At 46.1% G+C, this 72089-nt stretch overlaps 1 protein-coding gene across 1 annotated transcript; it reads right to left on the reverse strand.

The window, feature by feature from the left end:
• Positions 1 to 20407: 20407 nt before the first annotated feature.
• STC1 (stanniocalcin 1) lies at positions 20408 to 46384 on the reverse strand. The gene is made up of 4 exons (XM_063139108.1): positions 46241 to 46384; positions 37558 to 37700; positions 31347 to 31558; positions 20408 to 20977 (listed from the first exon to the last, which is right to left on the reverse strand). The coding sequence occupies exons 1-4, from the start codon at positions 46356 to 46358 to the stop codon at positions 20707 to 20709; spliced, it is 744 nt and encodes a 247-aa protein (XP_062995178.1). The 5' UTR covers positions 46359 to 46384; the 3' UTR covers positions 20408 to 20706.
• Between the last annotated feature and the right edge of the window lie 25705 nt (positions 46385 to 72089).

Raw genomic sequence — 72089 nt, forward strand, 5'->3', positions numbered from 1 at the left:
GCAAGGCTGACCAGGAGTCCATTGGACCCCTGACCCCTCACAGCCCCGTTGACCCATTCCCTTCCCCACCCTGCAACCCAGAGCGGCCACTACCAGGACTTATCTTTAAGTCGCATCCTCCTCCTGAGAACCAAGCCGTGATTTAAAGTGATCATAGGGGCTCTCTGTTTTTCATAGAGCTATGGCTGAAATATTCAGTGGCCATAAAGGGGAATAAAACAGAGAGCCTCCATAACTTTAAATCCCGGCTCAGCTTTCAGGAGGACGATGAGATTTAAAGGTAAGTCCCGATGGTGGCAGGTGACTGGGGAGGGCGGCGAGAGTAAGGAAGGTGGGAAGGGAGAGGGAGGCGGCTCCAGTGAGTCTAATGGATTTGCTTGGACTCATGGCTGGCCTTGTGCTGGCTTTCCTGGGCATGGGTGCAGGTGGGGTGGGAGGGAACGGCCCAGCACCACCCCGAGTCGGCCTGAAGCACCTCGAGGCTTTGGTGCCAATCTGCTTTGGACTCAGGGCATCTCAGACTGAGCTGGTACTGCCTTAGATTTGGGCTGAGACGGGCCGAATTGGCCCGGCTCAGATTCGGGAATTTTCCCCGAGGTGGTGCACAGCCCTATTGGGAAGATCCCTGCCCCAAGTAGCTTTCATAGTGACTAGCCTATTGGGTGTGTGTGTGTGATAAAACAGGCCTTTGATGCTGCCATTCCAGGCTGCAACAGAATGGAAGCCACTCAGGCAATTGGCCAGAGTTTGGTACATCACTTCTCTGCTCAAGGTAGATGAGAAAGAAGGAGTGCAAAAGAGGGAGTGTGGAGAGCTAAATGGAAACAGAAATGTGTGTGATTGGGAAGGAGGGGTACGGGACGGCTTGGCTTATTACAGTCTTTAAAACATTACTAAGTTTCTTTACGTGATTCGCCTCCTTAAAGAGCATCTGCCTCTTATTAACGCAATTTGGAGACCACAACAATCTTCTTTCTGATCGGTCTTTACAACGCTGCCAGCAAAGGGGGGGGGAATATGAAGGTGTGGTGCAAAGGTTATTTCAATCATTCCACTGAGACTGCGCCAAAACAGATGAGACCACAATATACTGCCCCTTAGAGCTGGGGAGGAGGGAGGGCAGGGGGCAAGGAGATAACCACTGTGCCTTACTTCCTAGATGAGTTCCAAGGCACTGAGCTTTGGAGACCTCTTTGCCTTCTGTGGTCTTGACCAGGCAGGCCTTCGATCAAATCTTTCATCAGGTGAAGAATGTGCATTTGTACTGTTGTTGCCAAACTTCCCTTTTATAAGTTGCTAGCCCTCATTGCCACTTATGCATTGCCAGAGAGAAGAGGGAATGCATCACCCAAAGAAAGTGAAAAGGGCAGTGTGGTGTGATGGTTAGAGCATTGAAATGGGGCTTGGGAGATCTAGGTTCCCATCCCTATTCAGCCATGAAGTTCACGGGGTGACTTAGGGCCGGTCTCTGATTCTCAGCCTAACCTACCTCACAGGGTGGTTGTGAGGATAAAATGGAGAGGTGGAGGACCATGTCATCATGAGAATGCAATTTGTACATAGAAACAGATATCTATGAGTGGGTCTTTCTTTAGCTTGTCGAGGCCATATTGAACTTAGCAAGAGAAGGACATGGCCTCTTCAGCCTTCCCATTGCAATTAGAAGAGCTGCATTCCCATTAAGATTCAGAGTCATTAAGAATTCTTGGGGGCGAGAGGTTACTTGTTACTGCATGGAAATAATATTGCAATCTCCACAGGAAACAGACAGGGTACTCGGGGTGTGTTCTGAACAAAGAATCTCATCAGGCTGAAGTAGAAGTTCATGTGGAATTCAAATTATGGTTACCGCACTATAGCGTTATGCTGTTCCTGGCAACATCAGGGAGCGTAAACTGTATACACCATCCTTCCCCAAGTTGGTGCCCTCCAGATGTATTGGACTTCAACTCCCATCAGCCCCAGCCCCAATAGTCAGACATCCTGGAGCTGTAGTCCAAAACATCTGAAGGGCATCAAGTTGGGTATAAACTTTTATATGAAGATATGAAGATTAAGCCAGCAATATTCTCCTATCAGAGAACTTTCTGTCTTAAGTCTTGATCGTATAAGGGGGAAAATGCACAGCTGAAATGTATTATTTATTTCATTTTTGTCCTAGCCTTCATCCAGGGAAGGCTAGGACAAAATTATTTTCTTTTTTATATTTACAACAACCCTTCAAGGTAGGTTAAGAGATGCTGATTTCCCCGAAGTCACGTAGTGAGTTTCATGGCTGAACAGTGATTTGTATTAAGATCACTCTAGCGACCCAAGTCTAATGCTCTGCCCACTACACCACACTGCCTTGCCAATCTGAAAGTCCATGAGTTCCATAAGGAGATGCATCTTAATCAGATAATATCCACCATGCAGCCATGGCTGATTTTTTTAACCCTATCCTCCAGGAGTATATTCTTTCTCTCTGTGTGTGTATAGGCTGAAGTATTGAACAGGTGATTGAGATCTTCTGGTTGGGAAAATACACTTTTATTGTAATAATAGGTTTTAGGGAAAAATGAGTATTTTCATGGGGTTTTGTCAGGTAGGGATGTGCATGAAATACTGTGTGTGACAATAAAAGGAAGCAAATTCTTTGAACGCAAAGGTGAAAATTGGACTTCCTTGGTTGTATGGAAGGGCATGTTTAAAACACGCACACACAAATGCTTTGGTCAGTTGTGCACTTCGGGTGGTATAAAAATGGCTTGCTTCTTTGCACTGATCATACTCATATGATGAACCCCTCTGGGAATGAGTGTACCTATTTCCTGTTATCTGTACAGTGCTTGAGATGGGCTGAAAAAGAGATTATATTCTCAGGGACATTGTCTGATGAGTTGCATTACTCTTGTAACATCTGGTTTCTAGGGACATCTGATCATTCGCAATAAAATGCTTTTTAAACATTAATTCTTTTAACAGCACGCTCTTTTAAACATGTTCTTAAACATGCTCTTTTAACGTTAATGCTTTTGACATTAACGTGCTCTTTTAACATCTGCTTTCTAGGGTTGTCCGATGATTTACCTATTGCTCTTTTAATCTGCTTTCTATGGTGGTCATGTGTCCTACTGTATAGAGGACAGTTCTTTATTTCAACAGCTGTCCAGCGCTGATCTGGTTTAAAGACAACGATTCTTAAGAAGGGCGAGCAGGGGCTGTCATTCTCTCTTTGGGGGATGAGTAAATGGCAAATTAATGTCAACTCCTGGGCCACTAAAGTATTAAGGCTGCTGATAACTTACTGTTGAATGACCTTGGGGTGCTCAAGGATTTTGTTTGGTTCAAAGACCTGATCTGCCCCCCACCCCACCCCTCTGGACTAATGTGTGGATTGGAATGCAATTATCCCTGACACTTTCCTAATTTTCTGATGAAGCTCTCAGCTTGCAAAAAGGTACCAAAATGCACTCATTAAAAAGCGTAGTTTAGGCTAAAATATATTTAGAAATGTGTATTTACAGAAGCAATGTTTAGGAATTAGGGATGTGCTCCGCTTCTAATCGGACCGGCAAATTAGAAGCGGAGCGGGGTGCTTCGCCTCCCCTTAAGGCGGAGGCGAAGAGGATTGGGGGGCTGGCGGAGCATGGCGAAGAGGATCAAGGTGAAGGCGGATCCTTCGCCTCGATCCGGAGCTCCGCCGGAAAGGTAAGTGGGGTTTACCGGGCCCTGCTGCTGTCGCTGTCACCCATGCGGCGACAGCGGCAGGGCCCGGTACCCCCCCTCCTCTCCCTTACCTGCCTCCGTCCGCGGTCCCTCGGCTTCTTCAATTGAGCCCGCGGTTCAACCAGGAAGTCTAGGCTGCACTTGCGGCCCAGACTTCCTGGCTGAACCGCGGGCTCAATTGAAGAAGCTGACGGACCGCGGACGGAGGCAGGTAAGGCCCCCTCCCCCTTGGTCCCTTACTGGGCCCGGTAACCCCCCGCCCTCCTCTCCCTTATCTGCCTCCGTCCGCGATCCGTCGGCTTCTTCAATTGAGCCCGCGGTTCAACCAGAAACCCCCTCGCCCTCCTCTCCCGGCCTTACCTGGCACCACTCCCCTCCACTGCGGAGCTCCGATTCGGAGCTGGAGCTCCGCGGCGAAGAGGAGCGGAGTATGGGAAGAGCAGCGCGGAGTGGAGCGGGCCGATCCGAAATTTTTGGATCGGCTCGCGGGGCGGAGCGGGGGGTCCGTGCACACCCCTATTAGGAATGATTCCACGAACCAGAACAGAGGCAAGCAATAGCAAATTTCATTCGCTCCTGTTGGCTTTACTACCAGCCTGGCCACCTTCCTCAACTTGGCAGCCTCCAGACGTTTTGGACTACAGCACCCAGCATCCTGATCATTGGCCAAGTCAACTGGGACTCATGGGCTTCAAACAGGTTGGGGAAGGCTGCATTAGAGGGAGACCAAAGAGTCTAAATGAGGAGGAGTCTTAGGCCCTTTCTACACCTAGGGCCCTTTGGGGAGAGAGAGGGGATGATCCCGGACTTACCTGCTTCCAGGATTGTCCCTGGGCATCCAAATGGAAGTGCGACATCCCGGAAGGGAAGAGGGATGTCGCACCTTTTGTGCCTGCTTTTTTTAAAAAACAAAAAAAACAGGAGCTGGACCACAATTGTGCTCCAGCAAAAATTAAGTAAAACAAAAAACAAAAAAGACCCAACCCTGCTCCCGCCCCGATGTCTCTGGCCTCCCCCTGGCCTGGCTCCTTCCTTCTGCTGACCCCTGCGGGGAAGGTGGAAGAGGCCAGGACGGGCGCCCACACTGCCTGCGGTCCTCGGGATTGTCCTGGGATCGTGGGGAAAAATGGGAAAAAAGTGGTCCCAGAAATCCCAGGAAAATGGAAGGATCATCCTTGCCTTCCCCCAGGAACCCCTGTGCGTCATTTGGACACACAAGGATGATCCAGGGACGACCCAGGGAAAAATCCAAGGTGTAGAAAGGGCCTTAAACTCAAGTGCAGTCACGTTGATTGTGAGAGGCCGACAAGGCACGGAAGTCTCATTTAATCTAGATTAGTCGGGTGTGGAAGAACCCGTGTGGTTTTGATGACTCTCTGGTCCCTTTCCGCCGTCTCTTCGGCAAACTCAGTATTTGGCAGGATCGGGATGGAGAAGCTTCCCGATGTTTGTATAAAGGGCTTGGCCAAAGCTGTTCATATTGTCTTTTTCTGTTAACCTCTTCCCACAGAGTTCCACTCCCCTCCTTAAGGGAAGCAGGCCCCTTAACCTTGCAAGTGTCCCTCCAGAGGTTCGAAGGGTGGATCTGCCCTATGTCCCTTCCTCTGATAGAGCGATAAAGCATCTGTCATCTTGAATCCCAGCTGGCTGAGATTTTTAACCCTGTCAGCCCAGCAAATGCCATGTCTCTAGATACCGGTCCAGGAAGCTGGATTTGAATGAGCTTGGTTTGAAACATGAGCTCAGCTCTACATTTGATCCATCATGCCCTTTCCCAACCTAACAACTTCCAGATGTGTTGGACTACACTTCCTATAATCCCCAGCCAATGACTTGGAGGTAATGGGAGTTGTAGTCTGGAGGGCAATGGGTTGTGGGGAGATCTCTGTTTTTCAGCCATGGTTCACTAAGGGAATATACCAAATCCGGTGACTCTCAACAGTCCTAGGCAAGTGTTTTCCATGTCTGAAACCTTAGAGATTTGTGCCTGTCTGAAAACAGAAAGAGACAAGCAAGCCCCTTGCCACACCCACTCCACACACCCTGGGTTTTGTAAAAAAAGAAAAAAAAAGTCATCTAGAGGGTAGGCTACAGGCAAACAGACTAAGGGTGAACTCCTAGGCTGGGCTAAGCTGATCAGAGCAAAGTTTTTCCCCCAAAAATGGGTTTTAAGGAAGAAAATTGGCTGGGTTAATGAAAGAGGGGAAAAGGCAGTTTTTGGAAATAGGAAAACTTAGTTTTTGTTGGGAATATTGCAACCTTGTCTGCAAGTTACTGTAGGGTGACCATATGAAAAGGAGGACAGGGCTCCTGTATCTTTAACAGTAGTATTGAAAAGGAAATTTCAGCAGGTGTCATTTGTATATACGGGGACCCTGGTGAAATTTCCTCTTCATCACAACAGTTAAACCTGCAGGTGCCCTGCCTTCTTTTAAATCTGGTCACTCTAGTATAGCTCCTGCAGCTTTAACTGTAGTGATGAAGAGGGAATTTCACCAGGTTCTCCATATATACAAATGACACCTACTGAAATTCCCTTTTCTATGCAACTGTTAAAGATACTGGAGCCCTGTCCTCCTTTTCATATGGTGACCCTTATTACTGGAAGGGTGCAGTCTTGCTGTTAGTTAATTCATGGGAATTTTGGACACAGCTAGCCTTAGGAACTCTATAGCCTACAGTGTGGTTTCCTGTGATTTCTTCCTTTTGCTCCTCCCCTTCCCTCCTCTCTGACTTACACCATTGCTGGGAGCACATGTGTTTGTTCTGTCACTCCTACAGGTATAATGGAACACAAAATGGACCAAACAACACCCCTGTGAAAACTCTATGCTTTACCTGTATTGTATATGCAAGAATATTTCTGAGTAAAGTTGTTTTGCTCCTTTCACTGAAGGAAGGTGGGGTCTCTCTTTTATTGTGCTAAAATAGCCTGTGTGCATGTGGGTCAATTTCTAAATGGTTTTCAAAGACCTGTCTGTTTTACATGTGCTTTTACTGATTAATTTGAAACTAGCTCAGGTTTTTAAAATAAACATTTTAAAATTGTTGCTGCTTGTTCTTTCTCTTTCTTTGAGATGGTATGTTTTTGTGGCTATTTTTTTTAATACTGATTTTGTAATTGATTGTTGCAGTTGTGTGGTGTGAAATGCCCTGAGGACTGTATGGCCCTAAAAGGTGGCACATAGCTATTTAATATAAATGAATACGAGAGCAATCCTAAGGTCCATAGACAGTGTCTGTGGGTGGCATAGGGTACTTTGGATTTCAGGATCTGAGCTCTGCATAGGATCCCTGTCACCTTCCGAGTTAAGAGGCTGATGGGAATCCAGATAGGATTATGTCCAAAATAAATAAACTTTGTGAGAATGAAACTGGAGAAGCAGCTGAACAGGGCAACAGCAAATTGAGCTTTAAGATGGCTCTTAAAGGCCATCTATTTTGGGATGGCGTGGTCTTGAATGGGCAATAACGGCCAATTCACTTTGCAGAAGACCTTGCTCCTGATGGAGATGAAAACTGTTTAGGGTGACCGTATGAAAAGGAGGACAGGGCTCCAGTATCTTTAACAGTTGCATAGAAAAGGGAATTCCAGCAGGTGTCATTTGTATATATGGGGAACTTGTTGAAATTTCCTCTTCATCACAGCAGTTAAAGCTGCAGGAGTTATACTAGAGTGACCAGATTTAAAAGAGGGCAGGGCACCTGCAGCTTTAACTGTTGTGATGAAGAGGAAATTTCACCAGGTTCTCCGTATATACAAATGACACCTGCTGAAATTCCCTTTTCAATACAACTGTTAAAGATACAGGAGCCCTGTCCTCCTTTTCATATGGTCACCCTAAAACTGCTAGAACTGGTTTGATATGGATCCACATGGCTGCCTGAGCTTTTGGTCTTTCTTTTGGGACTTAGCTATGGGGACTGTCATGATGAGCCCCAGCATATCAAAGCTGACCACTCCATATGGATATTATGGCTTGGGACCGCAATACCTGATGGAACGCCTCTCCTGACATCAACCTACCCGTACACTGCGCTCAACATCTAAGGTCCTCCTCCGAGTACCTACTCCAAGGGAAGCTCGGAGGATGGCAACAAGGGAGAGGGCCTTCTCGGTGGTGGCCCCCCGACTGTAGAATGATCTCCCCAGTGAGGCTCGCCTGGCGCCAACATTGTTATCTTTTTGGCGCCAGGTCAAGACTTTTCTCTTCTCCCAGGCATTTTAACATTTTAACAGCATTTAACAATGTTAAGTTTGTTTTTAATGGACCCCAGAATTGTTGTTTTAAATGGATACTATTGTTTTTATGTTTCTGATTGTTTTTTAAAAATTTTGTATACTTTTTAATGTTTACTATTTTTAACTGTTGTAAACCGCCCAGAGAACTTTGTCTATGGGGCGGTATGTAAATGTAATAAATAATAAATAAATATAAATAAATTATATTCGTCCTGCCCTAAGATGCAGGCGGTGAAGTGCTGCTCAGCCACCTTATTGCCTTTGGGTCTGCTACGCATAACTCTGGAAGGCGAGAGGATCAGGTTCAGTGCCAAACCATGGCATTTTATTAACAGAGGCGGCTACGGTGGCTGTGGATGATGGGAGTTTCAGTCCAATGCATCTGGACGACTGAAATGGAGGGTGACTTCAAACAGAGGGCATTGCCTTTTGTAGTGAGTTTGTTAGCGAGCAGAAATATGGACTTCACAGAGTTCCAAAATGCTGCTAAAATATCTGTGTAGCCTACGACAGGAAACAGAATTTAGCAGGCTTTAGTTGACAAGCGCAGGCCTTATTCCCTGGATGGGCCTCTCGTAGTTATGTCACCCTTTTCTTATAGAGTCTTATCTCTGGATGAGCTGGGAGGTTTTCACTCCGAACCAGGCCAATTAGTTTCCTAAGCTGAGATGCTTTGAGAACCTGCGAGAGGGAGCCCCTCCTGCTCCTTCTGAGAGGGGGGAGGGATGCAGCCTGTCAACTCCTGAGAGAGAGAGAGAGAGAGAGAGAGAGAGAGAGAGAGGCAGGCAGGCAGGCAGGCAGGCAGCTAGCAGGACAGCCTTAAGATCCAATGCGTAAGCTGCATGCTTCGGCCTTGCTTCAGGAAGAGCTGTACAACAGGCCTGGAGAGAGCCTGCTTGGGCTCAGTAGCTGATACAGCTATGAAAGCTTGATTAGCTGTAGGCTCACTGGATGGAAAGGAGGACAGGGCTCCTGCATCTTTAACAGTGCTATTGAAAAGGGAATTTCAGCAGGAGTCATTTGTATGCAAAGTTAGCACCTCCTCCCAGTAGGGTGACCATATGAAAAGGAGGACAGGGCTTCTGTATTTTTGTATTGAAGAGGGAAACTCAGCAGGTGTCATTGTTATGCATTCAGCACCTGGTGAAATTCCCTCTTCATCACAACAGTTAAAGCTACAGGAGCTATACTATAGTGACCAGAGACAAAAGAGGGCAGGGCTCCTGCAGTTTTAATTGTTGTGATGAAGAGGGAATTTCACCAGGTGCTGCATGCATAACAATGACACCTGCTGAATTTCCCTTTTCAATACAAAGATACAGAAGCCCTGGCCTCTTTTTCATATGGTCACCCTACTGGAAGGAGGTGCTAACTTTCTTTGCAAGTATGTATTCTGCATCCATTTCCCATCAGTAAACTGTCATCTTTTTGCACAAGTGGCTTGTTTCATCTTGGTAACCAAAAGAACTTGATTGATGACTTGGACCTGGCAGAACCAGAACCCAATCTCAACACACCTTCTGTCAGGCCTTCAAACAGAGCACCGTCTTCTGTAAAGTAGCATGACTGTGCGCCCTAACAAAGACGGGGTATTAGGGTGACCGTCTGAAAAGGAGGACAGGGCTTCTGTATCTTTAACAGTTGTATTGAAAAGGGAATTTCAGCAGGTGTCATTGTTAGGCAATTGTTAGGAAATTCCCTCTTCATCATAACAGTAAAAGCTGCAGGAGCTTTGCCCTTTTTTGTAACTGGTCACAAGGGCAGGACTCCTGCAGCTTTAACTGTTGTGATGAAGAGGGAATTTCAGCAGGTGCTGCATGCATACAAATGACACCTGCTGAAATTCCCTTTTCAACACAACTATTAAAGATACAGAAGCCCTGTCCTCCTTTCCATATGGTCACCCTAGGGGGTATATGATAAATGCTATAGGTCACAGTTCACCTCCTTCATCTCTTAGCTCCTTCTAACTTTGAAACTCTTGCACACTTTGAGTTACACTGGGTGGATAGGAGAGCTTGAGAGATCAAGGGTCATAAAAATAATAGGAAAAGTAGTAGCCTTTAAGGAACAAAACAAAACTTCACACCCAGTTGTTCTCTGCAAAGTCATTTGAAGTGCCAGAGGGTTTCTCTTTCCTTTCCTTCTTTAGCCTTTGGGTTGGGTTGGGTTGCATTCGGGGTGGGGGTGGGGTGGGAGTGAGAAAAAAAAAGGGGGGGGGGAAGCAGGAAGGGTGAGGGCCAGGAAAATTTGAGGCAGTTTTCTCCTTCTTACACAACAAACTAAAATAAAATAAAAGCAACAGCCGGCTTTTTGGTTCTGAGCCACGTCACATCACCAATCTTCCTGGTGTGAACGGAGAATGATTTGGTTATTTCATTAGCAAATATTTATGCCCCACTTCTCCGTCCTTCTTAGGATGGTGGAGATGGATTAACGATAATACAGAGGGACCAGATGACACTGTTAAGCACAGTAGAAAGGGCACACACGATTCTGCTGATGTGTGGAAAACGGAACGAAACGCAGATGGAATGGATTTTACACAATCCGTACACTCCTAGGGTGGAAGCAGGAAAACCATGTAGAAAGGGATGCTTTCTACATGGTCCAAAACCCAGCTAAAATCTTGTGGGGTCCTGGCACCGAAAACAGTGGCGCCCTAGAGCTCATTCAAAAAATTAAACCAGTGTCCCCCATCTTGGTGCCCTCCAGATGTGTTGGATTGCAACCCCCATCATCCCAATGGCTATGCTGGCTGGGGATGATGGGAATTGCAATCCACACACATTTGGAAGGCTCCAGCTGGATCATGATTCATTTCTACAAATCCATCCCCCACCCCAATCCTATCTGGAGATAATTTTGCTTTCATGGGAGGGCGCGCTGATCAGTTCCTGATCTTTGTCGCCTTGCAGAAACACAGTACAAAGGGGTCTTCCTAACAGTGCAGGCTTCGTGCATCTGAATTACTGTAGTCCCCTCGAAAGTTGTGCTTGCGTGTTTTCATTCTAGCAAGCAATCCTGCATTGGGTTTCATTTTGGTGGTTGTTAAAAGGGATCTGTAGAACTGTGTTATTATAACTCAAGTGACTCCCCTTGTTCAGATGGTTGTTGAAAGAGATGATAGAAGCCTGCACATGAAAATTAAGGTGAGTTTTTTTGGGGGTGGTGGTAGTTTCCTCTTGACTGCCATTATGAATCTATGGCTTTTTAAATTGCCCTTTAATCTTTAGCTTGTGGCTCTTCCAAGTTACGATTGTATCATGTCTCTTTATTGAAGCTCCTATTCACAGCTGCCAAGGATGAACCAGTATGCTCTAGCCAATGTCCCCCTCCCCTGCAAAACACCTCCAAAAACATAAATGTGCTGGGGGCTTGTTTAGACATACTGAGGTGTCCACCATGGCGCCCATGGGTGCCAATGGGCCCAGAAAAACCTTTCTTGGTGCCTGCCAGGCTTCAAGGCCCCTCCTAATTTTTATTGTATTTCTTAATTTTAAAAACAAAACTAAATGGGAGGCTGGCTCATTGCAAAGCAAAGGAATGCTCTCTAGCACCGTCTTTAATGGGGTTCAAAAGACAGGTTTTGTGTTTCGGAGCTCAGCTCCCCACCTCTGCCTTATACTTAGGTTCTCAGGCAAGTAACTTTTCTTTTAGTCTCATCACTCTGGTGACTGGGAAATGAGTATTCTGTGTCCAGCCATGGCCACCAATTTATGGTTATGGTGCCTGCTTACCCTACCCTGTACCTGTTTGCATTCTCTTCCCCTCCTTATTGTTTTACTATGATTTTATTAGATTGTAAGCCTATGCGGCAGGGCCTTGCTATTTACTGTTTTACTCTGTACAGCACCATGTACATTGATGGTGCTATATAAATAAATAAATAAATAATAATAATAATAATAATAATGGATGGGCAAGGCCCCATGGCAGCCATTTTGTGAGACCACCCTTGACCCTGTCTCAAAGTTCCAAATGTGCCCACCTACCTAAAATGTGTGAGGATGACAATCAGACATTATAGCTGAATAGGCAGAGGATTGATGTGGGGTGGAATCCACCCCCCACCCCACCCCGCTGCCTTGCTATAGTTTTCTGTGGCAAAAACATTGCATTTTTTGTTTGTTTCATCAAATTAATTAGTAACAAAATGCCACAAAAAAATTGTGCCAGTATCACCCAACTGTGGATTTTGGATTTTTCCCTCATGGACCAGTGTGACGATAGATGTTGTCAAATACAACACAATCTGGCTAACCAGAATCGATACATTACCAGTCCAAAGAGAGCTAGGGCAGATTTACACCAGGCAGGATATGACACTTTTAAAACGGTCCTGGGCCCCAACAGTTGTCAGTACTGTGATAAACTGTTTTAAAGCAGTAGTGTAGATCCGGCCCCAGTGTGGTGTAGTAGCTACAGTACTGGATTGGAAGTCGGGAGATCCGGGTTCTAGTCCCCACTCAGCCATGGAAGCCCACTGGGTGACTTTGGGCCAGTCACAGACTCTCAGCTCAACCTACCTCGCAGGGTTGTTGTTGTGAGGATAAAATGGAGAGGAGGAGGATTGTGTATGTTGCCTTGGATTCCTTGGAGGAAAAAAGGTGGGATATAAATGTAATAAATAAATAAACAACAAATGTAAGATCAAAATTGGAATTTAACATTTTTCCAGGTGACTATCCCTAAGAAGCACGTATACTCAAGCACACAGCTCTTCAGGCACGCTAAAAATGGTATGATAGCAGTTTTCAATATCAACATCTTTCCCCTCGTCCCTCCATTTAAAATTTCAATAAAGTAAGGGACATTTATATCATTGAGTTATCACCTCTTAAAAGTAATTCTAATAAAAAATCCAGCAGGCCAGCCAGGTACCTATTGGAAGCTCATAAATATTCATGTTATTCATGTTCCCCAGCATACTGCCTCCAATACTGGAAGTAGCCATCACGACTAGTAGCCGTGGATAGCCTCATGCTCCATGACTGCCTAATCCCCCATTTTAAAGCCTTCCAAATTTGTGGCCATCACTACATCTTGTGGTAGCAAATCCGATAGTTTAACTATGTGAAAAAGCATTTCCTTTCACCTTATTTATTTATTTATTACATTTCTATACCGCCCAATAGCCGGAGCTCTCTGGGCGGTTCACAAAATTTCATCTGTCCTGAATCTCCCACTATTCAGCTTGATTGGATGACCTCAGGTTGAAGTATTGCGACAGGTCCCCGCCTGGAGAAGCTTACATTCAAAAATTTGACACAGGGGGCAACTACAAAAGAGGTGAAGTAATCTGGGAAGGCATATGCTAAAGGTAGGAAACTCCAGTCTGGCCGCTAGATGAGTCCCATGTGGACTCTAGGCCCAGCCCACACAGGCCTCCCCTGAAACCCTCATAGAATCATAGAGTTGGAAGGGACCTATAAAGCCATTGAGTCCAACCCCCTGCTCAATGCAGGAATCCACCTTAAAGCATTCCTGACAAGTGGCTGTCCAGCTGCCTCTTGAATGCCTCAAGTGTGGGAGAGCCCACAACCTCCCTAGCCAACCGGTTCCATTGTCGTACTGCTCTAACAGGAAGTTTTTCCTGATGTCCAGCCGGAATCTGGCTTCCTTTAACTTGAGCCCATTATTCCGTGTCCTGCACTCTGGGAGGATCGAGAAGAGATCCTGGCCCTCCTCTGTGTGACAACCTTTCAAGTCTTTGAAGAGTGCTATCATGTCTCCCGTCAATCTTCTCTTCTCCAGGCTAAACATGGCCAGTTCTTTCAGTCTCTCCTCATAAAGCTTTGTTTCCAGACCCCTGATCATCCTTGTTGCCCTCCTCTGAACACACCCCAGATTGTCTGCATCCTTCTTGAAGTGTGGTGGCTCAGTGCATCCCTTGCCTTTCTTGAGAGCAAGCTCTCTCTTCGTCGCTACAATGGTGAAGAGGAAACTGCTCTGGTTGGGTGTATGAAGGGTGTGTAGGTGTGTGAGAGAAAGCAGGAAACGTTTGGGGCTCTGGCTGCTTCGAGTGCTGGCATGCACCCCTGAGAGGTTTCCTAGGTGTTGTGGTAGACTACAACTCTCACCATCCCCAGCCAGAGGCCACAGGGGTGATGAGGAGTGATGGATGTTGCAGTCCAACACATCGGAAGGGGACCAGGTTGGGGGAGGCTGCGGTAGGGCATTGGAACCCAGCGATGGTGGTCATTGCTCCAGGCAGACCAGATTTCATAAACGGGCCCTTGGCATCTGCCCCATGCTGCCTACCCAAGATGTTGACCTGATCAAACTGAAAGGTACATACAGGTGGTGGCTCATCCCTGGCCCGTGTTCCCAAATGTATCCTGATTCAAGGAGTACTATTTTGTTGTTTTGCTACATTCAAAGGACAATCCATGCTGAAATATATCAACAGACACTGTTTGGCTTGTGTGTGTGTATGTAAAAAAGAAAGCAGACACTTAACATGGGCTATTTTCCTTTAATATTATCTCAGAAGGAATCCACCATACTCTTTATAATGTTAATGCATCTTTTTTTTTTAATTATAAAAATAAGCAGAGCAAATCACTTGCACTTTTTCTCATTGCTGCGATAGGTTTCCAATAATCTTTATATGAACATATGGAGTTGTTTTCTTTTTTCTTTTTAGAAAAATGCAATTTAATAAATAAATAATGACATATACCAGATATGCTCACTGTTTATTCCAGTACTTGGCAAAAAAAAAAATTAAATTATAAATACATACTTTATATATATATATATAGATATAGATATAGATATGTATAGAAATGGCACAAGTTATCTAAAGTGCGAAAACCATCACAATGAAATCATGCATTTTTTTTCCTTTTAAGGTAAGCCAAACCCCAGCTTGGAGTGGGACTCCTCAATATGACAAGGCCAAAACATATTTAAGAGTGGAAGAATGAACTTTGATAATGTTTTACTTTGAACGATCACCATTTCCCATCAAAATTCTATGGAGCGATTCCAGTAATTGTGTTTCCGATTTACCAGAGGCCCCGTTCAGAAGACGCCTTAAACCACGGCTTTAACCGCGGTGAATAAGGCTTTTTGCCTTATTCACTGTGGCTTAAGGTGTCTTCTGAACAGGGCTATAGGCTTATAAAAATGTTAGGTCTATACCAAGCTAGTCTTGCTTCTTCTTCAACTGGGCATACAGTCCAGGGCACATGAGGAACTGTATCCCCCTCCCCCTTTTAAAGATTTCCCCAACTGAACCCCCTTTTTCTTGTGTCATACCAGTGAATGGATCCTTTCATCCCATTCACTTCTATGGAATGCAGGGAAAGGGGCTGCAGTTATGAAAATTGGAAGCAGGGAGTGGGGAGAAAATTGCCTCCATAACTTGATACCCTCCAGATGTTTTGGAATACAACTCCCACTACCCTTAACTATTGGCCATGCTGGCAGGGGCTGATGGGAGTTGTAGTCCAAACATCTGGGCACAGGTGGGAGAAGGTTGGCTTAGATTATATTGTCTGAAGAGGCTGAGATGGGGAAGAACTGTGTTCCCCTTAGATTAGCCTGGACAGGATCCCATGAAATTCCAAACCCTAAACCACTACCTGTACTGCCTTTAGGACTGGGCTGTCCCTGGTCCCCAGGACTGGTGCAATCTGCGGAGTTGCATGCCCTCAAGAAAGAAATTCCATTTTCCCACTAAACGAAATGGCAAGAGTTGTCTTGATCTGAGCGGAGCCAGGATTTTGTCACCTCTGAATTCCATGGATCACTATAACTGGGGAAAGTCTGAAAATACAAAGCAAGATCCTATAATATGGGATAATATACTTGCCAATGAGGTTGTCCCCCCCCCCCCTCCAAGAATCCCAGCATATACTTGAGATCAGGGGCTTTTTTTTAGGCCTCTGCACCAGTGGCCTTTACTGAGTAAAACAGGCTTTCGATTTGGTTCCACAGGATGCTAAGCACCTGCCAAGAGAAGACTCTCAAGAGCCCCCAAATCCAAAAGGGGATCAGTACCCTTCATCCCCATCCCCACCCCCACCCCTTACCAAAAATTAGTTTTCAAGCACCTAAGAAAGGATGCAGTCCTGCAAAACAGGCATCTGGCATACCTGAAAAGTGTCAAGATTATTGTCCACAGCATCACATCGAGACTGAGATCAACTGCATAATACAGAGTATAAAAATCCTGCCGTGAGCATTTCATTCCCCCACCCCCCACAAACACCCCTTTTGCTGCGTATGATCCTAGAACTTTCTGGGGCTACGTGCATTCAAATGAAGGCAGCAACAACGGAAGTGCTGCTCCCGGCTTGAAATGTATACGAGCAGTTAGTGACTGCTTAAAGGCCTTGTGGTAAACGTTCTATTGCTTTTTATAGTTTTCCAGGAGCGGCGTCCTTTCAGTAGGGTCTTCGGCAAAATTCACTCCTTAACTTACAGGCAGGCAACTGTAGCTTTCCTAATGGAGCTGGCTTGGAATGTTCATGGAACAGGTCCCCATTGATTTTGACTGCGTGCCAAAAGGTTTCTCATCGTTGGGACGAACTGTGCTGTAGGGTGGAGCGCAAAAGCGTTGTTCCGCCTCGGAAAGTGCAATATGTAAAGTGCCGGTTCAGACCCTTTCTGCAAATTCTCTTAAGTGTGCACGTTGAGAACATCCCAGCACCACTCTGCCAGAAGCTTTGCAGGGGTATTGTAGGTCTTACCACTGCCCTACCGCTCATCTAATGCTAGAATGCGCCCTCTCAAACTGTAGGCGGTGATGAGGTGTCACCTTTAAAAATTCCCCACGGGGAGAAAAGTAGGCCTCAGGAAGACGTGTTATATGTTGTCTCTCTGACCCACAAGTTTTCCATCTACATTCAAACGTTCAATCTCTCCCCTCCCCCAATGACACATTTAGGGTGCCCCCCCAAGGGCAAAAGAGGACACTGAATTGCATTAAATGCGCATATGCTAATTTATATGTATAGATGCACATTTAGACATCGTAACTCTAATTGAAATAGAACTACAATATATCTCACCCTAGTGGGGAAGATGGACCAGGTGAGCTGGGCACTTGCTCAGTCTGCTGTCCAGGTGCTACCTGTGGATGAGCAACTTACTCTCCCTTCTTATGGTCCTTGTTCTGGACAGGACAGCTCTTCAAGCAGAGGACTGCCCTCTGATAGCTCTTCAAGCAGAGGACTGTCCTCTCTAAATTGGGAGACCTGACCACCCTAAGGATATTCCAGGAACTATTTCACTAGGCTCAGCGTTGGCAGCCAGTGTCCTTGGACCCAGAGCCGAGGGCCCATGGGTGTTGACGCCTGCTGCTGCTGACGCTGTGAAGCACCTGTCATTGAAAATTTCCCACAGTGCCCCCAGATCAACACCTCAAGGCATTATGGGAAATTTAAAATGGCAGTAGGCTCGCAGATTGTGGCACCGTTGCCGCTTGCTGCCCCTAGTAAGCCCACCACATGGCTATTTGCCAGGGCACCCCCTCGAACCTGGCCGGCCCTGAGTTTGACAGTTTGTCTAAATGGGGCCTTCAACAGAGCCGTAACTATGACATTTCGAAGGCCGCAGAACCAAAGGCTTGGATCACAGGCGAGTCAGTTGGAATCAATTCCCAATGAAATCAATGGGACTGAAATCACGACTGACTTGTCCCACTGATTTCAAGGTTACCTGAGCTGAATTCACTCCTTTTGGATCCAACCCAATGCGTGTAACAGAGTTAAGGCAAGGCTCACTTGGATTGTTCAGCTACTTTGAGGCACATCATGCATGGCTCCACCCTTTCTGAGCCATGGCTGGAGACATTTGCTGCAGTTTCGCCAGTAGAAGCCATCTGATAATGATCAAAGCGGCTCCCTTGTTGAACTCTTTATCGGGGGTGGGGAACCTCATTTCACCTGAGCACGGAATTCAATTTTGGAGAAGCTCGGGGTGTGTGTGTGCATTCCAATGGTGTTGGGGGCACAGGCAAAGTGGGTGGAGCCAGAAACCCAAAACATCAGGACGTTTTAATGTAAAGGTTTTACTGCCCATAACTATACCTTAGGAGGGTTTTTTCACCCTTTTAGAATGTGGGGGTGGGGGGAGAACGGCACGAAGCCAGGAAACCATCAAATGGTTGGTGGTCAGAGGGTGGGGCTAGGGGGCATGGCCGTCCTGGGAAACCCAGAAGAGCTGGATCAGGACCCCAGGTGGACTGAATTTGGCCCCTGGACTACGTTTCCCCATCCTTCGTTTTTTGTTTTTAATCAAAGAGGCATTCCTAGAAGAGCATAACTTTGAACAGCACGGGGTCTCTAGAACCAAGTGGCGTTTCCATGCACAAATGCAGAGGGCAATCCGAAAGATGGTTTACTCGGAAGCAAATCCCATTGAGTTCAATGAGGCTGACTCTCTAGGCAGCATGCTTAGGATAGCAGCCTCAGTCTATTTGGGGACACTAGAACCAAGAATACATAATGGAGGACTTGGGGAAACCGGTCATCCTCCAGCTGTTGCTGAACTCCCAAGCCCTATCAACCCCAGCCAGTATGAGCAACAGTCAGGGATGATGGGAATTATAGTCCAACAACATTAGGAGGGACACAAGTTGCACAAGCCTGATTTCATGCCTTCCCAGGCATATTAGACAAGGGTGATGGTTTTTTCTAACGCTCCCATGGTCCAGGGGGACACCCCCAAAACACAAGTTACAAAGTTGTTCTCTTTTGCTTAAGCAAGCAAAACAAAAACAGGCTCTGCTGGACGTTATGCACAGTATGCAAGCTGTACCATTGACCCCCCAGAGCAAGGCTCAATCAAGGCTATTTGCAAGCCAACGGCCTTTTGCTCAGGATTCCTTAAAGCTTTGGATGAAGATACAGTACGTAAAGGTTATCTGGTTTTTTTGAGGCAATGCAAGAGCTGTCCGACAGCCACAATGTTTTCACCTAGCACAGAAGCGAGCCCTCGACCGGATAGGGGCCCAGAGCTTGCCAAGGTGGGCAAGTGGTCTCTTCCACTTCAAACTGCAGGTAGGTGCTCAAATAATCGAATGGCTGATCCCCTACCTAGAAAGCAAGCGTGTCCAGGAGAAAGGCTGTTAGCCACGCCTGCATGCTAGTATCCGACGCACAGGGATTTTACGTTTTTCTTTTGCATGGAGGGGTGTTCAGTTATACAACCGCCCACCTCCAGCCTAAGGTGGTACAGTCCAAACACAGGTATATCATCTTGGGAAGAACGAGGCTGGGGACTATTTTGCACTGGTGGAAGCAAGCCAACACAACTTGCCACCCACCGGCCGTCTATGGCAGATCTAACACTGAGCACAAACCACCTCCTGAAATTCTCCACGCTCTTCGCGGGTTTTTTGGGAGCAGGGATTTCTGTTAGCAGATGTGGCAAGACAGATTGTTACATTCGCCATAAGTTTGTGATGTTCTTGCTACTGGTGCAGCAACGGTGGTGGTGGCAACCGGCCTCCCATTTTGCAACCCTAGCAAATGCTGGACCTAACATTATCCCAGGGTATCCCAGGGGTGGGGTGGGGGAAATGGCAGCTGCCACAAGAAAATATAGAGGAGAATATGTGGCAGAATGGCTTTCTTTTGCCGGGGGGTGGAGGAAAGAAAATACTTTGAAATGTTCTCAAAAACCTCTTTTGAGATCTTCTTTCTTACTTTTTTGGGGCTTAGCTCTAGGATTGATAAACCTGTTTTTTTCTGACCTTCATTCAGAAGGGGTGGTGGTGGTGGTGCCCTGTCACCAGCCCAAACTATAGACTCCTCTCGTCGCACTGTGCTAGAAACTCAATTTTGGCATAAAATAGGAATATAAGGGAATCTCAGTCTTGAGAGAATTAAGACCACAACACTGAGAGCAAGAGTCCAGATAAGACATTCATATTTGTCCACGGTCAGCACCATTCAAAACATGAGTTCTGCTGACATTGATATGATGTGCAACAAATGCATTATTTTTGACCCACCATCATTATCTTCCTGCCTAGGATTAGCAGAATTAAGTCTACGCTATTCTCGTCAATGGTGCTTGAACTACAGTACAGCGAAAGTTTGGTGTTTGCTGAACAAGTGCTATTAAGATTGCTTTTGAAAACAAAAAAGCTAGGATCCACTGGATTTCTTTATGGGAAAGGGGAGAAAAGGAGAGAGGATCCTCTATTTCAGGAAGGGAGGACATTAGGGGATCCCCTCCCTAACTAGAAACCTAGTTCTGTGCAGCGTGACTGAAGGGGGGGGGGGCAGAAAATTAAAAAGAAATGAACTCTAAGACCAGATTCCAGTCTATACATTCATACCAAGCATGTGGTATAGATTTCCTATGGCTGTACCACTTCAGAATGTAGACAGAGGATTGTGTGACTGGTTGGGGCAGAGGGGGGGGGGCATTCAAGAACTCCCCACAACAAAAAGCCAGGGTGTCACTGAAAAAACAAAACCCCTAGTAGCTTTCTCTATCAGATATGCTAGGCTTTAACATGTGCTTATGTGAGTTCTTGTAGAACCGAGTTTTTAAATATGCAACTACCCCATCTGCGTGTTGAAGTAGTACAGTCCCAGGAGGGCTATGCCACATGCTTTGCTTGTTTTGATTATTTGAATGTGTAGATTGGCTCAGTGTTCTTCGAAATCAGTTACAGTACATTTCTGATGTGTAGTGAGTGCTAAGAGAAAAATAAAATAAGAGAGAGCAAGTAATTTCCTACTTTGGTAGAGCTTGGATTCCCTACTTTTCCACCTTCTTGTGGAACATTACACACTTTCTGAAGAAGCACGCTTCATGTGGGACTGAGCAGCTCCCTCCCCCCGGAGATTCCTGAAATAGATTTTCAGCTTCTGAGGCTCAGCGATACGTCTCCGACTGAAGTCTGCTCTGGGATGGATTTGGGCACAGTGATCCGTTTGCAGTAGATGGAAAAGGCTGGCCATGTTTGGTCCAATTTTGGCCATCAAACTGGCTTTGATGGTCCCCACAGTCTCTTCGTCGCACTCCAATAAGCTTCTCACAAGCTTGCTGTAATACCTGTGTTAAGGAAATTACAGTTAGGGTTCGTATTTCCTCCCACCAATGAAAATGAGAGCATTTGTACGGCAACTTCAGAGTGCTCAAAGGACTTCACAGATATCGATTCAAGTAATCCAGTGCAAGGAAGACCAATATCATTCTCCCTATGGTGGCAGCTGGAAGAGCACCAGTGCTTGCTTCAGTATGTCCCAGGATATCATGCCAGATGTAAGATTTGAATAAGGGAATTCCTTGTTCTCAGTTCATTCCAGGACCAACCCTACCAGTACGCAGAATGAGGCGGTTGCCTCAGGTGGTAGGTGATGAGGGTTGGCAAGGTGTTGGAGGCCAGAGCTATGTTTGCTATATTATCTGCCCTGCATCCCCACTGCCCTGTGATGTGGTGGAAGCAGGCAGAGTTGGAATAAATACTCCTAGGGTGTTTTGTAGATAATAGATGTACCCGGCGTAACATACGCTGTTGTAGCATATCAGCCTTGGGCCGCCCGCCCAGCTCACATGAGATTAGGCCGGGGCCTGGGCTCGCAGTAGGCAAGCGGCCTCCCACCTGGCCACCAAGGGTCCCGGCCGTGCCTCGCTCATGTTCCGGACCGTGGCGCTGCCCCCTTCGTGGGGGGGGGGAGCGAAGAGGCAGAAAGGGGGGTCCGATTACCTTGGAAAGCCCGGAGGAGTCGGGCAAGGGGCTTCGCAACCTGTATCAGCTGACATTACACATTGTTAATTATATGTATTTTATGGCATTTGTATTTATGTTGTATCCCACCTCGATCCGTAGGGAGAGGCGGTAACAAATAATTTATTATTATTATTATTATTATTATTCTGTAACCAAGCCTAAAGACACCCAACTGAAATAACCCCAAGAGTCTCCCCCTGTTTTGCCCCTGCCTCTATTTCTGTCCTTCACCTTTGCTGTCCCCCATCCATTCCAGTGCCAAATTTTAAACTGTAAGCTCCTTAGGCGCAGTGATCTGTTCTATTGCACTCTGTAAAGCAACACACAGCCCAGATCTACACCAAGCAGGATATAACCCTTCAAAAATGGTATATGGAATGTGTCCTGGGCTCAAGCAGTTGTCAAAACTATTATAAACCGTTATAAAGCAGTAGTATAGATCCTGCCACACACTAGTCACAAACAGTCAGTCCTCAATCCTATGACAGCAAAGCAGTAGCAACAGCAATGCAAGTTACTCCGTGGCCACTGGTGAGCTGCACTGAAGTGTCTAAAATGCAAATGTGCAATTGCAGATACAGATGATTTGATTTATTACATTTATATACCACCCCATAGCTCTCTGGGCGGTTTACTTCCATGATGGTGGCATGCACACCCATAAGGCATTACTGAATAGAGAGATGACCACCAATGTAGATTTGGGAGCTTGGAATTGCATCACAAATGAAGAACGAGGTAGCCACCCTTCTCACACCTGCACCATGCTGAGATCCAAACATCAGCGCTCTGCTACATTGGGAAGGATTTGCACAGGAGCTGAAATTGACTAGGAACCTGATATAAGCTGTGCTTCCCTGGTCTGTTTCATCCCCTAGCTGCTAGGCATCAGGACCAAAATGCAGCCAGGGTGCTCTAGAAATGACTGATTACATAACCCCTTAAGGCAGTCTTCCCCAACCTGGAGTCCTCCTGATGTGTTGGAGTACACCTCCCATCATTTCCAATAAGCATGGCAGATTACCATGTCTTTTGTGGCCTTAACTTGAAATCTAGGTGCTGTGGAATATCTACCATATAGTTGGCCTTTGAGGCAGAACTGCAGCCACATGGGGTCAATTTCCCACGGGGCTGCATCTGGAGGACAGAAGCACATGGATGGAGCAGCTCTTGTGCGTCTTCCCCATCACATCGACCTCAGCAGACACCAGACACAGGCAGCCGGGGTAGGGGGAGGAGGGAGAGTAGTGGAATCGCCTAACAAGACTTGTGAAGTTTGCTCCCAAAGAGCCAGACGCTGGCGTCTTAAGAATCCGAAATATTTTTTCCAGCCCCACAATAACTGCTCCAGACACGCAAGACATCTTTCATTTAGAGAAAGAAAAGGTTCACAAGCAATGCTAAGAGAAGCCCCCTTTAAGCCCTGAATGCCTCGATTCTGAAAGTGAACGAGAAAATGGGAGAGAGACAGTTTTAAATCTAATTACGGTCTGGTCAATGGAGCTTTTTCATTCAGTTACGGACACAGGAAATGCAAAAGGCTGCTGAAGAGTTCTATGCAATTGGTCAATTCAAGAATGCCCTTGCTGCATTTTTTGACCTGAGGCATGGCTGCTGGAAGTGAAACCAAGATGAAGATGGCAATCACTTAAGACACTGAGCTTGGGATCAGGAAGATCTCGATTTGAATTTCACCTCCACCATTAAAACCAGGCAAGACATTCTCTTTAAGCCTTGGTCTGCCCGTCTGCAACAGGGGAAACTCCCTCCCCCTTCATATGTGGGTGGCAGCAAGTCTTACAAGCTTTTGGCGACAACTAAAAAACCCTATTTATTTACCCAGGATTTTGACTGAATATTTCTCTTTTCTTCTGCTGCGTCCTGTAAAATGTTATTTAACCATTACTGTTCTCCCGTTTGATTATGGGGTTCGTGTGTGTGTGTGTGTGTGTGTTTCTGTGTGTGTCAAAGTTACATTTTTACTGGATTTTATTGCTTGTATCCTGCTGTGGAGTTGTTTTATAATGAAACATGTGCAAGAAGTTTCTTAAAGTATAAATAAATGCTTGTAAAGAACTTTGAATACTTGGAACTGCTATGAAAAAAGCAACTAATTGTTTAATGTGCCCAATTATTTTTTTGGGCTCTTTTGTTTTTTCTCCCCCCTCCCCACCCTGGTGATATATCAGCTGTACAGAGCCTGTCTTGCTACTCCAAAAGTCCTATCAATAAAGAGCAGATGGGACATAGAGAATCCTACTTGCTTGCTTCCCACACAGGCAGCTCCTGTGTAAACACGGCTTTAGAAACCTGAGTGTTTGCCAAAGCAAGCCTTCTAGCAGTCGGTGGGGATTTCCACCCTCAGTTCCTTTATTGTTCCTTCATAGCTCAGTGGTAAACCCCCTGATAGAAGTGTACAAAATGATGCCTGGTGTGGAGAATGTAGATAGGGAGACTTTTTCTCCCAAATACTAGAACTCAGAGTCATCCCATGAAGTTGATTGGTAGGAGATTCAGCACAGATAAAAGTGCATAGTTAAATTATAGAATTCACTGCCACAAGATGTGCTGCCCACCCGTTTGGATGGCTTTAAAAGGGGGTTGGATACATTCCTGGAGGAGAAGGCTATCAGTGACTACTAGGCATGATGGCTATGTGCTACCTCCAGTATCAGAAGCAGTAAGCATATACACACCAGTTGTTGGGGAACATGGGTGGGAGGGTGCTGTTGCACCATGTCCTGCTTGTGGGACTGACTGGCCACCAACTCTGGACTAGATGGACCCTTGGTCTGATCTAGCATGGCTCTTCTTATATTCTTTTTGTAATTATTGAATTCATTAAACAGCTCATAAAATAAATTTCCCTAGGCCTTTTCACATTTCAAAATACAATAATGACACAAATAAAATCCCAATAACCAACAATATAAAACTAATAAACATGCTAACACAGCATAAAATATAGTGTCAGGTATATGAAGGTAAAACCACACTGCAGTGGTATACAAATCTATGAAATAATAATAATAAGGCTCGGAGTGTGGCAACGAGGGACAGGGCCTTTTCGGTGGTGGCCCCCAGACTATGGAACGATCTCCCTGACGAGGCTCGTCTGGCACCAACGCTGCTATCTTTCCAGCGCCAGGTTAAGACTTTCCTCTTTGCCCAGGCATATGGCGGCACATCTTAATCACCCACATGTTTAGTTTTTTAACGGTTTTTAATGCTTTATGTGTGTATGTTCTGTGTTTTAGAATTTTAAATTTTGTATACTCGTTTTTATCTTAATTTTAGAATTTCTGTAAACCGCCCAGAGAGCCTTGGCTATGGGAGCGGTATATAAGTGCAATAAATAAATAAATAAATAAATGAACAATTGCCTCTAGCCTATAATTAAGCAAACATGTGGTTAGTCGAATCTTATCAAGCACCTTGTCCACATACTCGGGACCCACAAATTGAAAGTCCTCCAACATAGGGCCAGATCATGCTCTGGACATCCCCCATAGATTGATCTGTACCATCTGCAGAGTCCATACAGTGTTTGGCACAAGCAGTTTTAATTCTCAAAATGACTAGTACAGCATGCTACCCAAGGCTCCCCTTCATCACTGTTGGGGCTAGATTTCAAGAGGCCATGAACCACTTGAAAAAGCTCTGCTGGATGATTTTGAGAGGACACAAAAGTAGGAGAGAAAAATGGCTTCTTCGCAGCCATCACCGCCATAGAGTAGGCTTGAATTTGCTCCAAGTTTTCCTTCACTTGCATTCAAGACGTCTCCTAGCTTGCTTCATTACTCTTCGCTCAGGAGAATACCAAGGAAACAAATGGGCTCTGAAGCAGAAGAGGTCACTCACAAGTAAGCATATCAACGGTCCAAGTCATCTCTGTATTCCACAAATTAACCAGAGCTTTGACAGAAGCACCAGTCACACCAGCTGGAAAATCCTCCAGAACCCTCTGGAATCCATCAACTTTTGGGGGTGAACCTTTCTAAAAGGTTCCCCCAGACTTGAGAGGAAGAGAAGCACTGTTAGTCTAAATCTCAACAGGAAGTGGTCTGACCACGACAAGAGACAGGTTATAATATCCTACCACCTTCAGACCACTATTCTCCTGCCCAGCAGAGAAAACCAGTTCTACTGCATGCCTTGCTAAATGTGTTAGGCCAATGACTTGTTGAGACACCCCTATAATTGTCATAGAGGCCATGAAGTCCTGAGCTGCCCCCCAGACCTGGTGGGCAAAGAGATCCCTCCATCAACATCAAAGACTACCTCTACCAACTTAGGCAGGGAGACAGCTGGGCAGCAGAGTGTGCAGTACACCAGCAGAATACCCAGTCTGTCCCGCTTGTCTGAAAGAGGGTAGACACACTCTAGAGTGATACTCCCTTTGTCAGGAAACCTGGAGAGAAAGTTAGAATTCTCGTAGACTGCTGCAGCTCCCCTTCACCAAACCTCAAGCCTATTCTGGTACTCAACAGATACCCAGGGGGACACAGCTGGGAAAGACTGACGCCTTCCAGCTACCTGGTCCAGGTCTCTGTTATGCGTACCAGATCAGCCTCTTGAATGAGGCAGATTTTATTATAAAATGACCTGGCACTTGACAATGGCACCAGAAGGCCCATGGGGAGATGGTCAACCACAGACCTTCTGGCTGAGGTTGTAGGTTCGATCCCTGGAACCTCAGCTAAGACCCTAGAGCAGCCTTCCCCAATGTGGCACCCTCCAGGTGTTTTGGACTTCAACCCCCATCAGCCCCAGCCAGCACAGCCAATGGTCAGGGATGATGGGCTCTGTAGTCCAAACCACCCAGAGGGCATCGGGAGGACTGGCTTGGAGCAATAAACTTTAAAGGCAAGGTTCTTTCACACTGTTTGGCAACCGTCTCCATTTCCTCAAGTTCCCGTACGGTAACTGAGAACTGGAACAATGGTTTAGCTGTGGGAGGTCTTGGTGGTGCAAGTTCTCTCCCTGACATTAGTCGGAGGGGTGTGTAGCAACATCTGCAGCAGGCAAAGCCGCAAGTGTGAGCGCAGGTAACATGAATCATCGGGAGCAATAAAGCGATTTGCAAGTCATGGAAGCCTTCTAAGAACATTCCCCCAGGCGGGTGGGTATTTATGAAGAGTTTTACAGACAAGGAAGGGGGAGAAGGCAGGACATCGAAATATAGAACTCAAGATGCCAGAGTAATAGATTAATCAAATAGGAAATGGCCTATTCCAGTAGATTTGGTTCGGATAATGACTCTCTACAGCTATACTTGTTTATTTTAAGTAAACTTTCGGACTAAGCTGCTCTCAACACCTTTAATTAATTCTCTCTTCCCCCTTTGCCCTGTGTAATAATTTGTTTTCATAGCTGCAGAATTCAGAGGGTTTGTTTTGTAGAAATAACCAAGGCGTTTACTTTTTAGTATCACTGACACTTTTTTTTTAATTAGCGGGGACACTGACGTTATCTGCTCCCCCACCCCAGAATTACCTGTTACCTCTACAAGTCTTACATTAGTTAGGGCAGCCGGGAGGGGGGGGAATGAATTTTCCCAGCAACAGAATGGGCTGTTTCACATAACACAGCTGCCTCACTGTGGGTTAATTAACCCATGATGAGCTGTGGAGTGTGCAGCCGCCATTTTGATTGTGCCACCCCTGATAATGCAATGGATTGCAGAGCTAACAACACTAGCAATATTTGATAGAGTGGTATGTAGGCACCATTCATGGAATGACTTATATTTGGATATTTGATCTATATTTACTGAAGTGTATGTGTAATTTACTTTTTTTTAAAAGAATGCTGTAATATTTAAAACTGAGGTCTTTAAAGTTACAGTTGCATTTTTGTGTTATTGTTTTATTGAAACTTATAAGAAATGGATTTAAACCAAACACACACACACTCTCACACACAGATACCCTGATTGGGGGGGTTGTGCCATGTGATATATTCATGGGTTAAACAACCCTTGCTTTACCCAAGACTTGCAGAATGGGTTATGTGAGGGTTGTTTAACCCTCAAATAACCCATGAGGGTGGGACATGGGAGAGGGCTTTCTCTGTTGTGGCACCCTGACTGTAGAATGCCCTCCCTTTGGAGGCCCCACTGGTGCCAACACTGACTTTATTCCGGCACCAAGTAAAGACGCAGCTTTTTAACAAAGTCTTTGATGGCTAAATTCACCAAGCTTGCACATGGTTTTAACTGTTTTAATTGGTTTTATTGCTTTTAAAATTCTATACTGGTTTTAGCTTGATCAATGGCTTGATTTGTTTTTAGCTGTGTATATTTGTTGTTTTATGTTGTATAATTTTATTGGTATGCTGCCCTGAGAGCCTAGTGATATAGGGCAGGAGACAATTGTTTTAATAAATAAATAATAAATGACGACCAGCTTTGGATGATGTGGCACAATGCCCGACCAGAGGCTATGCCATCAAAACAGAAGCCACACTGTGTCTGGCACACTCCACAGCTCATGAAGGGTTGAATGACTGTGTGATGTGCAGGGCTGATGCCAGACTATTTTGCACCCTAGGCAAGGTGAGCTACTTGCACGCACCCCCCCCCCAAAATTGCCAACTTCAATTCAGCTGTTCAAGAAGAGTTTCTGAACTATTATATTTTCCTTTCATTATGATTTTTCTTAAAACAGCTAATTTGTATAAAACTGTGACCCTTAAAGGGCAGTACTGCGCCCCTCTGAGGTCTGCGCCCTAGGCGGCTGCCTAGTTGGCCTAACGGTAGCACCAGCCCTGGTCATGCAAACTAGGTCTGTATTATTGTGAGCCATCTCCGCTTTAATGCAAAGTATTTTGGGGGTGGCTTGGGCAGGATCTACACTCCTGCTTTATAACGGTTTATAACGGTATTTATTTTATTTATTACATTTATATCCCGCCTTTTTTCCTGCAAGGAACCCAAGGCGGCGTACATAATCCTCCTCTCCACTTTATCCTCACAACAACAACCCTGTCAAGTGGGTTGGGCTGAGAGCCTGTGACGGGCCCAAAGTCACCCAGTGGGTTTTCATGGCTGAGTGGGGAGTAGAACCCGGATCTCCCAACTCCCAGTCCAACGCTCTAGCCACTACACCACACTGGTAGGTCTTGAAGGGGCAATTACGACCCATTAGCTTGAAAAAGAAGACCTGCCTCAGGTAGAGACGAGAAGGGCTAGCACTGGTTTGCTGATATGGGTGAATCCAGTTGCATGCAATTTTTGGACCCTCTTTGGGGGTGGGGCTAGGCAGACAGGCATGATGAGCACCTGCAATTCAACACTGGGTTTTGGTTTTTGAACCCCCATCCCCCCCCCCACCCCCCGTTCACAAATTATCACATGCAACCCTAGCTGTGCTGACACATATTACTCACTGGTACAGCCTGTTATATGCATGTGACTTCAAGGGAAGGGCAAAGCTCAAATGGGACTTGTCTTACATGCAGAAAGCCTCAGGTTCAATCCCAATCCAAGACTAATTTCAGGCAACAAAGATGAGAAAGACTCGCTATGCAGATCTCAGGAAAACCACTCCCCATCAATACAAAAACGCACATAAATGGTGGCATAGTGTAGCTTAGGGTGCAATCCTAGGCATGTTAGGCAGAAAAAAAGGCCTACAGCTCCCAGAATTCCCCAATAGCTCCCAGAATTTCCCATGCTGGCTGGGGAATGCTGGGACTTGCCAGACTTTTCCCCTCCCTGTCTAAACATGCACAGGATTGCAGCTTTAAAGCACTTACTACCAGTAACTAAGCCTTAGCAGAGGTATTTCAAGCTGATTGTTGGTTGGAGGATACGGTGTGTTGCTATCTGGGGAACTCAAGAGGCCAGCTTTGGCCCCGGGTCTGTGGTCCCCCCCTGCTCCCCCCGCCCCAGAGTAGACAAAACTGAGCCAGAAGCTTAAAGTAAGTCAAAGGCAGCTTCATATGTTCAAGCACAGAAGTCACTGCTTCATATCAAGTTAGAAAGCAGGGTGGGGAACATGTGGCCCTCTAGATGTTGGTGGGCTGCAACTCCCAAAAGCCCTCGCCAGCGTGTCCAAGAGTGAGTGCTACTGGGAGTTCCAGATGTTGATGGGTGCAACACCCCTGGCCAACATACCTAAGAATGAGAACAGATAGGAGCTGCTGTCCAACCACATCTGGAAGGCCACAGGTTCCCCATTCCTGTTTTAAAGAATAGTCTTTAATTCATTTATTTAAAAAAGGTTGACCATCTTGAAGCATCTACCTGGTTTAAAAACACACCATAAACCTTAAATCTCTGCTGCTACTTGAGATCACAAGGAAGTGCGCTGACCTTTTAATGACTTCCTGTCCTAGTCCAGGGCCAGCGAAGCCATTCTTAACTTTGGCCTGAATCGGCTGAGGAAGCAGGATGCCTTTGGAAAAACTTGAGTGGAAACTGACGAGCTGGGAAATCCTGTCCATTCAGTTTCCAGCAGCACAAGAAGCTTTTGAGTTCAGCCACTCAAGGGACGCAACTCGAAGAGTCCCCCACGGTTGCTAACTTCCATGGTTGCAGAAGCCGCCCTCTCCCCATTCACCCTCCCGTCTCTCAGAATCATTGCCAAACAAGAACTGATAAAAAAAGGTGAAACGGCCGCTGCTCCTAAACTTACTGGGTGCAGGATGGCTGTAACATTACATCGCAAGTGGGCTCATACCAAGTCTGACTGTTGGGTCAGAAGTCTCGGCACCAACCCGGTGGCCTCCAGACGTGCTGGACTGCAACCCCCACCATCCTCAGAATGCATGAATGGAGATGGGGGTTGTAGTCCAACACATCTGGAGGGTGCTAGGTAGGGGGAAGCTGCCGTACACTGACTCGCAGTTGCTCTCCAGAGGTTCAGAGAAGGGGCTTCTATCTAGAGATGCTGGTGAATTGAACCCAGGACTTTTGGCAAGCAAACCATGTTGCCCAACTGCTCTAGGTTCTCTACAGAACTGCAGTTTAACAATATACTGTTTCTCTTCCATCATGTCCTCGCCAGAGCTAACAACCACCCATTACAGAGTTGTAATTCCTATTTTGCTTTGTTAAGTCATTAGAACAGTGCTGCTCATCAGGATTCCAGCCAGCCATGTCCTTTTCCAGGATAGTCCATTCCATTCCTTCTCTCTCCACTACCTTTTTAGGGGGTTTAGAGGGTCCAAAGTTGGTCAGCCTCCTTTGGCCGCTGAACAGGCTCAGTCCCCACTGGGCTGGTTTTGGCACCCCCTCTCTTAGGGTTTATTTTCTAAAGTCTGTACTTTTGCAAACCAAGACATACATCACGATGAGACATAGGAGAGGGCTTTCTCTGTGGTGGCATCCCGGTTATGGAATACCCTTCCCTTGAAGGCCCTACTGGCACCGATACTGGCTTCATTTCAGCACAAAGTTAAAATGTGGCTTTTTTTATTAAAGCCTTTGGAGACTAAATTATCCAAGGTTGCACATAGTTTTAATTGTTTTTAATTGTTCTTATTGCTTTTAAACTTTCCTACTGAGTTTGCTGTTACTATGCAGAATCTGTACATGATTATAGTTACCCACCTTGAGCACCTATGAAGAAATAATTCGATCAATGTAGATGGGGACTTGCTCCAATCCTTCCATCTCTGCCCCATTTGCCTGGCCTTTGAACATACTTTTTCAACAAGCCTACCATTGTTCTTTTAAGGGCCTACCTGTTTGAGAAGTGGTTTGGAAGCTGGACTACTTCCGTGATCGCTTCCGGGTTCCTTTTTGCAATGCCGCAGATGTTCAGCTTGCTGTAACATTCCTCCTGCACCTCGGAAATCATCCGCTGGAACGTAGCGCATCTCCGAATGGCGAGGAAAACCTTGGAGGTCACGCCGTTTGCAATGCACTTCAAGCTCTCCTTCACAAAGGCTTTCCCCTGCCAGCAGAGAGACACGTAAGTGTGGAAGCGACCAGGTGGACGCAAGGTGAAAACGCATCTTTGCTGTGGGTGCTGCAGTTTTGCTAAGTGTCACAGAATCATAGAATAGCAGAGTTGGAAGGGGCCTACAAGGCCATCTAGTCCAACCCCCTGCTCAATGCAGGAATCCACCCTAAAGCATACCTGACAGGTGGTTGTCCAGCTGCCTCTTGAACGCCTCTAGTGTGAGAGAGCCCACAACCTCCCTAGGTAACTGGTTCCATTGTCATACTGATCTAACAGTCAGGAAGTTTTTCCTGATGTCCAGCTGGAATCTGGCTTTCTGTAACTTGAGCCCGTTGTTCCGTGTCCTGCACTCAGGGAAGAACAAGAAGAGATCCTGGCCCTCCTCTGTGTGACAACTTTTTAAGTATTTGAAGAGTGCTATCATGTCTCCCCTCAATCTTCTCTTCTCCAGGCTAAACATGACCAGTTGTTTGTCTCTCTTCATAGGACTTTGTTTCCAGACCCCTGATCATCCTGGTTGCCCTCCTCTGAACACGCTCCAGCTTGAACATCGTCGTTAACGATCTCCACGGCAGATTCAAGGAACAGCACGTACAAAGCGCACTTGACAACAACGAGCCACGTTCATGTGGGAGGCAACACTGCATTTCACAACAGATTACCTTACGGTAACACGGCACGCCCGCGGCCACAAGGCAGCTTTGGTGCAAGGAAGAGGGCAACGTAGGAAGGGGCAAGCAGTTGAATGAAGTGGTATATTCTTGGCTTAGGGCAGAGATGGTGGACCTTCTGTTTAGGGGAAGGGGAACCTTTGGCCCACAGGCATCCCAATTTGGCCACCGAGGCCCCGGTGGAAGCCCTCCCCAAGAGCCCTGTTGCTTCTCCTGAAACCCTTCCACTCAGAGAATGGGGATCCAAGAAAGGAGAAGGATCTGGCCAAAAAGGAAGAGATCCATCTCTTCCTCCTGAGCTAGTCCACTCTGTCCCCCCCCCCTTCTCTGCATGGTGAAAAGGCAGCCTTCTTTCTCTGTGCAGAAAGAAGCATGTATTTGATGGAGTCCACGCATGCACACATGGGTGGGGTGTGCGTGCACCGATGGATGGGGTGCGCGCATGCAGATGGGAATGGCCTTGCCCACTTTTGACATGTGTTCACTGGAGTGCCAATGTGGGCCTTGTGCCCAAAAGGCTCCCCATCTCTGGCTTAGGGGTGTTCATGAGCAAGAGACAAACCACTCATTTCACCGCGGACCTTAGACTTTACAAGACCAGTCCTCTACATCAGGGGTTTTTAAATAGTCATTCCTGCTCCCTCAAAACTGTAATTCTGCAAGAGGAGACTAGGGATACCGAGAGAATCCTCAACCCCAGGATCCTACGAGGGAAACCACACAGGGCTTTAGCCAGCCTTCCTTGCTAGGAGAAGAGAACATGGTGTTGAACTAAGACCAGGGACAACCAGGTTCCCATCCTCACTCAGCTTAATATTTTTTTTTTTTCTATACCACCCAATAACTTATGCTCTCTGGGCGGCTCACAACACTTTATTAACATTACTCTAAGTTTATTACATTCTCTCTCACTCTAGGTATTGCTAATGAAGGGCAGCAAATTGTCCATTGAGTTTATTATCATAGTAGTTGTCCGTTTGCGGCCTTTTATTAATAGTACCCTAAGATCTGCAGCTTAAGGAAGGTGACTTCCCTTGCCCAGTGACAGAGAAGGCTGGGTGGTATCCCAGGGAGGAAGAGGTGTCAAGTCTCCAATTCTGAGTCACCTGCAGTGCAAGTTATGTCAGGCTGTTCTGGCATCCCCCACCAAAAAGAGAAAGAAAAATCCCATACCTCCCTGCCAGTTCCCAGAGTAGGAGCGGCTGTGGGAGAAGAACATTCGTTTCCTTTTGAAAGGGAAACTTCCTTCTCCACCCCACAAGACATCCTTTGCCAAGCCTTCACACCACACACACGGTGGAAAACGTACAGTCACCCTGGTCTTCCCGGCCTGCTGCCTATACAGCAAAATGCTAAACAGCTACTGCAAAGACTTCAGAATTTTTTTAAAAAAAGTACGAGAGGGTAAAAATGGGAAGCTTTCCTAGCATCACACACTTCTAGCTGCTGAAATGCCTGGGATATTTACGACTGCTAAATAAACATGTGCTTATCACTCACTTAATGTGGTTGCTTATGAATCAGCCCCCAAAAGAGGTTAACGATTTGCATAACATTTGCAGATACTGATTTATATATAGAGAGGATCATTTAGAAACAATTGTTATTATTATTATTATTTATTATTATTATTATTTATTTATATAGCACCATTAATGTACATGGTGCTGTACAGAGTAAAACAGTAAATAGCAAGACCCTGCCACATAGGCTTACAATCTAATAAAATCATAGTAAAACAATAAGGAGGGGAAGAGAATGCAAACAGGCACAGGGTAGGGTAAAACCTCAGGGTAGGGTAAGCAGGCACAGGGTAGGGTAAAACTAACAGTAGAAAGTAACAGTAGAAGTCTGCACAACATCAAGTTTTAAAAGCTTTAGGAAAAAGAAAAGTTTTTAGTTGAGCTTTAAAAGCTGCGGTTGAACTTGTAGTTCTCAAATGTTCTGGAAGAGCGTTCCAGGCGTAAGGGGCAGCAGACGAAAATGGACGAAGCCGAGCAAGGGAAGTAGAGGCCCTTCGGCAGGCGAGAAACATGGCATCAGAGGAGCAAAGAGCACGAGCAGGGCAATAGTGTGAGATGAGAGAGGAGAGATAGGAAGGAGCTAGACCGTGAAAAGCTTTGAAGGTTAACAGGAGAAGTTTATATTGGATTCTGAAGTGAATTGGAAGCCAATGAAGAGATTTCAGAAGCGGAGTAACATGGTTGGAGCGGCGAGCCAAGAAGATTGTTATAGCTTAAATTGAAATACAGGACCTCTCAACATGGCGCCGAGAAATGGGACCAGGAGACCCATGTGCCAGATTGTGCAGTCTGCTGTCTAAGCGCTACCTGGTGATGGGCAACAATTCTTATGGGATTGCGCAGGGCAGGCCTTCAAACAGGGGACTGTCCTCTGCCAAAGAGGACACATGGCCACCCTAAGCTCACTGGAGAAGGGACAATGCAGTCACTTTACAGGTACCCCGCTGCTTTGCTCTTTGCTTTGAGAGTTTAGGGACTGCACAGGGCATTAGGGTCTCAGCCCATTAGAACGGACAGGGTTCCTCCTGCAATTCCAGCAGTTAGAGACATGTGGTGTATAACATCACATCAATTAAAAGTTCACTAAATTGACTTCATGGGGTAATCCACATTTAAAAATTGGGAAGAAAATGTTTTTATGGCGGACTTACATGGATTTTTTTTTTTACCTTGGTCAGGTTATTGGGCGCCAACAAGAGGTGTGCGCAGCAGATTTCATTAGGGTGTGCACCCAGGGAATTTGATTTTTCAGGCCCTTGATTGGAGAAGTGGGGAGGAGGCAGGAAAGCGTGGTTTCCGGGGTCTCCTGAAAGTGTGTATTTCCTCTTGACATGCTAATGGCGGCCACCGTTAGTATGCCTGGAGGAATTGTGCACTTTTCAGAAGCAGCAGAAAGTGCGCTTTCCCACACTCCACTGCTTCAATCAGGGCCTTTTATGGCCCCAGTTGGAGTAGTGCACAAGGCGGGATAGTTCTCTTTCTAGGGCAAAATACGTACTTTCCAGAGGGGGAAAATACACACTTTCCAGAAGCTCTGGAGACATTAGGGTATGCCTGGGCACACCCGGCATACCCTGTATGCACACCTATGGTGCCGACGATGAGTTTTTGTCATTCTCGGCCTTGCTGGACAGACATGATGTGCTTGCTATGGCTGAATGGCAACACTTGCAACTGCGGCATTTGTTAGAATCTAGATTTGGTCGCGCCACTTTTACAGCTTCAGCATCCCCTCTGCTATTGGCAACACTTCTTGAAGCCACTTTGCTACTTGCTTGGAGAGTGTTGGGATTCCAGCAGGCCGCTGGTGAAACAGAACCTGCCACTGGACTCGTCTTACCCGGCATCACGCGGAAAGGCAATGTGCATTCCCAGTGACTGATTCAGTCGGTCCATTCGCTACAACTGCTGGTGCGGGACAAAAACCTAAAGCCACCCCTTCCGTCTGCGTGACTGTGAACATACAAAGCTGGCCACAGCTGGAGCTCTGCCTCACACTTTGGCATGATCCCGCTCTGGGAAAAGCAGTGCTGGCTGAGCTCCAGCACAACAATGCTTGCTTGAACTCAAGAGAAAAAGAGAGCTGCTCCATTTCAGTGTAGACAGGGAATAACTAGGATGCAGACAGGGAATAACTCAGCTCCATGGCTCTCTGTGATGCAGTCCTGGACCCAAAGAACCTCGAACTGCTTTGGTGCATTTATTTTTGCAAGCCACTTTCTAGCGCGGGGTGGGCAATGTGTGGTCTTCCAGATGTTTTGGCCTACAACTCCCATCAGCGTAGACAGCGTAGCCAATGCCGAGATACAGGGGTTGTAGGCCAAACATCCGGACAAGTTGCCCAACGCTGTGCTAGCTGAAGGTTGCAATGACAAAAGTGTGGAGGCCATGCTCAGAAGGGTGCACGCACATGCAACTGAGCATCATTTCCGGCAGACAGGATAGGAGGAAGAGATTCGGGGCTCATATTTGCCCTCCCCCACCCATGAATAGCAGAAGATTAATGATACGAGTTAAAACTCTGCTTCCATTGTAACTGTACAACAGTCATATGCATTTTAGCAAATTAAGTTTGCACAGGAGGGGAAAAAAGTCCTTAGGAGTTAAAGCAATAGTCCCTTGGTTTTTAGATGCTGATGGCTGTAGGGCTTTCTCTTAGATTAGATCTACACTACTGTTTTATAGTGGTATTGAAACACACTGATAACTGTTGGGGCACAATCCACATTGCATATGCAATTTTCACAGTGGTATATCCAGCCTTTTTATTCGACTTTTGTAATGATTTGACACAAAGTGTAGATCTGGCCTAAGACGATCCATCTACTCCAGGGAGAGAGAAATGGGAGAATGGTACTTCTAAGATGGCGTTTGATTTTTGCAATTGTTGTAAGATTCTGTAACATCGCAATTTATAGTGCAACCTTATGCACATCTACTCAGAAGTAAGCCCCACTGAGAAATAAGCTTGTATAGGATTGACTTTTGTTTTTAAAGGCTGCTGCTCTGTTAATCATCTACATATTTTTTAAAAAATCAATTTAAACATATCAGTTAAACATTGCAGACTTAGATTGTAAGCCTATGCGGCAGGGTCTTGCTATTTACTGTTTTACTCTGTACAGCACCATGTACACTGATGGTGCTATATAAATAAATAATAATAATAATAATAAGTATAAGCAAATGTGATACAAACCTGAACTCTCTGCAGCCTGAAAACATTTGAATTCTGAAAGCCATGTACAATCCTAGATATAATATTAGCCATAGCAGCATCTCAGTTGTAAATACAGAAAGAGGCCATATACCCAGTCAGATTACTAGTATATCTAACACTGGTCCAAATCAGTTGTGATGATGAGTGACAGCTAGTGGCAGCCCAAGACATTTTGCTACCTGAGGCAAAGGACAAGAAGGCGCCTCTTGCTATTACATGGATAAAAGCTATTACATGGATAATACTGACGGTAAGACAGCATCCTCTACTGTACCTAAAGACAGCAGGCTAATTTAAGAGGCAGAGAGCAGATCCCACTACACACAGGTTCTTTCCTCCAGCCCCTTTCTGCCACGTCCCAGAAACTCCCGCCCGAGGCAACAGCTTCACTCTGCCTAATGGTAGGGCTGGCTTCTCCAGGGTTGCAGGCAGGAGCCTTTCCCATCCCTACACGGAAATGTTGGGGATTGAACCTGGGGCCTTTTGCAAGCAGAACATGTGCTCTACCACTAACCCAGGCCCTTTCCCCAGTCTGACAGCTGTAAATGAAAGAGACATTCGCGGCGTACACCGTACCTGAGTGTCAAATTTAGCAGCGCTGTAGAGGAAGGACTTGCAGATGTCATACATGCCTCCTGTTTCACACGTGGAGTTTTCCAGGCAGGCAAAAGCACCACATCCTACCTGGAGGGCACTATTTAAACATCGAACCACATCCGCTGCAAAGGGGAAAAAGAGAGAGAGAGAGAGAGAGAGAGAGAGAGAAGGTCTTAATACAGACTCCTATCATGCCTCATGTTTCCATAGCAGCTTTCAGCTGAACTGAAGGTATTTGCCAGCAATTGCTGAGTCACACTATATTCTCAGGGTGTGCACATTTACACATCACCTTTAGTAAGTGTTCACAGCTAACCCACTGCACCACAAATGCATTTTTGGTGCAACCGTCAGCTTCCAGCACTTTGGCAAGTATGATTTCTGCATCAGTAGTTTTTTTTTTTTTTAATAGAAATACTTTTCTAATGCAGTAAGACAGTCTCTTAAGGTCCAGCCATCCCAGGACACCTTTCTGAAACTGTTGCTGCCTGGCCATCATGAAGCACCATTCATCTCTATGTACTTTTGCTATGCTAGCTTTCCATACTTCTGCAGGATGGAGAAGAGAGCCTTCCCAAGCATACGGCGAAGGAAGGTCATTCCTTCTCCAAGTCATTTATTTATTGCATGTTTTAATTCTGCCCTTTAGCCCAAAAGGCTCCTAAAATGGCTTACAAAGGTATTTCTTAAGACAGTCCCTGCACATAAGCTGACAATTTAAAAAAAAAGGGAAAGAAAAACAACACAAAAGAAAAGGGGATTGGGAGGGAGGAGGAAAAAAGAAAATCCAGGCACTGGATTCTTAGTTGAAAAATTCAGCAGGTCATGGACACGGGAAAGGTACTGCTTCCTCTCCCCCTGATGGCCACAGCAGTGATCATCAAAAGGAGGAGGGAGTGGGCTCACAGCCCATCCTCATGAAGTTCTAAGCTGGAGAACAAGGCTTCCAAGCAAAGGTAAATGCTGGAACTTTTCATTTGATAAACAAAGCAAGTTGCAGAAGCCTTTCAAGTACACACTGCAGGGATGGCTCCATTTCTCTGAGGGGTCCCATTTAACTATTACACCACCCCATCCCCAACTGGTGTCCTTCAGATGTTTTGGATTGCAGATCCCATCAATGTTAGCCTAACTGTCAGGAGATGATGGGATTTGTTGCCCATCACATTATTATTATTATTTATATAGCACCATCAATGTACATGGTGCTGTACAGAGTAAAACAGTAAATAGCAAGACTCTGCCGCATAGGCTTACAATCTAATAAAATCATAGTAAAACAATAAGGAGGGGAAGAGAATGCAAACAGGCACAGGGTAGGGAAAGCAGGCACAGGGTAGGGTAAAACTAACAGTATAGAGTCTGCACAACATCAAGTTTTAAAAGCTTTAGGAAAAAGAAAAGTTTTTAGTTGAGCTTTAAAAGCTGCGATTGAACTTGTAGTTCTCAAATGTTCTGGAAGAGCGTTCCAGGCATAAGGGGCAGCAGAAGAAAAGGGACAAAGCTGAGCAAGGGAAGTAGATGCTCTTGGGCAGGCGAGAAACATGGCATCAGAGGAGCAAAGAGCACGAGCGGGGCAATAGTGTGAGATGAGATAGGAGAGATAGGAAGGAGCTAGACCGTGAAAAGCTTTGAAGGTTAACAGGAGAAGTTTATATTGGATTCTGAAGTGAATTGGAAGCCACATCTGGCTGGCACAAGGTTGGGGGAAGTACCATTACATCAACCTCCATCCCCTGCCTTCAACAGTATGAGGTTCTCTGCCTTCAGAGAGAATGTTTTGACCTCATGCTACTTTTTCAGAACTGAAAAGTTGTCCCAGGGTGCAATCCTATGCACGTTTATACAGGAAAAAGTCCTAAAACTCCCAGCACGCCCCAGCTAGGTTGGGGCAAGCTGGGAGCTGTAGGAATTCTTCTGCCTAAACATGCATAGGATTGTACCTTCAAACTGGACTACTATCTGACAATTTAGAACAATATAATAAAACTTCCAATAGCTGAAAACAAAATCAGTCTTAAAAATGAATACAGCAAGTATCAAAACACCAACATGGCTGGCCACCAATTTATAGTTAAACAATTCCCACATGAAAGGAAGAAAGAAACACAAGGGAGGGGGGCAAACACAACCCTGTTGGGAGGAAGTTGCACAGATGTGGGGCTACCACAAGGCAGGCCCTGGCTCACCTCCTTACCAACCTAATTGCAACAAGAACCATGGTATAAAATGAACCCTCTTTAGTAGCATAAACCCAATTTCACAAACCGAAAAAGCGGGGGGGGGGGGAAGACAACAGTCAAATGCAATCATGCTAGAATATTGGACTGGGAGTCGGGAGATCTGGGTTCTAGTCCCCACTCAGCCATGGAAGCTCACTGGGTGACTTTGGGCCAGTCATAGACTCTCAGGCCAGCCTACCTCACAAGACTGTAGTTGCGAGGATAAAATGGAGAGGAGGAGGATTATGTACACCGCCTTGGGTTCCTTGGAGGAAAAAAGGCGGGCTGTAAATGTAAGAAATAAAATAATAAATAACACAGTCTACACACCACACAATGAAGTTCACACTTCTGGACTATGATGAACGTACTGTATATCCTAAATCAGGGGACCCTCTAGTGGCCCCCATGAAGGGGTTCCCAATATGGGACCCATGAGCACCTGCAAAGCTTTTTAATACCTCCATTTCTATACACGTAGAAGGATTTGTATCTACCCATAGCAACGAATACATCCGAAACCATTATACATAGACATGTTCTTTCTCTCCCTTCCTCGTCTCCAGCTTTCTGCTTTCTCCCTCTTCCTTTCCCCTAGCCTTGCTCTTTCTCTCCCACTTACCCCTTGCTGTTTCTCTCCACTCCAAGCCTCACCCTTTCTCTCATTCCTCTACCCCTTTGCCATGCTGTTGCCCCCTCTAACCCAGACTCTAGCCTTGCCGTTTCTCCCCACAGCAGCCGTTTCTGCATGGGAGCCATTTTGTAGTGGCGCCCACAGCAGTTTCTCAAATTCCCAAATGTGCTCACGAGTCCAAAAAGGTTGGGGATCTTGGCTTAAATGCTTCGTATTTACAGAAACACCCCCCGTTGCTTATTTTGTAAACTTCTGCGCATATATTTTAACTTTTTCGGGGGTATTTGCTAGGGCTGTGCTCCGCTTCTCCTCAGACCGGAGAAGCAGATCGGGGGGCTTCGCCTCCCCTTAAGGCAGAGGCGAAGAGGATCGGGGGAGCAGCGGAGCGTATCGAGGTGAAGGTGGATCTTTCGCCTCGATCCGGAGCTCCGCAAAAAAGGTAAGGGGGGTTTACTTGGCCCTGCCGCTGTCGCTGCTGCCCATACGGTGACGGCGGCAGAGCCAGGTAAGGGGGAGGGGGGTCTTATCTGCATCCATCCGCGGTGCCGCGGCTGCTTCAACTGAGCCCAAGGACTCAAACAGGATGACTAGGCAACGGCCTGGTCTTCCTGTTTGAGTCCTTGGGCTCAGTTGAAGCAGTCGCAGGTCCGTGGGTGGACGCAGGTAAGGGGGAGGCGGGAGGGGGGGTTACCTGCCCCTGCCGCCGCCTCTGCGGTGACGGTGGCAGAGCCAGGTAAGGGGGAGGGGGGGTCTTACCTGTGTCTATCGCAGCCCGTCACCAGCTTCACTAGAGCCCGCGGCTCAACTGGGAAGTGTAGGCCACAAGCGGGGCCTACAGTACCTGGTTGAGCCGCGGGCTCTAGTGAAGCTGGGACGGACACAGGTAAGGGGGAGGAGGGAGGGGGGCCTTACCTGGCGCCGCTCCCCACCACTGCAGAGCTCTGATTCGGAGCCAGAGCGCCGGAGCGGACCTTAGGCGGATCGAGGCGGGGCGGATCGGGAGCGAAGAGGATTGTGGGGTACATGCACAGCCCTAGTATTTGCCACTGTAAGCATTGCTGTACTGGCTGGGAATGATGGGAATTGTAGTTCAGCATATCTGGAAAGCATCAGGAAGTGGGGATTCTGTAGTGTACACATCATACATACAGGCTCCATTTAACAGAATCCCATAAATGGCATAATTGCTATGGATGCTTTGCTTCAAAAGGATTTCGGAGCCTGTGTGGCAATGTTGGACCAGTCTTCTTTGTTCCAGGGCCATAAGTACTGTTAAATATGTATATGTCTCTTTTTCTAAAGTCAGGAATACTTTCTAGATCATGGTTTGCTTTGCATTTATTGTGCTGTAAACCGCCTAGGTAGCTTTGTCTATGAATGAATAAAATAAAGAGGAAAATAAAGTAAAAGCCTCCATGAAATCAAACTGACAACAGCCAAACCGGTGAAGATGCAATGTCTGTAGGAACGCAGGAAACATTCCAAAAGAAATGGGTGCAATCCTATGCACAGCTTAGACAGAAGTCTCTCTCTCTCTCTCTTTTATTGCTTTGTTGTAACTTTTATAGAGATGAGAGAATAGGACGTATGGCACCTATCTTAAATAAATTCCCTGGAATGTCCTCTGAATGGTATGTGACTTATTTACTGGCCGACATTAATAAATACGTAACAGAAGCTGTTGCAAAAATTTTATTCACCATTGTTCAGACTTGCAAGGCTATTCCTTCAGACTCATAATAATTGGCTGATGATTTTTAGGTTTTAAATAGCTTAAATAGTTGCTGTATTGTTAGCTGGTTTTATTTGTTATTACGTATTCTGTTTTGTGGATTATCCTGTGTTCTAAATGGCCTGTTACTGCATAATAAAGATTATACTACATTTCCCAGCATGCCCTAGCTAGGATGGTGCCTTTAGCCATCTCTCTTTGAAAAAAGAAGAAGCAAGGTTGAGAAGTGATGGACCTTGCTGGAAAGGCGCTCCAGAGGAAGAAAGCCAATGTTGTGATGGCACCATTCCTTACCCTGCCAGTAACAGGTTGATGCTCAGGAGGGCCTTCGCCACTGATCTTAACTGGCAAGAGGGCTGATACAGGGAGACAAGCTACCTTATTCATTTTTATTTATTTATTGCATTTCTATATCGCCCGATAGCCAAAGCTCCCTTGGCGGTTCACCTTGGATAGCTCATGGGACCCGGCACTTTCCCCGTGCGCCTTATTTAACACACTAAGGCAGCCTTCCTCATCCTGAAGCAAACCAGATGCTTTGGACTACAACTCCCAGAATCCCTGCCCATTGCCCAGGCTGGTCAGGGCTGATGGGAGTTGAAGTCCAAACATCTGGAGGGAACCAGGTCTGGGAACGCTGCACTAAGCAGAAGGAACCCAGAGCCCTGCAAATGTTTTGGACTACAACTCCTATCAGCCCCAGCCAGCATGGCTAGTAGTCAGGGAACATGAGAGTTGTAGTCCAAACACATGTGCAGGGTACCAGATACCAGGGATCTGCTGTCTTCTGCCTTTAAAAATAGATCATGCATACAGTGCTTGTTACAAGGGTAGTTTGATAAACTCATCAGCCTGGATATTTTTTTTTTACTAGACTGTTTGGGGCTGGCAGATGGACTGAGAGAAACATTTTTATGCTGGGGGTGGAGGAGGGGGCTTCTCTCCTCTAGCAGCCCACTTGGTTTTTATGCTGGGAGCAGTCAGGAGAGAGGAAGTGCCTTCTAGCCTTCCTCCACCAGCACACAAACTTGCCTGCATACAATTCCTGGTCGCCTGTGGTGATCAGGCTAGCACTTAAATACAATAAGGGGACATTATATTGTTTTATTTCTCCAAAGAGTTGACACATTTGGGGGTAATGTCTGCATGTTAGCCGCTTGCACTCTGGACTGAGTGGGATTAAATGTTTGTCTGTTTAGATTAGCACTGGTTACCCACTGGGGTGTTTCGGACCCATTTTGGTGTAGGTTCTGAGGACCAAATTTACACTGAGCACTGCAGCAGAGAACCAGTAGTAGGGATAAATGGCCATGCTATTCATTCATCTCCCTGTGCTACAGCCTGCTGGTAGGGTAGGTGACATCTCCAGTAGGCCAAAAGACTGATAGAGGCCGCATCCACATGGTATCCCATTTGAGCAATTGGACACAATCATAGCACCATTGAGTTCTAGTTTGCACAGTCCACATAAGGTGGTAGCTTTAGTTTGTATTGTTTCAGCCACCTCTGCTATGTAGCTGATGGAGGGGGTGGGGACAAATGAAGAGACAAATGAACTACCCTTGGGACACTACCTGGCTGAGAGCAAGGCACCAGCGCTTGAGTTCTTACCCCCACCCCCTCCATCAGCTACATAGCAGAGGTGGCTGAAACAATACAAACTAAAGCTACCACCTTATGTGGACTGTGCAAACTAGAACTCAATGGTGCTATGATTGTGTCCAATTGCTCAAATGGGATACCATGTGGATGCGGCCTCTATCAGTCTTTTGGCCTACTGGAGATGTCACCTACCCTACCAGCAGGCTGTAGCACAGGGAGATGAATGAATAGCATGGCCATTGCACTCACGCTGCTAAAGAGAGCTTGCTTCTTTCCTCTTCCCTCCTCATCCATTTCCCTTTAGTATCATGTCTTTTGAGATCGTACGCTTGCAGGCAGGCAACTAGGAATGGGGAGTGCGAGATTTAAATTGGCTACGAAGCTCACTGGGTGACCTTGGGCCAGTCATCTCTCACACTAACCTACATCACAGAGCTGTTGTGATGATGGAGGTGAGAAAGACAGTTGGGAAGGACCATGAACATTGCCTTGAGCTGAATCTATACTTAAGGCCATGGAGATGCCCGGCATCCTTAAGACAGCCCAGGGTTTATGCAGGAATTGAAAGATGCCTGCATGATCAATTTTCTTCCAGCAGCTGGCTGACTGCATGCCAGAAGAATATTTCCTTTGGGTTAACTACTATTAACCTCTCTCTCCAACCTGAATTTCTACTCAGTCATGCATCACCTTGAAAGACATATCTGTTACTTTTTGCCTGATCATGTTACAGGCATCAGGGATGAAGTGTAAACCAAGATTTTATTAAGAACACAAACAGACCCAAGAAGCTACTTTACATGAGATCTGAGGACTTTAGAGCAATTGTAGTGGTCAGGACCCAATGAGAAAGCCCTCGACTTCCAGCCTTAAGTATAGCATCTTGCAACTGACATCTTTCAAATGTGGGCACGATGTTCCAATGCTATTTTATACACCAGGAGGAAAAAAAAAAACTTGATAAGATCAGCCGCCCTGTGATCCATCCCTCAGTAGCTTCATAATGATATGTTTCCATGGATTCACGTTTATAACGTTCAGCAAGCTTAATATGCATTAGAGCTCTTATTGTTTTAGGCACAGTGGAATAATTAAGACCCTATGTTTCTATAGCAACCAAGTACAAAAGGAAATTGAGTGAACAACCTAGTATCACCCCTGCAGAGCCCTGCAGATATGAAATAAAAACCTCTCTCCTGACAAGTGTCAAATTAGTGGAGCAGAGTCGCCTTTTATTTAAAAGGGGTGTCAAGATGCAACCGATACCTACCAAAGCCAGAAATCCAAGTGACTGCCAACGCTTTACAGTGCAATCCTACGCGCACCTACTCGGAAGTAAGCCTCCTGGAATTCAATGGGGGTGACTCCCAGGTAAGTAGGGATGGGGTTGCATCCTTAGAGTTTTAAGTATTTAGTTTTAATACTTGTTCCAGTGAAAGCTAGTTCATGGAAGGCAACCTTTGCCAACCCAATGGCCATGCAGGCTGGTGTTAATGGGAATTGAAGCCCAACACATATAAAGGGCAGCAGATTGGGGAAGGCTGGTGGAGGGTATACAGCCTGATGTACATATGGACACGTACCTAATTTGTGTGTTGCTAGTACACCATGCAAGAATTATTGGAACGATGGTGGAAAGGGGTTGAATTAAAAGTTAGAAGCTAGAAAGAGGGGTGCTAATTTGTGGATAAGAGTATTTTTAAAAGGATGGGCTTTGATCTCTCTCTGTCTCTCTGTCTCTGTCTCTCTCGCACACACACACCCCTACCTAAATATAAATGTATACATTCCCTCCCAAAATAATGCAGAAAAGCTTAGGGGAGCCCTATGCTCCCAAATAAAGCCTTTTCATCTCTCTCTCTCTCTCCCCCCCCCCTCTCTCTCACTCACACACACACTCACACTTCTAGATGTTAACTAACTTGGGAATGGGTGACAAATTCTGCCTCAGTTCCATCCTACAAGAGGGCAGGTCAAGCTTCCAAGTAAAGAAGCAGAAGGTGCAGTGAACTACACTCAACACGATGTAGAATTTCTCTTGTCTCTTAAAACACATGCACGCACGTACACACACACACCACTACCAACCCATCACTGGCTGGATTATAAAGCAGCTCCTGAAACGAGAGGGCTTTCTTTCTCCTCCCACTCAGGGGGATGTAGAAAAGCGCGAGCAGCGTTTGCCTGAATCTTCGCATTACACGGCAATTTGCAGCTGCCGACTAAGAAAGAGGGAGGGAGAGAAAGACAGACCATTTTAAGCCATCGGGAAGCTCTCGTGCGCAAGCACGCCCCAACATAGCCGGCTGCCGTTCTTTTCAGTAGGGGGTTGCGCAGGAGAATGTCCCAAAGCGTTTGTGCCCGGAGGCGGCAGCGTCGGGGGACGAGAGCGAGCGAGCGCTGCAACCAGATCAGATCATCTCTCCCCACCGCCAAGGGAAGGACCTGGGTGTGGGTGAACGGCGAAGTTACCTGAGTTTTGGGCGGCAAGCCTCGTCTTCCTGGGGCCGACGGAATCATTCTGCTCAACTTCATAGGATGCAGACGCAGCCACCGCCAGCAGCAGGAGAACCCTGGACTTTTGGAGCATTCTCTGCTAAGTTTCCGCTAAGTTCGTGCGGCGTGCTCTCGCGGGCTTCTGTCTCCCCCTTCCTTCCCACCTCCTCGGCTTGAGCAAAGACGCGGATCTGGAAGAGGAGAGAGAGAGGATGAGGACTGATGGATGAGGACGGCTAGTGGGAACGGCTACCGCTGCGAGCCTTCCTCTCCACTTGGATTCCAGCTCCTACTCCCTGCAGGTGACCAACCTGGAGCTTTTATAGCCTCTCTTATCGGTCCATCCCTCCCCTCCTCCGAGCTCGGGAACCAATCCGGAGACGCAGCAGGCAGCCAATGGGAAGCTGTGCTCATTCAAGCACATGAAACCTGGAACTTCATAGGAAGAATTTTTTCCAGCCCATTAAAAGAACCTGCCAAGCAAGGATAGTCACTACTCGCCCCCCTCCCCAAAGAAAAAAAAGTTAATTTTCATTAAAGTTAAAAAAAAATGATGGTGAGGAATAAGGTCTCACAGTATTCTGTGCATACTCTGAACTCGGTGGCACTAACTTCTGAGTAAATATGCGTGGGATTGAGGGGAGAAATAATATGGTGATGTGAAATCTTTCCTATCAAAGTACCTGCCAAAACCTGCTGGTGGTTTAATAACTTTGCTTTTTCATACGATGATGAAATGGTGCTAGGAAAATGAACGCTGACACATTTTCATACATATATTTAAGGATTGCCACACATATTTGTATAATTGAGGCCACTTTGCAAATCTTCTTCACCCTACCCCGTTTACAGAGGTTATCAATAGAAGTTATATTTCCTTGTTCCATACTCCGCTCTTAAATACTTCTTTTTAGAAGGGACGCCTATTGGTTTCGGTGGGACTGAATACAGTTTCTTAGGGATTAAAATATCCCAACACTGATGCAAATAACGAAAGACGAAGTGATGGAATTTAGAGAGACAGTTCCAAGAAGAATGCATATTCAATTAATTAATTACTTAATTAATTAATAACCCGCCTCTCCACGAAGAAAAAAAGGCACTCAACGCAGCTAACAATAAAATGCAGATTAAAAACAACATCTTCATTAAAACGCGACATAAAAACAAATAAATTGCAAACACAATTTAAAAACGCAAACATGCACAACAATAAAAGAAATAAACAGCACCCAGCCCATTTAAAAACAACAACTTTGGGAACAGATCGGCTTAAAGGCATTCCTGAATAATATTAATAATGATGTTTTTGCTGGCCAGCAGGAAGACAACAGAAAGGGGGAACGAACTAGCTTCCCGTGGGCTGAGGGTGCCAGAGCCTAGGAGTGGCCACACTGAGAAGGCTTTCTGTTGCATCCCTACCAAATATGTCTCTGGTGGTGATGGCACCAAGAGGCGGGCCAATTCTGAAGATCTTAAAAAAGATATGCACACATGTGCATGTGCGCGCACACATGCACATGTGATTTCTACAGCTTTTGCATGCTTCTTGCAGATGTGTGCGTGCGTAGCTTGATTTGCTACACACAGGTAGGTAAGGGACCACACGTCAATGGCATAGTGCCAGCTTTTTGGCAGAAGAATCCAGGTTCAGTCTTTGGCATCTTCATTAAAAAGAACCGTGGAGCCAGGAACTCAACTGGATTCCGGTGTGTGTGTGTCTGTGTATAGGCATGGTGACTTCCCAGTGCTGGCCAAGTCCCTTTCTCCATGCTTTCTCAGCATGAAGATAAACAAGACAGCCTGGTAGGGACAATTCAAACCCTCACCCAGATATGGTTATGAAGCCCTTTTATGCATGAATACATTCTATAAACAGTGTCTATGCATGTTTAGATGGGGGCGGGGGAGTCCTACAACTGCCAGGATGCAACATGGTGGGAGTTGCAGGCCTTCCCTTCCCCGCCTGTCTAAACATGCATAGGATTGCACTTTTAAATTATTTCCCTTTTCTGCAGTTGCACAGATAAAATATTGTCTTGATTGTATTTACAGAGGGGAAAAAACCAATCAGGGTGAAGCCAATCAGTACGGCCAATCAGCAAGTCTGAACTCAAGACAACTTGCAGTGGTCAGGGTTCTGCCAAATAGCTGGGAGATGCCCACATCATGTATGTAGAGGTTTCTAACCAACCAACTGAACACAACAACAACAACAACAACAACAACAATAGAATAAGTGTGTCTTCGCCATCCCACTATTACACAAATTCCAAAGCAGGAAGAAACGTGACGCAAGAAGCTGCCGGTGTTGATTGTGATTTTGTTCCCATGGCAATGACAATTTCATAGATTGTGTGGGGTAATTTGGGCAAGGGGGAGGGTAAACCAATTACAGAAACCCAGCAGATGTAAATTAAGTAACACCCCCCACCCCACCCCCAAGTAGAGTGCTGTGAATTTCTGTAGCGTTCGATCTTTAGAGACCCAGAATTGACTTTTACCCCAATCTGCAATATGGGACCCACTTCAAATATTTTAGCATAGATATGTCATCTCCTTCTCTCTCTTTTACACACACACACATGGCATTAACAATCACCTTATGTCAGCGCTCCATATGTGTTGGATTGCAACTCCTATCATCCTCATCATGGTGGGTATCAGGTTGGAGAAGGCTGCCTTAGGTGGAGAGCCATGCACAATGACTGTCGCTGTTTGCTTGTTCCATATTGGCTGCCCATCCATAAAACACAGCTCCATTCCGCCCCCACCTTCCTTTGGGATCCTTTGTCGCAATTCGGCTAGTGTGATTTCTGGCATTGGGTGGTTCGCATGATCATTTTCAGCTGCCATGGCTTAAATAAACCATCGTGGTTTGTGGCACATGCCAGATGCTTGATGGCACCCATTCCGTAACCCACCCCTTGCTCATCAGTTGCAGGCCGGGTTCTTGTCGTAACTAACAAAACATGCCAAACTGATGGGCTCTTTTCAGTGTCATTCTTCAGGACTCAGCTCCCTCCCCAGGTCTCAACCTGTTAAATCTCTGAATGGTGAGGGTGGGGTGGAATGCATCTTACACCTCTGGTGCACATGGATACAAGTACATATTCCTTGATGCTAAGGCACCACTGTGCAGCTGCCATTTGATGCAGTGATAACTTATTGTATGGTTATATTGATGGCGGGGCGTCATCAAGGGTAGGCATGGCTGGGTGCAGGGCTCCCACCCCAGCAGAGGCCCACCATTCAGAGATCCCTGGACTTGCACCCCCTCTTCACCATTCCAATCTACTTGTTCCCCTACCTCTTGTTCTGGCCCAAACCATGGTGGTGGTGCTGGTGAGAACGATGAGCAGTAGGTGCTACTGCTCACATGATCCCTGGCTCTCTGCCTATCAAGCAAGCAAGTGGTAGCCATGGTGAGAAGGAGGAGGAGGAGCAAGAGCAGTTGGGGACCATGGTGGTGAGACATAGGTCTTAGCTAGACCTACCTCATAGTCCGCGACGAAGGAGGGAAGATCTCGCGTTGTGATTAACGCGAGATCCCTCCTCCGTTTACACACGAGGCGCGACGACCTCAGTAGGAGAGGTGTCACGCCCGCCATTTTTTTTTAAAGAGGAAGGAGCGCATGAACGCTCGTATGCTAAAAGTAAGGTTTTTTTAAAAAAAATTAATTACTTTTCCTGCTCCCCACACCCTACCGCCGTGGGCGGCTCCCTGCTCCACGCGAATAATCACGCGGAGCTGGGTCAAACCACGGCAAGAGGCCACACATTCCGTGGTCTCGGGCTCAGCCCGGGACCACAGAAAAAGTGGGCCCAAAGGGGACGGTGAGATCCCAGGGCAAGGGAGGGATAATCCCTCCCTGATTCCGGGGTCCCGTGCGTCACGTGGATGCACAGGGACGATCCCAGGGTTCGCCCCAGGATTTCTCCCAGTCTAGCTAAGGCCATAGACTCACTGAGGGAGGGGGCGATTGGGGGTGTCCTGTCCAGGGAGACTAAAACCTGGAGCCAGCTGTGGTTGATGGTTTCCCAGCCTATGTCAACCTAAAGAACCAAACGCACAAATACTGCAGTGATGTGTAATGGTCGTAGAAGAAAGTCTTGCGCATCAATCCTTGGTTAAGAAAAAGGGTCGTAGTAATGTATCCCTATTTTCATCTGTGAAATATTAGATCAAAGGGATCAAATCTCTTTCAGCCTGAGGGCTAAATTCCATTTTGTATAAACTCTCAGGGGCTGTATTCCAGTGGTGGGAGGGGCCAAAGGCAAAAGGGGGCAGGGCCAAAATACCAAAACTACCAGCAGATTTTAGCTCTTACTGCCAGTAACTAAAGCCTTAGAAGAGGCATGGGGGAAACACACACACAAGCTGGGAAACGAAACCATCAGTGGTTGAGGAAAAGAGGGCTGGGGTAGTGGCAGGGGGTGTAGCCTTCTAGGGCATCTCGGAGGGCTGGATTGGGACCTTAGAAAGGCCAGATTTGGTTTGTGGGCCTCTGTTATAGGGTGTGGTTGTGGGTCACATGACTGATTTAGCTGCAGATCCCTGGCTCGCACGCCTGATAATTGTAAAAGCACTGGAGTAACGACGTTCTTTGCTTGGAAATGGAAAGCCATGGTTTTTGGAATTGCCATTTTTATGCAGCTATTCTCAGTAATAGAAGAATTGCCATCCCTCCCTCCATCTATCTAACCATTTATTTTATTTTTAGAAAAAAACAACCCACATGTTGCCTTTTGACTTCAAAGGGGTCCTCAAATCAGCTCACAAGATAACGAGCTCCATCACACCAGCAATTTATTGCACTCTCGCCATGCCTGGTATGTGGTTTTGCAGCGTGGTATCGTCCCTGTCTTGCACTCATCTCGCCTCTCCCCCCCTTTTTCTGTTTTATTTTGGAGCAGGGAAAGCCTGTTTTTTCTCCTCCATGTAATGCTGTCCTCGCGCTATCGGCACATCCCAATTTTTGTTGTTGGGGGCATGTGTGTTGAAGGGCAATCTCACTGATGAAAGAGGAGGGCAGGGTGGTTTTCCTCCAGTGCACCCTTTGAATTCCTTTCCTCAATCTGTAGGATCACTCAACCAGGAAGGGAGAGGAAACACGGGCGCATGAGTGCCCCACGCAGCTCAAATGGCAAAAACAGGCATGACCGATGAACCCTCAAATTGCCCATGCTGTCTCCCATTAAAAAACTCCTTTCCATTTATTGTGTAGTTCCCTAGAGACATCCATCAATGATTGCCAGTTGCTAACAACCCTTCCTTCACTTTGTTTAATATGATCCTAGGGGAAAGTGTTGTCTGTTGCTTTTCCATAATTGTGCAGTTTCAGGCTGCCATGACTGCATAGTCGTATTTGCGCAGAAATAATAATAATAATAAAAGGATTCTGCCCACCAGGAGCCTGTTTGCGAGCAGCTGGTGTAACGAAAGTGTAACCCTGTGCAGCTCAAACGCCAGAAACAGGCAATAAAGCCCCAAGTACCTTAAATGTTAGTCTGACAAATCAGAATATGGGAGTGGGGGAGTGCACCCGCACCCCTCACAATGTCCCTCACAGCCACAACAACCAATGAACTGCAGGGGGAAGAAGAAGGGAGGTGGCGGGGCGGGCACAATAAGCAGGAGAGAAAACAAGTGAGAGGAGATTTTGCCGGAATAGTAGCGATACAAGGAAGCACAAGCCAGCACAGGTGAAAAGTTGCATCAGCTGAAATAGCACAACAACACACAGACATGAACGTGACCAATGCTTGACGCGCTAATGAAATGAAGGCGGATAACGCGGGGGCAAACCAGGACAAAAACGTAGGTGTGATGGAGCTCAACAATTCAAATACAATAAAATCAACACATACAAGTAAAACCAAGAACTGCATCAAAGAGAAAGCGTCTTCTATTCCCCCAGTATTCCCCATCTTTCATTAAGAACCTGGGCCTTAGTTGCGAAATATGAACTATGCCAAATGCACCAATCTCAAGGAATAAGTAGATGTGGTTGTTGAATAACAAAATGACATTGTCCCCCTTCTCCTAAAAAACCAAAACAAACAAAACATGGCATATTTTGAGTGTGTTTCTTGTGATGATGATGATGATGATGATGATGATGATTTTTAATGCTCTGTAATAACCAGAAATAGAGGCACTCTGGAGGATGACATGTGAAGAGATGACGAAGGCCCCAATTTCTATCAATGTTGTCCAGAAAGCTGCCGTACTATGATAAAGAGTGAACCGACTTTCCTCATCCCATATGCAGCAAGAGATCCTTATCCATTTTAGTTCCCCTTCCCCCAAGACTAACACTAGATCCCTCCGCAGGCTTAATGGGGGATGGACTTGAGCAACAGCGTCGCCTCGGGACTTAGCCATGCTTCATTGATCCCCGTGCAATCCTGGCACATCAGCCCCTTCTGAGTGAACAAGAGCTGAGGCTCTCTGTGACACCCCCATTCTGCTTCCTCAAACCTGCCTTGCTCCATTTTTCTTGGAAAGGTCAGTTGTGACCCCAAAGTAAGAACAAGAACATAAGAAGAGCCATGCTGGATCAGACCAAGGGTCCATCTAGTCCAGCACTCTGTTCACACAGTGGCTGACCAGTTTATAGTCATGAGCGACGATTGCAGAGTGCAGAAACCATCAGGATACCAGGATGAAGACTTGAGTTTTCTATATCTTAGGCCATAGCTAGACCTAAAGTTTATCCCAGGATTGTCCTGGGGTCAAACCTGTTCATCTAAGTGCCACACAGGGCATCCAGCGCTCAGCCAGGGACGAACCCGGGATGATCCTGGGATAAACCTTAGGTCTAGCTACGGCTGTAGTCATGACATGGTTGCTTTGCTTGGGGACTGAAGGCGTGTCTCTGCAAAAAGTGCTCAGCTAGCAGCCTTCTTTCAGTGAAACGATGGCATTGGGAGGTCTTTCAGCAAAAGCGGCCAGTCTGAGGGCTTAGAGCAGGTACTATCACAGCTGCTGCCTTTTAAAGGTCCATTTTATCATCTCTGTCATGGGAGGTGCTACATGGAACACAGAAAATCCTTCTGGACTCAGAAGGCTAAGGATCCATGGTTGACAGACAAGACGAGGAAGGAGGAGAGAGAAATTGGGGGCTGGCAATGAGTCATGGGTGCCAAAAAGGCAAAATTCTGCACAAAATGTGGAGGTTAGGAGCAATGTGCTTAAAAACGTGTAGGCATTTTTGTGTGGGTTTCATTAAAGAAATTGCAAATGGGATGTTATTGGGGGAAAAAGAGAAACAGAGAGGCAATGAAATTGACAGATTTGCAAATGAAATTGACGGATTTGCAAATAAATTGACAGATTTGCAAATGAAATTGACAGATTTCCTGCCCTCAGTTCTTTAACCATAAGGATTTCCTATGCTCTGAATTAGATGGCTATACTCCATGCTCTCTCCATATTCCACTCTCCATATTCCAAAAAACATTTTGCTGCCTGAGGCAAAGGACAAGATTCCACCTATCGAAGCTGACTGGACTGTCATTTGAAACTTACTTTGACACTACTAATGGGAGAGCGTTTCCCACCACATTTGAAGGCAGCAGTCTAGCTTAGTGAGTGCAGCGCAGACTGCCTGTGACCCCAGACTGTGTCCTCCAATGGGGAAGAAGCCTGCTACCACTGTCTCCTCCGTACCACCCAGCATATGCTACCTGAGGCAACTGCCTATTGGTAGGGCTGGCACTGCTCAGACAGATCAGGAAAGCCAGTGTGGTGTAGTGGTTGGAGTGTTGGACTGGGAGTTGGAAGATCTTGGTTATAGTCCCCACTCAGCCATGGAAGCTCAGTGGGTGACTTTGGGCCACCCTTAGACTCTCAGCCCAGCCTACCTCACATGCTTGTTGTTGTGAGGATAAAATGGAGAGGAGGGGACTTATGTATGCTGCACTGAGTTCCTTGGAGGAAAAAAGGTGGGATATAAATGCAATAAATAAATAAAATAAATAAATAATCCCAATGTATGGTTCATGGCATGCAGTAGGTAATTCGCTCTGCCCCCTGAGCTGCCGTTGGGAATAATAGGAAACTGCCTTATACTAACTCATCTCATTGGTCCATCCAGGTCAGTATCATCTATATACTGCCCAGCAGACTTTAGAAGGTGGTTGCATCGGGAAAGTGAAACCCAGTCAAGTTAAGTACAGGAGGCACAGCAGTCTAAGCAAAGGCAGAAGCTCTCATGTGAAAAGGGCAGCTGAAGCAGCAGTATGGATAGCTCAGAGCAAGCATGGCTGGCTGGAGCTCTCCACTACTACAATCGTAGGAGGATGTTGTCTCAGCAGGAAGCAAAAGCCAACTGAAGTCTTATGTAGGCAGCCACTATCTGCAGTGTGGTCCATTCCATCCCCTTTCAGAGGAGCTGGCTCATCTGTTAAAGGTCCTCACTTGGTTTTGTAGTCTCAGACCTCTGTGAGGCTGGGGAGGTGGCTATTCTGCTGGAAGTTCCCCCTGTGATTAAAGGATGTTGGCAAAGTCTTCTGGTTGGGGGCCAGGGTCTCATGTACTGGAAACAAAGCCCTATGAAGAGAGACTGAAAGAACTGGGCATGTTTAGCTTGGAGAAGAGAAGATTGAGGGGAGACATGATAGCACTCTTCAAATACTTAAAAGGTTGTCACATGGAGAAGGGCCAGGATCTCTTCTCGATCATCCCAGAGTGCAGGACATGGAATAATGGGCTCAAGTTACAGGAAGCCAGATTCTGGCTGGACATCAGGAAAAATTTCCTGACTGTTAGAGCAGTACGGCAATGGAACCAGTTACCTAGGGAGGTTGTGGGCTATCCCACACTAGAGGCATTCAAGATGCAGCTGGACAACCATCTGTCAGGGATGTTTTGGGGTGGATTTCTGCATTGAGCAAGGGGTTGGACTCGATGGCCTTGTAGGCCCCTTCCAACTCTGCTATTCTATGACGTCTCCCTCAGTTTCAGTTTCAATGATGTCATGGTCTTCCTTGATTCCCCCCTTCCCCCCAGTGGCAGCAAAGTATGTGGCCAGAGCTTTGGCAACTCTTTACCATCAATGCCTGTTCCCTGTCCCCTCTAAGCAAAGAGAAGCAGCATCAGCCTCCGTTCATCTTGTCTTCTTTGCCTGAGTAGGGGGCCTAGATGGAGGGGCAGACCAATAGGCAGCAACTTCAGAACAGCAGAAGGAAAGAGATGCCCCCCCCCCAGGAAGGGCCTCAGTGAGGGTACCTAATCCAAGAACCCCCCAAAACATTGAGATGGCACTAAAGGAAAGGCTGTCCCAGATTTCCCTTTAGTTGGGGATGGGAAAGTGATGCATGATGGTCTGAGACAGAGGTGGGGAGCCTCTGTGCCCCCCCAGATACCATTGGACTCCAACTGCTATCAGCCCCATCCAGCAGGGCCAGTGATAAGGGATGATGGGAGTTGTAGTCCAACAAGATCTGGTGGACCACATGTTCCCTAACCCTGCCCTAATATGATGGTTGGAAAGATGACTGAAAACTGACTTCCTAGTCTAGTATGAAGCACAATAGCAGGAACTACATGGGCAGCATTTTTAATTCATGTCCAGCACCTACCCACATCTACCATGGTTATTCCTGTCTCCCCTTCTTCTGTTGTCCCCCTGTGTTGAATTTTAGATGGCTCCACAGGGAAGGAACCTGTCCTATTGTACTCTGTAAAACAACCTGCAAACTGATGGCATGATAGGACCAACAACAAAACAGAAGAGAGAATACAGCCCAAAAAAGTATTAATTTTTGGAACGAGAGGAGTGGAAGGAATTCTTGGAAACATCTTCATACCACCATGGTTTGGGAGATCTCACAAAGTAGGTCCACACTTAAGAAGAAATCCATTAAGGCACAATCCTACTCATGTTCAGACAGAAAAAAAATCCCAGCATATCCCCACCAGCATTCCCCCTCTATATAAACATGCATAGGATCACACAGTGAATTTCTAGAATTAAAATTCACTAAGGCTCCAATCCTATACATGCTTGCCTGGGAGTAAGTCCCATTGAAACCAATAGGATTCATTTCTGAGTAGACATACATAGGACTGTCCTGAAAGGGGCTTCTTTCTTGTGGGGCAGTGAAGGGGAATGTGTGGCTTTCCAAAGGCTGGTGGACTATACATCCCATCAGCCCTAGCTAGTAGAGCCAGTGGTGAGGGATGATGGGATGTATAGTAGGCCAACAATTCTGGAGGATCACAAATTGACAATCAATTGTAGGGGCAGTACTGATTAAGAACCTAAGAAGAGCCATGCTGGATCAGACCAAGGGTCCATCTAGTCCAGCACTCTGTTCACACAGTGGCCACTCAGCTGTCAACCAGGGACACAGTGCAAAAGCAGCCTCCCACCCATGTTCCACAACAACTGGTGTATATAGGTTTACTGCCTCTGCACACCATGACTCCCACACTAGAGGCATTCAAGAGGCAGCTGGACAACCATCTGTCAGGGATGCTTTAGGGTGGATTCCTGCATTGAGCAGGGGGTTGGACTCGATGGCCTTGTAGGCCCCTTCCAACTCTGCTATTCTATGACTCTGCTATCTCCATGACTCCTCATGAACCCTGGGGGACTGGCAACTTTTCTCCTTAGTTTGCCTAGTAATATTCCACTCCCCCATTCAAAAAAAGTCTCAAAGGCTGATGACTCCAATGTATAGCCCATCCATATTTTCTTAAAATAATATTTTCTTCAGAAAAAAAAAGAAAAGAAAAAAAGAGAGGACATGATTTGCTTAGAGCAGAAAATAAGATACTTCTGGACAAAGATATCAGTACATTAATATGGAGATTTCTCCTTCCGTCCATTTTTTGGAGCCTGCTAGCCCTTGATGGATAATTTGAATTGGAAAGCTTCAATTCCACATACCATTAACAGCTGTGAAATTGGTGTCATTCTTAAAGGTTAAAATAAAAACCCGGCTTCTCCGCTGAGCTGCCAAACATTTCTGCATAAAGATCTATGGCCACAGGGCTCTGAATCAGAAATATTCATTCCGCTGTCCACGTAACTCTGCACCATGGAGGCTGATGGGTAGGACAGCAATGCAAATGCTCTCCCCAATGCAAATCTTCCAATCAGTCTGAAACTTGGTGTGCAAGGGTCTTCATCCTCACCATCACTGCTGGTTCTAGAGTTTGGGGACCCTTAGGGCAAGATACACTCTGTGGGCCCTTTGCCTGAGTGGGCCTCCTGTCTCCTCCCCATGGCCCCCATGGCCCATTTGCTTGCCATGTTCCTCTGGATCAAATCTGCCCCACATCCCAGAGGGAGAAGGTAAGTTAAATGGAAACTTTTCCTCCTTCACCTTGTTCCTCCCACTGCTCACTCAGAGAGGACAGGTGAAAAGGCAGCTGGGGCAAAAGATTTTGAAGGATTGGCAATGGGCCCCCTCCTGGGACAGGGACCTCAGCAACAGCCTCACAGTGCCGACCCATGACATTGGTTCCGACCCCTCCTTGACATGAAGAATGACTTTGTGACAGATTTTGCTGGAGGAAGAGGAGGAAGATGATCACAGTGTATAAAGTGTTGGTTATTACCTTTAAAACCCTACATGGTTTGGGTCCAAGTTACCTGTGGGATCACGTTCTCCTGTACAATCTGCCCTGCACACTCAGGTCCTCTGGGAAGAATTTACTCCATCCTCAGCCTAGATCTGCTTTTGGTAGGGGGTGGGTGGGTGGCATCGTTTGCATGGTTCATCTAGGGTGCCAGTTTGAGACATGGTGCCATTTCGACATCAAAGGACATCTCAGTTGTAGATATAGATATAGTTGTAGAATTGCTATCTGGTAGGGTGACCATACGAAAAGGAGGACAGGGCTCCTGTATCTTTAACAGTTGCATAGAAAAGGGAATTTCAGCAGGTGTCATTTGTATTTATTTATTTATTTATTTATTTATTTAGAATATTTATATACCGCTCCCCAATGAAAAATTTCGGAGTGGTGTACAAGGTAAAAATGAAAATAAAAACAGAATAAAACAGTTAAAACAAAATTTAAAAAGAAGCAAAAAACAATAACACAGAAATCCAAGGCTGCATGTTAAAGAAAGGCTTCTTGGAATAAAGACGTTTTCAGGAGGCGCCGAAAGGAGTACAAGGTTGGAGCCTGCCTGACCTCCAGAGGCAGGGAATTCCACAGGAGGGGTGCCACCACGCTGAAGGCTCTTCCCCTAGTGGATTCCAATCGGAGGATGGATCTAGGTGGAACCACCAGGAGCAGGCCCTCGGATGACCTCAGTGACCGGGCAGGTTGGTAAGGGATATATGGAGAACCTGGTGAAAATCCCTCTTCATCACAACAGTTAAAGCTGCAGGAACTATACTAGAGTGACCAGATTTGAAAGAGGGCAGGGCACATGCAGCTTCAACTGCTGTGATGAAGAGGACATTTCCCCAGATTCCCCATATATACAAATGACACCTGCTGAAATTCCCTTTTCAATACAACTGTTAAAGATACAGGAGCCCTGTCCTCCTTTTCGTATGGTCACCCTATATCTGGCTGCCCCTTGGACCATCTTGGATTTGGCCCCAGGGCCAGTGCTTGATATTGCTAGTTAAAAAAAATCTTGAATTCAGCTCTTGGCCTTCATAGGATGACCATATGGAAAGGAGAAAAGGGAATTTCAGCAGGTGTCATTTATATGCATGCAGCACCTGGTGAAATTCCCTCTTCATCACAATAGTTAAAACTGCAGGAACTATACTAGAGTGACCAGATACAAAAGAGGGCAGGGCTCCTGCAGTTTTAACTGTTGTGATAAAGAGGGACTTTCACCAGGTTCTCCATATATACAAATGACACCTGCTGAAATTCCCTTTTCTAAACAACTGTTAAAGTTACAGGAGCCCTGTCTTCCTTTCCATATGGTCACCATAATATATGCACTATATCATGATAAAACCTTTAAAATGCAGAAATTTAAAACAGTTTGAAATAGTTTAAAATAATTAACAATAATTTTCCAGGATCTGATTAAAATAATAATATTTAAAAGCCCGGTCATATGCCATCAGATGCTTGGGAGTAGAGAAAAGTCTTAACCTGGTACCAAAAAGGTAACATCTGGCTTGATTCAGACTGAATTAGTTGAACTTGGGCCCCAATATAATTAATGGGATCAGCTAGTCATGACTTAAGTCCCCTTGAATTCAGTGGGAACTAAGTTAGACTAATTTACTCTGAATCCCACCCAATGTTAAAATCACGGAATACCATAAACACATGACAAAGCGCATGAACACCTTGTGTGTCTTGCTGATGCAAGATCACTGAATGAAAGGCTAACATGTGTGCAGCCCCATCCTATCCAACCTGACTCAAAAGTAAATGCACACTAATTTCAGTGTGGGACTTACTCACAAATAAGCCTGTGTAGGATTGCAGCGTTAATTTATTCTATAATGCGATATATCCTGCTCCATCCAGTGGTGCCCAATCCTATATCTTTTTATTCAAAAGTAAGTCCCAGTGAATCTGATGGACAAAACATTATAAATAAGTATGGGTAGTGTTGCAGCCTCTGGAGGGCAAATTGTGGCCCTCCAGATGCTTCGGCCTACAACTCTCATCAGGTTTAGCCAGCGTAGCTGATGGTGAGGGGTCATGGGAGTTGTAGGCCAAAACATCGGGAGTGCCACAAGTTCTATATAAACAGTAGGGCTATCAGCTGGTTTAAGAAATCTTAGGGTGCAATCCTATGCATGTATAGGCAGAAGAAAGTCCTACAACTCCCAGCATGCCCCAGCCAGCACTTGTAGGACTTTCCTATGTATAAGCATGGATAGGATTGAGCCCTAAAAAGACTCTTTAACATTAATTGGTGCAGCTATGCGCACATTTGACAAGAGTATTCTATCACCTTCGTGCCTCCCAATTTTACATCACCATGACATTTGGTGAAGCCTGTTTTAGTGATGCACATCTCATTGTTCTGAAGAACTGTCCAAGCAAAATGGTGTACTGCAGTATTGTTGAACGATGCTTTGGTTTAGTCCGTCAGCCTGATAGCATTTTCTTAAGAAACGTTGTTAACATTCTGCTGTTGCTATTTTCAAGGCAATGGTCACTTCCAGTGCTTAATGGTCCTCTCCAAACCATTAGTTAGTTAGATGTACGGTGTAGCCAGGCAAATTTCATTCATGCATAGCTAGCTAATTAAAAAGAATTGTGCAAGTCATTACAAGATTATTTGCAATCCCATTTATGTATTCGTTTGTTCATAAGCAACCCGTATTCTAAGGCTTTGGGATCTTAACACTAGAAGAGGCCCAGAGATAACGCTTACATTGAAAATGTGACTGGACAAGAGCTGATTTTCCTCCTGGAAATCAGTTGGCATACATTTGAGGACTTTTGTCTATATTTGGCATGGTGATGGAAATACTCTTGAGAAAGTGATCACAGAAGGAATGGTTAAAGGTCACCATCGTAGGGTTTGGCCAGAGCAGAGATGGAGCGATGGCATGCAGAAGATTTCTCAGAAGACAGCTGCTGGATGCTCAAAGCTAGAATTGGATGGTGAAGGCTTTGGAATATTCTCTAATGAGTTCTTGAATGAGTGGATTTTACTGAAGTTATACAGGAAGATTTCGGGCACAGCAACAACCAATGGGCCGACTCTGGTCAAAGCTAAGCAATTCCTTTATGTTCCATGTTTTCAATGGGAGAGTTGAGCAAGTGCAGGACTCTTTCCCATTGAAACTAATGGGACCTAAAAGTGTTCATTTTGACTGCATCATCGTTGTTGTTATGTAGGGCATAAGAACATAAGGACATAAGAAGAGCCTTGCTGGATCAGACCAAGGATCCATCTAGTCCAGCACTCTGTTCACCAGGAACTGGGAAGCCACAAGCTGGACATGGTGCAACAGCACACTCCCACCCATGCTCCCCAGGAACTAGTCACACAGGCCTATTGCCTATGACATTGGAGGTAGCACACAGCCTTTAAGGCCAGTAGCCATTGATAGCCTTCTCTTCCAGGGCAAGTTGATCCTATGGTCCCACTACACGATATAGTTACTACATCAAGGTTAACCTTGGCCAGGGCTTATGGCTCAGTCAGTTCTAGCTGCCATCTCCTCCCCCCAATCACAACGCCTCTGGAACAGCCTTCCCCAAGATGATGTCCTCCAGATGTTTTGGACTATGATACTCACCAGTCAGCATGGCTAATGGTCAGGGATGATAGGAGTTGTAGTTTGAAAAAAATCCATAGGGGTACCTGGTTGGGGACGTTTGCTCTAGATTCGAGAGTATAGAGCAACATTATATCATGATTCAAATAAGCAGTGATGGAACAATGATGTTGAAAAATGAGGAGAAAGAACCATCACTTGTCTTCCTGCAGTCATCACTTCTCTTCCCATAATTCTTAAAATCCCAAATTTTAAGAATCCTCCCCAAATGCCCCCAAATTCCTGCCCATTTTAGGCTCAGAACTGGTCATTTCCCCAGACACCTTGCTATCCAATCCAACCTTTGTTCCATGGAATATCAACTCTTTTGGTGTATGAATACCAATAGTGAGGGGGCGGGGAAAGAATCAGGAAAACATTAAGCTGCTGGGAACTCATGCCCACCCCATGCTTCAGGGCACCAGGGTTTGGCATCTATGGGCATCTACAGCATCTATGGTCCCTTGCTCTGGTAGAAGGGCCACAACTGACCTCTGGAGTCTCTTGGCCCTCCTGCTGCTTCTCCTTGCTACTGTTACGTGTTTGCCGTCTGTCTCTGAGGAAACGAGCAGGGAGAAGAGCCAGAAGAAGGAGTGGGGACTTCTGCATCTCCCCAGAGAGCGCTGCTGATCGGACACAATGGGCAGAGGCAACAGCAGTGAGGGGATGGAGCCGGACCTCTGGGAGACACTTGCCCAAGGATCCCCCAACACTTAGAACTGACCCCGACTCCAGTGGCAAGAACAGAGGTGCTTAGGAAGTTGTCATATGCCAGGTTAGACCATTGTCTCGTTGTGCAAATGTTATAAAATAAAGACTTGCCTATCGTAACCATGATCCCAGGAGTTGCCAAACGGACATAAAAGGCAGTCAGAAAATCGCACGGGTATCACAAGCTCAGCTAGCATCCTGCACAGGGATGATGGTACTGAGGCCCAAGAGCCACTGTTGCCAGTTGCAGCAGCTGAGTATGCACGGGCCAAGGCCCTAGTCAACTGTACCACTTCCCAAATCCCTTAGGTTCAAAGGACCGCTTGCAATATTTTGACATTTCCTCTGGCTTTTCCCCTTCTTTTCCCCTTCTACCTCTCCTCTTTCATTGTCAGATCAACAACAATGACAACACAACCCCCTTGAAAACCAGTTCCCAGCCAGAGGTCCCCAAAAGACTGAACAAAATACCATTGTACTTGTAACCACAGTTGGCATCCTTTCATTTGCAGGTGTTTGATTTTGCAACCCAAGTCAACCTGATCTTTGTGGATGTTTGCATTACCTTTTCAAGGGGATGAGACAGGGTGGCCTTGTCAAGTTGTTCAAAGCACACTCAATGAATGTATGCATTTGGGGCAGGGGGAGGGAGTCAGCAGGCTTACAGTGTAAATGTGGCTTGTTAGCTAATGACTGGAGTTGCATCTAGCAGGATTTCATAGAATAGTAGAGCTGGAAGGGGTCTATAAGGCCATCAAGTCTGACCCCCTGCTCAATGCAGGAATCCACCTTAAAGCATCCCTGACAGAGGGCTGTCCAGATGCCTCTTGAAGGCCTCTAGTGTGGGAGAGCCCATGACCTCCCTATTCATCACAATAGTTAAAGCTGCAGGAAACCTGCCCTCTTTTGTATCTGGTCAAGAAGACAGGGCTCCTGCAGCTTTAACTGTTGTGATGGAGAGGGAAATTCACCAGGTGCTGCCTGCAAACAAATAACACCTTGGCAGGATCTACTGCTTTATAACGGTTTATAATGGTTTTGACAAAGATTGGAATCCAGGACCCATTCCATATACAGTTTTCAAACTGTTTTCAAAGTGTTATATTCTGCTTGTTGTAGATCTGGCCCTGCCGAAATTCCTTTTTCTATACAACTGCTAAAGATACAGGAGCCCTGTTCTCCTTTTCATTTGGTCACACTACATTTGTCTGCCTTTGCCTGGTCAACACCGTGTACCTTCCGCAAGCTGAAATCAAGCTCCGATGCCTAGGATCATGGGATGCAAAACAGCCAGGCCTAGCTCTGACAGTCACAAGGAGTAACTGGGGCACTGGTGTAGACCAATAGCTCCTGGGGATTAAAGCCAACCACTGGATCATCCAACCCTGTGTCAATCTGTATCAGATGCTGATAACTGAGAATGGCTTGTTTCAGCTATGATGATCATTCTATGGGGTGACCATATGAAAAGCAGGACAGTGTCCTGTATCTTTAACAGTTGCATTGAAAAGGGAATTTCAGCAGGTCTCATTTGTATGCATGCAGCACCAGGTGAAATCCCCTATTCATCACAACAGTTAAAGCTGCAGGAGCCCTGCCCTCTTTTGTATCTTGGTCATGCTAAGCCGGGCTCCTGCAGCTTTAACTGTTGTGAGGAAGAGGGAATTTCACCAGGTGCTGCATGCATACAAAAGACAACTGCTGAAATTTCCTTTTCTGTACAACTGTTAAAGATACAGGAGCCTTGTCCTCCTTTCCATATGGTCACCCTATCATTGTAAGATGGGCAACTTTGGCTGGTCCAGGGCCAATTTCCAGTCCCCAGTCTCCTCCCTCCTGGGGCCAAACACCTATATTGCTAGCTCTCAAGGTGCTGATTGCCCCAATTCCTCCAGATGCATGAGAAATCATCATCCTAGCCCTCATGGAGGAAGAGTGAGTTCTGGGTTTTTCCACTTACACCCTTTCCCCCATCTCCTTCTTTCAAAATGAACCGTGCTTGAAAAGATTTGGCCAGACAAAAACGCCAGAGCAATTTGAAGCTTCATCGCTCATGATATTTAATACTTACATTGGACAAAGCCCTAGGAAGCATACGATCTTGGCCTGCTGGAGAGAAGGATTATATGACCCACACCCACCCCACCCCAAACTTTTTTCCATGACTTTCTGGCCAATGAGCAGGAGGGGGGGGGGAAGTTTCACTTGCTTGCTACAGTCAAAGTGCTTTCAAGTTTCTGACAATGCTGGAGGAATCTCAGATTTCTTTTACTTTCTCCAGTTGGCAAATTTCTCAATGAGGCTATGGGACAGGTAGGCTGTTAGCCAGGCACTGGGAAGGGAAGACAATCCCCCTATCCATGATTGTTGTAATAAGAGAGTCTAATGGGCTAATGAATACCTTAATCCTGAAAGATTAGCAAAGCTTTGAAAAGCTTTTTACCAACATCATGGCAGGAAGTCGTTTAGTTCTTAACCATCTCATAAGCTCTCTTGTTTTACTAAAACTCAAGTAACGAAGCCTTTGGATTCTCCCCCACCATTATCCCTAGATATTCCTCCTACTCCATGTAAAGATCATAGAAGTTTGGGATGGAAGCAAACTCATGTATGGCCTGATCCCCACAGATGTGAAGCCCCTGCTGACGGTTTTCCAGCTCTGAGCCACAGGTTGAGCTTCAGACCTCACTGTTTAAATACTAGGATGTCCCCCACCCCTAAATCTTGATTCTGGCCTTAGCTAGACCTAAGGATTATCCCAGGCAAATGGAGGGGTCGTCCCTGCCTGCTCCTGGGATCCCCTGTGTGTCATTTGGATGCACAGGGATGATCCCGGGACAATCCCGGGATATAGGCCTGGTCCAGCCATGGCCTCTGTTCAGAAGCAAGCTTCCTCTGAGAAACTGCCCAGAATCCCCAGCTCTCATTATACTAAAACTCAGACTTAGGCCTAATCTACACTTGCTATTTATCCCGGGGTGGTCATGAGGTTGTTCCTGCACATCCAAATGATGCACAGCTGATCCTAAGGTGAACTGGGGACAAGCACTCATTTCTCCCACAATAGCTGGGATTGCTTTCCCCCCATTTTTCCCTGACATCTTGGGACCATCCTGAGCTCTGCAGGCAGTGTGGCTCTTCCTTCTGGGGGCCTCCCTATGAGTAGTAGGGCTCAGGAAATGGGCATGGAGCTGTGTGTGGGGAGTCCGTGGGCATCGGGAGTGAGGGGAAGAGCATTTTCTCTGTCTCACCTCTGCACAGGATTGTGCCTGTGCAATTGCACAAATGTCTCCTCTTTTTTTCTTTTTTTTTAAAAATGGCGCCCCAGAATAACCCTATTTACTTCTGGGACAACTCACTGCAGGATTGCCTTCTCCCGTACAATCTGCCCCGCACACTCAGTTCCTCTGGGAAGAATTTACTCCAGCCAACAAAAAACAACGCTGAAAACTATTACCCAGAGGACCTTTTCTTCTGCTGCTCCAAGTTTGTGGAACGGCTTGCTGGGAGAGATTCGTCAACTTACAGTCTTCCAGAATTTAAGAAAGCCATAAAGACTGATCTCTTCTGGCAGGCCTACCCAGTGGAATTTTAAATTTGCCTTTTAATAATGTGCTGCTTTTAATAATGTATTACTTTTAAATGTTTTAATTAGTTATATGATGTTTGCATTTGTGTTGTGCCCCGCCTTGATCCAGAGGGAGAGGCGGGTAACAAATAAATGTATTATTAATTATTATTATTATTATTATTATTAATTTATTTGCCCCCTGAGAGATGATCCCGGATGTGGATGATCCCGGATAATCGTCCCTCCCCACTCCCCAAAGGGCTGCAGGTGTAGATGAGTCCTTTCTCTAACTGATTGGAAAGATGCACCTGCAGCTTTAATTGTTGTGAAGAAGAGGGAATTTCACCAGGTTCCCCATATATACAAATGACACCTGCTGAAATTCCCTTTTCAATACAACTGTTAAAGATACAGGAGCCCTGTCCTCCTTTTCATATGGTCACCCTAGAACCTACAGCCCCAAGATGTGGTGATCAGGGGCGGTGTCAAGAGTAGGGATGGTTGGCCACCTGCCAAGGACCCCACATCCCAGTAGGGTCCCACTGACAAGAGCCCCATGGATTGGCTCCTGTTCTTCACCATTGCAACCTGCTTGTTCACCTGCGTCTCATTCTGGCCAAGACAACAGGGGTGGTGAGAAGGAGGAGCAGGAGATGCCGCTGCCCATTTGCTTACTAGCACTCTGCCTGCCAAGCAAGTAAGTGGCAGCAGTGATGAGAAGGAGGATGAGGAACAATAGCAGCTTGGGATCATGGCAGTCAGAAGGGAGGCTCACCGAGGGAGAGGGCCTATTGAGGGTGTCTCAGCCACTGGACCTCAAAACCCTGGATTTGGCACTGGTGGGGATGGACACCGGAATGGGGAGATTCAGCTTCAAATCCCCACTCAAGCTAGTCAGCCTTTCTCTGCCTAACCTACCTTGCAGGATTGTTGTGAGACTACAATGGGGGGGGAGCAGGGAGGTGGTGGCAGTGGGGAGAACCATGTATCCTACCTTGAGCTCCTTGGAGGAAAAGTGGGGTAGAAGTGAACTAAATCTATTTAAAATAGTTGACATAAATAAATAGAAAGTATTAGGGAAATTGGGGGAGGAAGGATCTCTCAATGGGTATAAAAGGAACCTCCATTTTCAAAGGCAGTATATCTCTCAAGAGGCAGAATATAGGAGGCAGAGAATGGGAGAGGGGTGTTCCCTCTGCGTCCCCTTGTGAGCTTCCTAGGAGCGTCTTAGAAGCAGAATGCTGGACTAGGTGGAGTTTTGGAGGAAGGCAGATCTAGTGTTCAGTAATGCCAAACCATGGAATCAAACCCTGGTTGGCCAAAACATGATATGGCAGTTTGGAGGATATCATAATGGTGAAATATTGGGGAACCCCCCCTCCCCCAACCCCAGGAAGGAACTAATTACTTTGAGTGCATGGAAGAGGAGGGAGAGATCGTCGTTCTTCATTGTGAAAGTCTGCTCAGTGGGTGGGCAGGCAGGCTGATAAAGTATTGACAGAGAACTTACCTGATCCTACATTTGGGGCTTTTCTACAGAAGGCTGTTAAACTGCTGTATCTACTTTCAGCCCACTACTTTTTACTCCACAATTCAAACACCAGTAGTGCTTCCCCCCTTTTGGATAGGGCTTTGGAACATACCGACCGAAAGCCATTCTGTAGCTCAAACTCCAAATCCTCTACAATAGAGAGAGAATCCCCTTGGCTTCAGTGGGCTTTGACTCAGCATCTCTGCCCATTTCAGGGCATATCCTTGTGTGAGGAACCACCGTAGGCATTTTTTTCCCATCCTGAGCCTCTGATGCCTCAAAGAGTTCCTCTAAAAACCCGAGTGACTTTCAGAGGCTAAAAGGAATGAAGTTCAGATTTTGGAAGGAAAATCACCGCTGTGGCTGTGATGTAGCCCAGAGCTATTTAGGCAATCAGATTAATGCAAAGTCTTTATGAGCCATCAGCTGTATAACTGGGGAAGTGAATCAGCAAACCGGCAGCCTGGAGTCCAGCTCTTAATTGAAAATGGAGAGAGAAAATGGATGGAAGGTTGGATACAACAGTTAAATAGCCTGGAAAAGACTTCACACAGTTTGGATCAAGACTGGCTGGGGAAAGGGATTTTCATCCTGCTAAAAAAAAAAAAAAAAAGGCAGAAAATAAAAATCCAGCATAGGACATATTATCAAAAAAATGCATAATAATTATTAATATGGCATCTTCAGTGTACAAGGATAATTTACAGACCTACGTTAAAACAACAACACAGGCCTCTGCCCTAAGGAGTTTACAGTTTAAGAGTCAAACTACATGTTATGCAGGAGAGCCATAATCAGACCCTGAGTAATTTTTAAAATAATAATAATAATAATAATAATAATAATAATAATAATAATAATAATAATAATTTACATTATTTGGGCTCCAAATATCAGAACAGTAGGAGAGGGCATTTAATCTTCCCATCGCTCCTCCCACTACACACTGTCCCTGATTTCAAATAAAAATGAAAGCATAGGGCAATCCAATCACAGATCTTCTGCTGAACTTGTCGTTTGGCCCAGAATTTCAGTAGTGGGAGAGATGACAAAGGATGGGGAAGGGCAGAAAGTCCTCATTCAAGTTGCCTACTAGGAGCTGCAGCCTAGAGCTTCTTTAGATGAACGTTTTATAGTATTTTCATGACTGGCCACTCACGGTTGTTCGCAGGTCATTTTGACAATGCAGTGATCCTCTTGCACGTCTCTCACTCATTCTGGTCTTTTTTCCATCACAAAATAAAACTCTGAAAACCTGACTTTTCTGTGTTATAGCGATATTTGTCGCTATTTCCTGCCATGTGCTTGAGAAGCTGTGCTATAAAAGGCCCACTAGAGGGCACTGTTCCACTAAACTGATTGGGCCATGTGGTTACTGCTTTCTTCCCTGTGTGATTCTGCTCATCCCTATTGTGGAAGAGAAGCAGGAAGTGGAGCAACGGTAAAGAAACGTGATTTCCTACCCACCTGGAAATCCTCTAAGTGTCTGATAGTTGTGTATATGAATGTCTAGAGCTGCTGGATTTGTGTGCAGCTGCTTCTGAGTGAAATAGATTCATGTTTTTGACTGATTCCTTCCAGGCTGGTTGTTGGATCCCTCTGAAAGGAAGAAGTGCCCTTAGTCAAGATCCAGAATTAGGAGTACAGAAGCAAACACAATATTAAGAACAGTTTGAACAACAGGACAGACACCTAAGAGAAATCTTCACCATGGATTGCTTTGGGCAAGCATCTTTATTCATGAATGCAAGGTGATCAACCACCTTTTAAGGTTCCTCCTAACTCTGTATTCTTATAAGTCTTGACCAGGGATGAATGAATCTGTCAGTTACGGTTTCTTTCAGTTTCACATTTTTCACATCTTAAATTAAGCTCATCCAGTTTCCACATCAGATTTTTCAGTTTTTTGTTTTTTAAAGTTCCCTCCCACAAAAATCCGTACACATTTTTGTGTGCATTCTGCCTAAAACACACCTTTTGGTCTTCAATTTCACCTAGTATCCACCTTGTTGCAAGCCATTTTCCTGAATGTAGTGCATTTTTGTATGCATTTCTGGAATGGAGAACTCCATCGCCAAATTCAGACAGAACAAAATGTGCGCAGAACCAATTTATTTCCCATTCCTAGACTCCTCCCCTCCCCTCCATCCACTGGGCACCACAGTCAGAAACAGATTCTGGGAATCCTAACTTCAACTCCCCCTTTACAGCCCAGATTTAGACTTCTCCGTTGGCTAACCCCCTCCCCCAGCATGTACATGTGTGTGCTTGTGCATGTGTGGACATGTGTGCGCTGCCCCTCCATAACACAATCTGCAATATTGATTAATGAGCTGTAATTCTTTAATGTATTCATTGGCCTTCTCAACTCCAAAAACATCTTGGGTGACACGTTGTAATGGAGCTATTCCTATCGCCAGCTTGGAAGCCAGAAGCTGTGGGCTGAATGTGAAGGAAAAGAACTCAGAAACCCACACTGCCTCTCACTAGCAGCCAAGCAGGCTTATGGGGAGAGAGAACCCTCAAGCCTGCCATCAAAAAAGGCCCCTGTGGTTCAAGCTTTGGGTCCTACCACCGAGAATCAGCATCATTGGATTAAAAGGTGGAGCAGGGCAGCCTAGCTGTCTGCCTCTCTTAAGCGAAGGGATCAATAGTTCTTTGTCAGCATTGCTGTGGCAAGCCACAGAGGGAGGGGCCATAGCTCAATGTGATAGAGCCCATGCTTTGCATGCAGAAGGCCCCAGGTTCGAGCCCCGGCTTCTCCAGCTTGGGCGAGGAAAGAATCCTCCCTGGAATGAGAGAGAGCTGCTGCCTGTCAGTGTCGACACTACTGGGCCAGATGGGACAAAGTTCTGACTCAGAATAAGGCAGCTTCTGTTGTTCCATCGTGTCGAGCTCAAATGACCTTGGGAGGCAGCCACGACTGTTACAGATTAAAACCAGGTATTTTAGGGTCTCAGTCCCAACATTCTCACAGCTAACATTTAGCAGTATCGGCTGCCCCTCTCCTCTTCTCCATGTATTGCTCAGCACTTTTATTTGTCTAAATAAAATATTTGTCTTGGAGCAAACGGCAGAGAAGCATGTGCTCAGCTTAAATGTTGGCTCCCACGCTAATATCTGCTAATATCTCTTATGAATTGCCTCTGATGCCGCAATGCATGTCACAACAGTGTCCTAATCCTGGCAAGTGGGCAGTGCCGGCTCCAGACTTTGTGGGCCACATGGAGATATCCTGCTCTTCCCCCATCCCCCTTCTTCTCTGCTTTTCAAATTTCTGGAGGGCACGCTTGAAACTGAGGATTTGGCATCAGGATCCAAGCATTTTACTCCCTGTGTAGTACCCTGGCATTCCGGCAAGCAGAGGAAACTGCTGGACTGATCTAGGCAGCTCTGCAGTGCCACCACTGAATTTGGCCAGAGGGGGTACTTCATTTTTTCAGATCAAGGGAGTTCAGGTGATATGAGGAGCCAATCAGGTGCCACTGACTCGGCTGTCTTGGGCCAGATCGGAATGGTCAGGCAACGGTCTGACCTGTCCACAGCTTGCTGAGCTGACCCCCCCCCCCCCTCCTTGGGTAACAGGTCCTATGAGTTGGATCCAGGATCTGCCTTCCACAAGAGAAAGGGAACTTCCACAAGAGTTAGGTCTTTGCTTGATTTTGGGGGACCCCTCCCCTGCCAGCTCACCCCATTCAGCAGGGTTTACTCACCATCTGTGTAGTGTTTTCTGGGATTTGAAGGGGTTGCCATGGGAAGGAGGGGAGAGGGAAGTCTACTTCCACCAGTGCAGTGGTCCAGCATAAATCTGGGTCCAACCCAATGGCTATATGAAATCTCCATCTTCAGAGGCAATAAACTATTGAACACAAGCTCCTGAAGACCCTCAGTGTGAGAGGGCTAGTGCCTTGGAACCATGCCTGGGAGCATCTGGGTAGCATTTGTGTGGCTGGCCACTGTGAGAGAGGAACAGGATGTTCCACTAGATCAAGAGCTGCAGGAGCCCGGCCCTCTTTTGAATCTGGTCACTCTAGTATAGCTCCTGCAGCTTTAACTGTTGTGATGAAGAGGGGATTTCACCAGGTGCTGCATGCGTGGAAATGACCCCTGCTGAAATTCCCATTTCTTTGCAACTGTTAAAGATACAGGAGCCCTGTCCTCTTTTTCATATGGTCACCCTACCCAAAGTGAGGCAATGGGCCGAGCATAGGGTGACCATATGGAAAGGAGGACAGGGCTCCTGTATCTTTAACAGTTGTATTGAAAAGGAAATTTCAGCAGGTATCATTTGTATATATGGGGACCCTGGAGAAATTTCCTCTTCATCACAAAAGATAAAGCTGCAGGAGCTCTGCCCTCTTTTAAATCTGGTCACTCTAGTATAGCTCCTGCATCTTTAACTGTTGTGATGAAGAGGGAATTTCCCCAGGTTCCCCATATATACAAATGACACCTGCTGAAATTTCCTTTTCTATGCAACTGTTAAAGATACAGGAGCCCTGTCCTCTTTTTCATATGGTCACTCTAGCCAAGCACTCTGATGGCCATACCACTGTGAAAACATCTGATCTCCTCTGATCTTGGAGTTGGTTGAGGATAAGAAAACCAGTAGCCTACCTCTGCAAGTCATGGATTGTGAGAAGAAGGAAGTTAAGGAGGAAAGGGTCAGGTCATCACAGGAAGCTGATTTATTCTGAATCAGATCATTGATACAATTGCTGGTTCCACTGGTTCATCTAGCTCAGTCTTCAACTGGTCCAGACCTGAGACCAACCTTGAACTCCCAACCT

This window comes from Elgaria multicarinata, chromosome 12, assembly GCF_023053635.1.
Source record: "Elgaria multicarinata webbii isolate HBS135686 ecotype San Diego chromosome 12, rElgMul1.1.pri, whole genome shotgun sequence".
In the NCBI taxonomy this organism is placed as follows: Eukaryota; Metazoa; Chordata; class Lepidosauria; order Squamata; family Anguidae; genus Elgaria; species Elgaria multicarinata.

Coding starts and splice junctions, on each gene's coding strand:
- STC1 (XM_063139108.1), bottom strand. CDS start 46,358: ATGCTCCAAAAGTCCAGGGTTCTCCTGCTGCTGGCGGTGGCTGCGTCT. Junction 37,701..46,240: donor GCTTGCCGCCCAAAACTCAG/GTAACTTCGCCG, acceptor TCCCCTTTGCAG/CGGATGTGGTTCGATGTTTA. Junction 20,978..31,346: donor CCAAACCACTTCTCAAACAG/GTAGGCCCTTAA, acceptor TCCTTAACACAG/GTATTACAGCAAGCTTGTGA.